The sequence below is a fragment of the Nuphar pumila genome, chromosome 10 (assembly GCF_984573655.1).
Source record: "Nuphar pumila chromosome 10, dmNupPumi1.hap1.1, whole genome shotgun sequence".
In the NCBI taxonomy this organism is placed as follows: Eukaryota; Viridiplantae; Streptophyta; class Magnoliopsida; order Nymphaeales; family Nymphaeaceae; genus Nuphar; species Nuphar pumila.
This window is the reverse complement of record NC_143258.1, coordinates 94,685,613-94,757,701: the sequence shown is the minus strand read 5'-3', so window position 1 is coordinate 94,757,701 and position 72,089 is coordinate 94,685,613. Positions and strand designations below refer to the sequence as shown.

Here is a 72,089-nt window from a genome sequence, read left to right as displayed (position 1 = left end):
ATGATACTCCATAAGCTTCTCCGCTACCCCCCAAGGCGCCTCCTGATTCACCTACCAAAAAGGAGCGCCCAAGCGTGGATTCGAACTTGAGGTAGGAGGCATAGGCAGAGTTTGTGTGTGTGTGTGTGTGCAGAACTGGTTTGTCCCCGTCCTACCTCCCGGCCCAGTTAAAAAAATAATAATAATAAAAACCTAGTCTTGATTCCATATGAAATAGACTTTTATTCATTTTTGTAGCGCCTGACTGCAGCAAATAGTTTGATTTGTCCATATGAAATAGATTTTTATTAATAATTGTAGTTATTTTTTATTTTATCTCAAAAAAAAATTCAGGGGCACTGCCCCCAAACCCCAAACTATCACACCAATTTTTTTTTGCTACACCCCTATTTGGAACCCCCCCCCCCCCCCCTCACATGAATCCTAGCTACGCCCCTGGTAGGAGGAGACCTTATTCCAAGCTTGCGACCATTTGGGGTTATTTCAACAGATGTACGTGAGCGACTGAGTGCCACGCGGCGCTCAGTTGGGACCCCGAACCTGCACTGTAGCTACAGTGCGTGTTCGGGGGGTGCACATATAACTTGTCCCGATATTAATGGGGGGCAGGTTATATATTCCCCCCAAAACATGCATTGTAGCTACAATGCGTGTTCTGGGGTCCCGACTGAGTGCCACGTGGTGCTCAGTCGGGTGCATCGTACACCATCATATATCCCGCAGGCGGGTGTACGGTGCACCCGTACACCCGACTGAGCACCACGCGGCGCTCAGTCGGGACCCCGAAACACACACTGTAGCTACAATGCGTGTTCTTGGGAGAACACGTTGTGCAGTGCTTTAAATGCAACCAGTTCCCTGTAGGGATGGCAGTGGACCAGGGGAAAGCGGGGCCCCGCCCCACCTCGCCCTGTTTGGACCGGGGATGAAGGGTATGAAACGGGGATGTAGGCGGGGACGAAGGTTAAAATCCATCCCCGTTCGGGGATGGAGGCAGGGATGGACTTACACTTTTTCCCGCCCCATCCCCGCCACGATCCCTGCCTAGCCCTGCCCCATCACCAGTCCTTCTAAAGGATGGCAATAGGCTACGTAGAAATGGTACCTGCCCTGCCTCATCCCCGTTTGAACTGGGGATGGAGGACATGAAACGGGGATAAAGGCAGTGGTGGAGGTTAAAATCCATCCCCGGGGATGGAGGCGGGGAATCTTAAGACGAGGTGGGGGTGGAGACCCTGTCCCTCGCCCCCGCCCCAGTCCATTGCCATCCCTAGTTTCCTGCGTACTCCTCGTGGTTGCGTGCACGTAATTTCCGAACATGTTGCATTCAAGTTTAATTGCCAAAACAATAAGCATCAAGATGAAAATAGAAAAGGTTTTCAATTGTCTACGAATGTGTAACTGCATCACCAATCGTTCATATATACAACACATACTAATTAGAAAGATGAGTACAACTCCTTATAGAGATTAATAGGTCATTAATGATTAATCTTTAACACTTGTTCACGACTCTCTCTCTCTCTCCATGTGCATGTGGCAGAACTGCTTTGTAGTGAGGAGTGAAGTCACCGGTCCACAGACTCTCCTGCTGGACAAAGAAAATAGACAAAACGTAAATAAAAAAGACCATGCACCATCTGAATAATCATAGTAATGAAATGATAGCGCTTCACTGACGGTGCTCAGAAAGCGCATTGCCAAAAAATTGACAAGGGCTCTAATCATCTGGTAGGGGGGCGGCTTGCTAATGTCACCAAGTTGACAGGACATCACCAGTTCTAAAGCACAGATGGCATCCTTTGTTGTAAGGTTGAAGCTGGGTGTACTTTCCGGTGGGTAGGGGGAAAAACACAAACTTTCATCCGTTATCATTAACCCAAAATGAGTTACGAGAGTTAATTTACTAGTTAAGCTTTCAAATACTCCTTTTTTAGGTACGTTTTTTGAAATATGATGTTGAGAGTAAAATGGTAATTCTACATCACTTAACATCTTTGATGGTAATAAAGTCTTAGGCCTTTTTAATTAACCACAAATTTTTTTAGGTGTGTTTTTAAAGTTTTTCAAAACTTAATTAGGTACCTTTTTAACTAATGCTCTAACTTTAAGTGCAGTTTTGAAAACATATATATATATATATATATATATATATATATATTGAGAGAGAGAGTAGGGTGTATCGCCAAATACCTAAAAAGCTCAACGCAAAGTTGAGCTTGTATGTGCCGCTAATTGTGTGTGCAATTAGCGGCACAAAATTATTTTGCACTGAAAGACCCATTAGCAACAGTTATTGACTGCTGCGGGGTTTTTTTCGCAACCTTCAATGCACAATGGCACGTCCGAAGGTTCGACCACAACAAGGGGTTAGACAGATCATGAATTTTGGATAGAAAAAATGGTATTTGGAGCCTAAAAAATTTATGAAAATTGTACGTCATTGGTTTTTAATTAAAACTTATAAAAACCTATTCATGCATCATAATCAAATGCTTCATGAACTGATTCCTATAAAAACAAGCATATAGATCACATCTGTATGGTTAGAATTAAAAAAAAATACCAAATTCCAATAAAACGTCCATTTGAAAGATTTGGGAGGGTTTTCCATTAAAAGGTTTAGAAGGTATGAAAAAAACACCAAAAATCCTATATGTATATATATATATATATATATATATATATATATATATATATATATATATATATATATATATATATATATATATATATATATATATATATATATACACATGCGTGTGTGTGTGGGGGTGGGGGTGGGGGGGGGGGGGGTATTTTCATGTGTTGAAGTTGACTCAAATATGATGTTTTATATTATTTTTAAACCACTCTTATTTTCATGAATTGTAAGCCACTGATTTTCACTATCTAATATAATAAATAAACTATGCTAAACACATATGTACAGTTAGATTTACCATTTGGTGGCTAGAACTATATAAACAAGTGTGTTTACCTTTGTATAGTATTATGGTACAAAACCACCATATATATATATATATATATATATATATATATATATATATATATATATATATATATATATATATATATATACTCACACTGAACACATCTATATGGTCAGAATTTAAAAAAAAATACCAAAAAAAATCCATTTGGTAGGTTTGGGACCGTTTTCATTGGAGAGGTTTTCATTCCCCTATATATATTGACGCATACACACACACTAAAATATAAAATCAAGATAAGATCTAGATAAATTCATGACATATTTATAAATGATATTTTAATTATCTTGATTTGTCGAGATTTTATATTCTTAGGAACTTGTTAAAATAAAACTGCAATAACTTGAAAACATCATATTTATGAGATTTCCTGCAAATCAGCTATTTCTCTTATTGGGACATAATACTATGCATTTTGATCCAAAAAAACTGTGTCATGCCTTTGGAAGAAGAGTTAATGGCTACTTATTAATTGAAAAGTCTTTAGTCCACATTTGGAGATCATGTTAAACCCGACCAAGTTCATGAACTATATTTATTTCTATTCTCACCCAAAATAAATTCTGAAAGTAAAGGAGGCATACCAATCAGCTTCTGTTCCAGCTTTGAAGAATGCCGTCCAAAATATCCTTTGCATCCTTAGAAACATCACTACTATCTATAAACCTTCTCAACTTATCTTTTTGTTTGTTGACATCAATAGATTCTCCACCCAACAATCTGTATGAAAAAAGCGTGCATTTTATCAATTATCTGGTATAAATTCCATTATTCCAATGATTGCAATTGCACCAACATAGAGAAAGAAGCGAAATTTTCAATAAAATGGTTACCCGTTGAGTTTGCAGGCAGCATGCGAATCTGCAAACTGCTCTGTGCTTCTTAGATTGAGACATTCACAAAGCCCGATGTGGTGTTTCTGCAAATAGTATTTCTGATGGCAGTTTTCTGCAAAAAAGAAATCCGAAGAGTAACCTGGAAGGATGACTGTAACTATTCTTTTGTTTAGCTTCATCTGCCGTCTGACCTTTGATTTCATAGCTTCTTTTCTCTGCTCTTGATTCGCATAAAAGATTGCAGATCTGAGATGTGTTCTGAGTCCAAATTGCTGATAACCAAATTCATTTCAAGTCAATAATGATGATGAATGAATGGTGAAAAATGTAGTAAACAAGATAAAAATAGATTGAAGGAATACCAGGAACTCTTTGCTTGTGGGGTCGTGTGTATCCCAGAAGACCTCACAGAGAGATGCAAATGAGACACTTCTCTTGTCATAAACCACATTGACTGCTTCCGTGTGGCCTGTATTTGCATTAGAGACCTGCAAAAGATGAACCTGGGGATTTCACACTTGTATTGAAAAGATGACATTTTTTGTAGTGATTGTCTCTAGAATTCTCTTTCTTGTTGCTGACTAGAAAAACTTTACATTTTGCACTTGTCTGTAGGTGGGCTTCCTTAGGGTGCCTCCATAATAACCAGTTGATGTCTTGAGAACTCCATCCACACACCCAAATGCTGCCTCAATTGTCCAAAAACTTCCTGTCATAATTCACAGAAAAAAATAACAGTTAAGACCAATGCACTTTCTGAAGAAAAGGTATAATTTAAAGTCATTAAAACACTTACCTCCTGCAAACATTGCTTCTTCCATGAACTCAGATGGGATCTGTGAGTAAGTCCTGGTGATTCTCTGATGACCATGATCGGCTTTCTCATTTTTCTGGTGAGACAGCAACTTATACATTACCACAGTTTTGGTCAGATAAACTGAGATTTTGTTGGATTTCCCTTGGTTTCTGTTTTGTGATTCCTGTCAGGGATCAAAGGTTTCTGAAACTAAATACATCTTTTGCAGATTTTATAGAGTTGTTCTGGTGTACGTGTCAACTGACTTTTTCTCTCTTACCACTGTGTGAAAAGGAAAAGGGCGTAAAGAATTCTTGATGGTTCCACCCAATTTACTTGGCTACCCTTCACTTACAAGAAATATCATCTTATGTCATCACTCATGGTGCATTCATCCAAGTTTTGCATCCTTTTGAATTTAACAAATTATGGGTGTTTGATTTCAAGGAAGGCACCTTGAATACATTTTTGGGTTAAATGATATAATGCTTGATACTTGCGTTCTGGGTAAAATGATGAAATGGTCAACTGAGACAATGATATGGAGTGAGTTTTTTTTTTTTTTTTGTGTGTGTGTGTGTGTGGGGGGGGGGGGGGGGGGGGGGGAACTGAAGTGAGCCTTCTTGAGTTCAATCTTCAATTGTTCACACTGCATGATGGAAGTCATATTGAGCAATGGGTAGGATGAAGCAAAATTGAGTAATTTGGTTGGCTAAAGTCTTGCAAGTATCAACTATATGGCAGCTCATTAAGTCACTAGTCACTGAACATGTAGACTTTGAGGCTGCAAGCTTGCAACCAGGCAGGCTGACCAAACTGCTCTGTGACTCACAGTGTGTGACAAATATTGGAGATTTTTTTTTAAATATTGCAAAAAACAAGTGATATTTTAAGCTCCAAAATATCACGATATTTTTAAATGATAAAACATAAATATCACGATTTTATCACAATATTTACATTTTTATAGCTATTTTTGTGAAATGGGTGAAACGTTTTTATATAAATTTTTTTGTTCTTAGTTGATTTATTTTTGCAGATAATTTGCTGAAAAAATACAAAAAATATGAATAATTGCAATTTGCTCATTGAAACTTGGCTGCCGTTATTTTCCATTTTAAAAGTTTGCCACCATGCTTAATTATTCATGGGCTAATGGGCCAATCATAACCTCAAGAAGTCATATATATGCCCAAATTATGCCAATTCAACACCCTTTTCTATGCCAATTCAACAAAGTTGTGATGTTTATTTTATATTTCTTTCACACTAGCATGGCTTTCATGGGGCCTATGAGGCTGCCTAATGACCCTTTGTCATATTGTGTCATATGAGTGGTATTTGGTATAGCTATGGTTCTTTGTATGGAGATGCTGGTTGTTCACATTACGGTGGGCGGTTTGGCGGGAGCGTAATGCCCGGATTTTTGAAGACCGGGCTGGACATGTCTCACCGGTGGTGATGACAGCAATTCTTACTGATGTTTATCAATTGATAGCTCTTAATTGGCCGGGGACGGATATCTTAATTTTGCCTTAATAAAATTGGTTTTCACTTCCTCTAAAAAAGAGTTGTGTTTGGTGAAATTTGGTAAGTGGGCATTGTTGAGCTTAATTTGCTCCATGGCATAGTGACAATTAAACTTTTTTATTGGCAATTTCTTGTTTTTAAAAAACACGCGAGAAATTGAAAAAAAATCATAAATCTCACATTTTTTTGGCAAAATCCTGGCAATAAAAAACTAAATTAAAAAATATAAATTTATTTTTTATAAGAAAATATTAATAAAAATTATTTAAAAATAAAAATACATGAGTTTTTCGTGATAAATGGCTGTTTAAAACGTAAATATCGTGTTTAAATATTTATGTTTTTTTCATAAATCTCACGATATTTTAAAAATCTTGCGAGAAATTGCCGTTTTAAACTTTCAGGCAATTTCTCATGATATTATCGCGAGATTTTCATACATCTCGCGATATTTGTCACTATGCTCCATGGTTTGAAAGCTCATTCATGTAACCAAAGTCTGACTTTGGAAGTGCAAAGGTGGTTTTTCCATGGGTCAAAGTAGGGGTGGCAATTTCTGACACGACCCGCCAACCCGCCTCTTAGGCGGGTTCGGGTTGGGCTTAAGCCAACCCGTTTAATAAACGGGTCGACCCGCGTAACCCGTTTATTAAACAGGTCGGGTTCGGGTTGGGGGTATGCCAACCCGGCTGACCCGTTTAATAAACGGGTTAGGCGGGTGGGTCAACCCGCCAACCCGCCAACCCGTCTGCCAACCCGACCCGCCAACCTGACTACCTGCCAACCCGATCCGTCAACCCGCCAACCTGAAAACCCGTTTACCCGACCCAACCCATTTATTAAATGGGTTGGCAGGTCGTGTCAGGTTACCCGTTTATTAAACGGGTCGGGGTCGTGTTTGCCACAGCTGACCCGTTTAATAAACGGGTCGGTTCGGGTTGAGGTATGCTGACCCGCCAACCCGACCCGATTGCCACCCCTAGGTCAAAGTATGGTTTCGTGAGATATGCTTAAATTAGGTCTTGTGCATTAAAGTTGAAACCAACAAAGTAGAACGACTTTTCTATGCATAATTAAATGACAGAAATGCCCTCAGAAAGTTCTGAAGTTATACATAGGTGTAGATATTGAAGGATTTGGAATTGGATAATGAGAGATGTAAGAGGGATATTTTAATCATACAATTATTGTGCTTATTTGAAAGCATTACAATGATAACTCTACTAAAAAAAGAAAGAATTACAATGATAACGTAAGGTTTGGATCACCAATTGCTTTTCTCAACTAAATTCCTATTCATACTTTGGATGATTAGAGAAATGTACCAAGATAATCATTAGACACTGCAACCTCATAATAAAGTGGGTAGTTATGTAATTTTCTATGGAAAATGCGGTTTTTTTTTAAATGTTGGAGTTTGTTTGTTTGTGTATGCGGTGGGTAGGGGCTCCAATGAGTCGGGTATGACCCGATCCTGACTCATATCGGATCTGGTAAGGTTAAGGTTTGGTAACAAAGGAAGGGGTCTGATTAACTATTCGGTTCAGACCCATTAAGTCCTATTATTAAACGGGCCGCATATGGTTTTACGAAATTTTGTATCACACCTGGGTCTGACCTGAGTTCTGATTCCCATAACCGGGCCGAATATGGTTTATATCACACCTGGATCCGACCCGAGTTCTGATCCCCATAACCATAAGTACTCGTTTAAATCCCAATGAAAAGGCCGAGCGGTGTAGAGCTCCTGCAAATTGACTCTTAAGGACCCGAATATAACTCTATGTAGGGATGGCAGTGGACCGGGGAAAGCGGGGCCCCGCCCCGCCTCGCCCCGTTTGGACCGGGGATGAAGGGTATGAAACGGGGATGGAAGCGGGGACGAAGGTTAAAATCCATCCCCGTCCGGGGATGGAGGCGGGGATGGACGTGCACTTTTCCCCGCCCCGCCCCGTCCCCACCTCATCCCCGCCCCAACCACTTTTCCCCGCAATATCCCCGCCCCACCCCGCCTCATCCCCGTTTGAACCGGGGATGGAGGACATGAAACGGGGATGAAGGCGGGGATGGAGGATAAAATCCATTCTCCGCCGGGGATGGAGGCGGGGGTGGAGGATAAAATCTTGAGGCGTGGCGGGGGTGGAGACCTTGTCCCCCGCCCCGCCCCGCCCGACTGCCATCCCTAACTCTATGCAACACACGCCACCTAATCGCATAGTGGGACACGTGAAGCATGCTCCCTCTCTCTCTTACTCTCATATACTGAACATATTAGGCCCTATTCTCCTTTTGCCCCATAGTTTTGGAGTGGTTTATGATAGAACTAACTGTTAGATGTGTTTAGCATGCTCGATTTAGTGAGAATCAACTCACAAAAAAAATGTTCTTACAAGGCAAAAAAAAACAATACCTTCATAGCCATTGATTTTGGGTCACCAAAAAAACATGTATACAGGTCAGATTCTGGTGATCCAGAAGCCAGAACCTATAGATCACATCTATGGTGTTAGATGTGGGAAAAAATACCAAAAAATGTGATTTTTAAGGGGCAGAACCAACGCATTATATATATAGTAACCTATATCATCAAACACATAGTTGGACAAAGTGTCACCATTGATCACACGCGATCAAATGGCGATGCTTCATCACTTTTTTCCACACTCACAATTTTTAGTGATGGTCTTGACTGCTGCTAAATCTCTGGACAAAAAACATAGAATTAGGTGGTTCAAAACCATCTTTAATTCTCATTTATTCAAAAAAAAAAAAAGAATGGGTGGCATTACATCGTATGTTCAATTGAGTTTGAAGGAAAAGCTGTTTGAACATACAGGTTTTCATATATATATATATATATATATATATATATATATATATATATATATATATATATATATATATATATATATATATATATATATATATATATATATATATATATATAAGAACAGGCATAACATCAAACGCCTAAGTCTATGAACAGCAGTCAGATGCAGGTGCGACGCGTGTCCACCCACTGTAGCCAAAAAATTTTATGGCACGCAAAATAGGGTGGCAAATGGTTTCGGTTTTGAATCAGAAAATACATTGGGGAGTCAGTTTGGTTCAGATTCAAGACCGCCAAAATTTGTAAAATCACCATCCTATATCTGAACTGTTTGCAACCCTAACACGAAAGCGCTACTCATGTTTAGTAGAGAGAAAAACTCTCATAAGAAAGAAAGTTTTGCCTTTGAGAAGTTTTGCAAAAGAAAGTTTTTAGCTTGTTTGTGTGGCATGAGAAAAAGTGAGAAAATGTAAAAAAAAATGAGAGAGAAGAGGAGGGTGGTGGTGATGGTGAGATGTGATGAGATGGGTGGTGAGGAGTAATGTAAAAATAAACTTTCTCTTTGTAGGAAATATTTCTTCACCCCAGATAGAGGAATGTTTTTTTATCAAAATGTCTACTTTTTAGAAAAACCCCGAAAAAGTCTCTCATGTTTGGAAGGGTTGGTACAATTTTTTCATTTTGCATCACTTTTCCTATATCTTTCTCGCTTCCAAATACGCCCTAAGAGAAAGGGGGTGAAGCTTTAGTGGCACCTTTAGCTGAATGACCTTTAAAGCACCACTTAAGCCTCCAGACCTTTAGTGGCGCAGTGGACTTTTTTATTCTTAACTTGCACGAGGGACTGATGGCGCACACACGTACAATGTCCAACCATTTACCATTCAACATTAGTCCCCTCTCTCGCTCTCAAAAGAATGCAAATCATGTAGTATGTTTACATACTCTGTTTGGTAAGAAACCTACTTTAGATCTAATTATTTTCCATTGTCAAATTTGATGTCTTTTTGGAACATTGATTTTACATTTATTTAAGAGTTTGCACAAATATCATGCCCCTTCATTTTAATACATGTACTTCAACAAAAGCATTGTGAAATTACACTTATATAGTCAGATCAACAAAACATTCAATGCAAACAAAAAAAACAATGCTACTACTAGAGGTACTGCATCTTAGAGTCGCTAGAATATGAGAACTAAAAATATGGGCATTTCCAACACTTTTTTTTTGCAAATCCAACAATGTGGATGTGCTTGGCATGGTGAATTTGCTAGGAATTAACCATTGGATTGTGTATTTTTTGATGAAAAATGTGATTTTTGAATGCTTCAATATTTATGAAGATTATGAGTCATTGATTTTAAAGCTTTAAAAAAAATCTCATTTATGCATCAAAATTGGACGATTCAAGAGCAGGTTCTTATAAAAACAAAGCATGCATATCACATCCGTACGGTTAGATTCAAGAGAAAAGAACAAAAAATCTATGAAAATCACTGTTCACACATTAGTTTTCATATTCTAGTGATTCCTGCATCTTAAATCTAAATATTATAAAAGCAAATGCAAGGTAATAGGTGTCAAAAAATAACTGCATTATAACTTATTTAATTCACATTCTTACCATGTAACTTGAGGACGTCATTACACCTGTTATATGGGTTGTAAGAAGCCCACCTCTCTCTCAAACAAAATCTCTTGATTATCATTCCTGGTCAAAAAACAGCTCTCTCTCTCTCTCTCATGACACCTACCTCCAAAAAAGCGTGGGTGTAAACTCCCCAACTCTCTTTGTTAATTATCTTAATTACCAAGAGTTATTTTTTGCCAAAATTAATTAATGCATTACCTTACCAAATAACACACCCTCCACCTCTTTATATATTAGCCTAAATTTGTTCAATTCTGTTTTAAAATTAATTTTTTTTGTTTCACCTTTTAACCATGGTAAGTTTGCTTTTTTTCTCTTTTTAACATGGTAAGTTGGAGTTACATTTAAATTACCTTTTTATTTTGTAATTTTTTTTCTCTTATTAGTTGGATGGATACGTCTCTCTAATTGCAATTTCCAAAAATGGTTTGACTCCCTTTACAAATGCTGATTTTCTTACTTTTTTTATATTTTATTTTGGAAGATAAATTTTCTTTTTTCTATTTTTTTTCTTATTAGAAGGACAAGTAAGCAAGACAACACAATCATTTCTACAATGGTTTACTTGCTTTAATTTTTATTAGTTGCATGTTTTAAATTAAGTATATAGTTAGTCCTATAAATAGAGTATTAATTTGCTTTAGGTTTTTTAATTGTATATTTAAATTTAAAATGTAAAATAATGTGTTTTAAACACATTACTCATCTTATTTGAAATGAAAATATTAACGAAAACATGTATTTTATCGGCCCGACCATATGGACATGCCATTACACTATACTAGCCGTTGATAGTAGTAGGGCTAGGAAACAAGACAAGCCATGGTTTGCGTTCGACTCATGAAATTGGCAAAGCAAGCTGAACACAAACGAGTGTTTGGATTGGCTCAGCTCGTATACGCTTGATAACTAGTAACAAATATATTTTACATATGTTTTATGTTATAGAATATAGATGGTTGAAGTGCTTGGCTTGCAAAAAATAACTTAGTTCAAATCCTCAAATCCTATTGGTACCATTTTGAAACAATATATTTGCTTTTGTAAATCAATCAACTTGAGATTGACTCAGTAGGTCTAGAGTTCAATTTTTATTACTTTTTATTTTTTAAAATATATTTTTTGTTAATGAGCTAACTCCAACTTGGCTTGTTTAACTTGGGCTTACCATGAACTCGAGCTTGGCTCAGCTCACCACAAGAATGAGCTGAGCTCAAACATCCTTTGTTCAGTTCATTCGGCTTGTATAAGCCTCTCTCTCTCTCTCTCTCTCTCTCTCTCTCTCTCTCTCTCTCTCTCTCTCTCTCTCTCTCTCCAAGAGTCCATTTCTATAAGATCAAACACGTAAAGCACATCTGTATGATCAGATTTGAGAAAAACATGAAAAAAACTTCAAAATCCCAGCATGATAGAGTAGGCAACTCCCCCTACTCTCTCTCTCTCTCTCTCTCTCTCTCTCTCTCTCTCTCTCTCTATATATATATATATATATATATATATATATATATATATATATATATATATATATATGTGGGGGGGGGGGGTGCAAGCTACACCATGTGCAAAACAGTGTTGCATCTCTGATGCAAAACATGCCCAAAGATGCACGTCATTCTATAGGCAAGGCATGTCCTCGCCTCAATCTAGCACTATAAGGAATCTGGACTTTGAGTTGTTCATAGAGTGAGTTATAATACTTGATGCCTGAATCAGTGTTCGGTGGATAGAAAACAATGACCCACTGGAATGGACCATGTCTACATCGAACCAGTTTGAACCAAACAAAGGTTTGAGCAATCCTTCAGTAAAGACTCCGGAAAATACCAAGTCTATATCAGATGCAGCTGTGTCAAAACATTTATTTTGAATTTATCAAAGTCTTGATTGCTCATAAATGTGTTTGAATCACTTAGGGTGCATTTGAATGCCTTGGATCTTCTTGAACTTAAGCATGGGACTTACGTTATCGTGAACACGAGAGATTTGAGATCCTAGGATCTTCAATCTGAGAATCTCAGGCCCAAAAGCAAAGGTTCGGGTCAGAAATATTTGCATTGGCGTTCCCATCTCTTGTGTCAGGCGCAGAAATATCTCAGAGAAAGGATCTCTGATGCTCCTAAGGGATCATCAAATCTGAAATCCAATGATCAATCATTCTATGATCTCACATCCTTGAGCATCTTAGATCCGAATGAATCAAACACACCATTAGAGACCCGAGGATCTCAAAGATGCGGCCGTGTTTGACTTTGCCTTTCTATGTCAAGCCAATAACCCTCAGTTTTTTGCATTGAAAAAGGGTCTCAAATCTTTGAAAAGTGAGGATTTGAGAAGAGCCTCACTCGAATTGCTAGGATCACTGCATGTGTCCAGACAGAATTCAATCCTTGGATTAAATATCCGAGGCATTCACAGGAAACCTTGACCAAGTAGGTAAAGACATTTACTCCATTCAACTGATTGAAATGACCAAAACATCATTAAAAGCAATGACATTTTTTTTTAAAATGTAGTGTCAAAAAAGTTACTTGAATTTTTTAAATTCAAACTTATTAAATACACTTTAAAAATGTCTAAAATTTCCTATTTTCCCTAAAGCAAAAGAGTTGCTTTACAGCACAGTTAGCAGCTTTAGAGGTTGGATCAAGTGATATGCCAAAACACATTTTTTTTGTGTTTTGAGATCACCACCCTTAGCAGCTTTCATCCCTACCATTCACTGTATAATAATGACATCAGCACTTATTGGTGGACCTGACTGTTTGCACAATCAATAATGGTGATGAAGGCCAACATGATGGTGACTCCAAATCACACAAAAATTGTGTTTGGCATATTACCTGATCGGACATTGCAGCTGTAACACTCTTGTCAAGGAACTCAAGACTTTAGAACCAATTGCTCAACACATCTTCAGAGTCCTTATGGACCAAGAGAACCAAAGAGTAAGATGCACAACTTGGATTTGCAGACACTGGATTAAGCATGACAAATCGACTTTAATAACTTGCTAAAGTGCGAGAGGGTGATCTCTAAAATGCAACCATGGAATTATGTTTACCAAGCAAACAAGCCAGAAGGCATGAAAATTCAGGAAACAGACACAATCTATTGTTCTTTCAAGAGAGGAAGAAACAAAAAGAAAAGCAAGTCAAGATTTTGAAAATTTCCGACCTGACAGCCTTTCTGATTCAAAAAGCATGTGATTGATAAGGCCCCTCGCAGCACTGCATGACAGAAAAATGCTGATTGAGTTGGGTAAATCATTAACTTAATTTCTACTAGTTAAAATTTAAAAGAAAATGATGAGAAACACCAATTTGAGATAGTCTGACTTACTCATCCTTCATCTTTTGGATCTTCTCAGGATCTGTTTCTTGCATATTTTTCTTGAATTGTTGCCTCACCATATCTACCAAGAGTTCTGTATTGTGTTGCTGCAAAAAGGGACACTAGGTTATAGCGTGCACACACACACGTGTACTCTCTCTCTCTCTCTCTCTCTCTCTCTCTCTCTCTCTCAGCAAACATTTTTCAGTCCCTTTTCTCTTAGTTTTTGTTCTCTTTTCCTTTTTTTTTCCTTTTCGTCATTTTCCCTCTTTTGCTAGGGAAGCTGAGGGTTTAGTGTCAGGTTGGCTTCAGCCTGAGACTCAGATAAGATAATTTATCTTGGGTACAAGGAGAAAAGCTCAAAACAAGTTTAACAATATATGTGACAGAACTATTAAAGATATCAATTATAAAGACATATATTGTTCTGTTTAGACAAACTGCATTTATCACCATTCTGAAAATATCAACTACAGAGAACTGATCATTTTTCCTGCTACAAGTTTCCAATAAGCCATTTTCCAGCATGCTCTACCTGCAGCTCATTCTTTTCCTTTTTTTTTTATAATGGGAGAAAGCCACCACTTTGGTTTGGACATCCTGTTATGGGCTGAGAGGTGCCATGTTGACTGTACCCTTGTTTCGGTGTCCTATAGTGTAAAACTCCACAAGTAGTCCCACCCTGTTCACTGGTGATAGTTTCCTGTTGGCTTCAGCCTTACTGCAAGGGACGCACACCCCGGATATCAAACTCTTGATGTCCTTCAACTTGAACGCCCCAACCCACCTAGCCAGATAAGAGGATCCCTTGTGAACAACTACTTATAGCTCATTGTTGTGAATATATGTGCATACACAATACTTGCATTGCTTTCTTGTGAAAACTCGTACATTTTAACATACAGTACGCAGGCAAAAAAATAATATAGGTTTCCACTTGCATCAATATACACATACAAGTGCTGGAGTAGATCAATTCACTTATTTGTCAGCTGACAGAGAAAACTACATCATTTATGCATGATCTTGACCATTAAGAAACTCCATTAGTGGGGTTCTTTCATTTACCACTGCTAGTCCTAAAAGGAAGGAATGGATAAATAAGACTTGTGGAGTGACACCATGTAGTTGAGATAAGACTCGATGATGATCATGATCATGAAGGGACTATGCATATATTTGGTAGAGAGCAGGGATAAGTTTCCCAAATTGTATGATCAGAATTGGCAGTGAGATCAACAATTCAAATGGACAAATTCAGCACAAATTCAACCACCAAGCAACAGCAGATGATAGACATATTATCTTTTTAATTGCTTAAACCAAGTGAGTATATGGAAACATGCAAAAACATGTACAAGAAACACAACTGGTTACACAGGTTGTGTCCAAATACCGGAAGGAATGCAGGTGAAAATGACAGGTGACTAGCCGTGTGCAATGCACACCCAAATAGTTGAATGTATCCCTAATTTTTAAATTATGCATATTCAGCAAAAGCAAAAGATTGCCAAGTCGAATAACTCCATGTGCTTATATGCACAATTATTAAGTCAGCCTACTTGAGATGGATACTTCATAGTTCATACTCAGTGTCACATGGATACCCCATTTTGGCTCCCATTATATACTGGTCATATTGAAAACTTAGTAAAAATGATTTTATCCTTGTATGTGCAGCTGTATCCATGTGAGATACTTCATATTTACCAGAAAAAAATGTCATGAAACATGTCAGAATGAAGTGCACAGAGATCAGATGGCCTAAGTCAAGAAGTGGATGAGGAAACACGTGGGAGTCAAAATCATAGAATTAGACAAGAAGTCGCGTAATTCAGAGCCCAGGGGCAGGAACCCTGCAACTTGGTACCCAACCCAGCAATTTTCTCTGTGATGTACTAAATTTTCTATTGGTCCAGGTAAAATATGCATGGATTTCCACTTGTTTTATGAAAGTTTGGTACAACACTGAGGGGACTTGCGGCTTGACTGCTGGATCCTTGTCAAATGCTAATTGCAAACAGTAGGTGAAGCTAAAGGAGATGAATATCAAGGTTACAGAAATACTGAAGATAGACTTTGAGTTTCTTCTATTTCAGATGCAATGGAAGTTCCCTCAATCTTTTCTCTCATCTAAGTTATTGATCAGATGAAAAAGGTCAGGATCAGTCCAACCCATTTTACAGATAAGTTTTCAATATACTTAGATTTGATCAAGATCACCATGTGCACAATTGGCAGACCATATTTGAGCAGATCTTGATCAGATCAACCAGTATTGAAATTTCACTATGTCAAAAACCTGCTCATCTGATCTGATTTGATATATATGAATCACTCAATCAAGATTAACCACTATTCTGATCCATATGTCAAAACCCAACTGATAGAGAACCAACTTCATCAAAACTCATATGCTGATGCAGATCAACCATGATCTGACCTGTAAAAAAAAAGTTCATCTCTCTCTCTCTCATCCTTAATCTACATGATAAAAGACTAGCAGTTCTGCAATATAATGCCCCCAAGTCAACAACCAAGCTGGCTGTGAAGAAACTTTAACACCTTCACTGGGTGACTGGGATACATCTTTCCTGATGACTTGGGAGTGGAAGGGGCTAAGAATCCATATGAGAGAGAGAGAGAGAGAGAGTACACAAAATCAATATTAAAACATATCTATTAGTCTAATAAAAGCAAAAAAATATGTCAATCAGTTCAGGAACTCTAGATTGGATCTTTACAATGATATCGATCTGTATGAAACTTCTGTAAATTGATTAAATGTTCTTGATCTTGTGAATCTTGCTTTTGAACAAGACCTTAGAGGCTATAGATTACTCTAGAGTTAGTTTCCCAAGGCTCTCCATACAAAATAGACAAAGACCTGAAGCTTAAACTTTGAAAAAAATGATAGCCAAAGACTTGTTTCTCTTTAATTATAAACATAAATAAAGGAATGAAAAAGAAGGAAATGAACGAGTGGATGGATGAATAATGAAAATTGACCAGTGCATGGTGAATCCACAATCCACTTGGCTACGACTCCAAAAGCAAAAACAAAGGCTTCATCAATTCATGCTACATTCAGTTCCCTGTTCTATATGATGTCATGTCAAATCTGCTGGACGCTAATGGACTGGTCTTTCTTAAGTAACCACTATGCCCTAAAGAGAGATCAATTATGTCTTTTTCCCAAGTGATACCTACAATTTTTTACAATACCATAGCTTAATACCATGAGGAGAACTTAGGATGGGATTCTCGACTTTACAACTAGGCAGGACTTCTCTTTCATCTTTTAAACTACGAAAAAAGGGATTCAGGATATGATTACCAACTTTTAGCTAGCTGTTACTTCTGCAAGTGCCCCTATTGGAGTTGGATGTTAGTGCCGGTTTCGCTATGGCTTCTGCCATCTCTACACCAATATTTCAATAATGGATTTGTTTAACATCTTCATCAACAGTTACCTTGACTTTCCTTGCATCATGTGCTTTCATAGACCAGCCTCCTACTATTATATTTTATATGTTCAATACAAATTTTTTTCTATTGAGTCGTATTTCTACTTGACAAGTCAAACCATGGACCTGAAACCCAGTGACTCATGACTTAAAAGGAAAGATACATGCTCATCAGTTATTAAATATAATGAGAGAGGGAGAATATCCAATCAAGGAAAGTTCAAAGTTTACAACCAATGATCATTGTCATAGTCACTGTCTATTTCATCCTTCATCAGACATTTTTGATGCATTTATTATTATTATTTTGTTTTTTCACAGAGAAAAGTGCTTAGGAGAGTTGTTTCAACATAAAAATGCAATTTTTTATGTTGTAAAATTTTGGTGCATCGATGGTTGTTGATTTTTAGTGTTATTAAAAAACATATCTAAATATCAAAACATCATAAATTCATAATCAAAAGTGTGTTCTTTTCTAAATAAACTATAGATCAAACATGTAAGGTCTGATCATGGAAAAGGAAAGTCGTCTGAACATCGTCGGTTGTAGATTTTGGACCTTCCTTGGTTCGGATGGTTTGTACCAGAGTTACCGGAAGCGCCTAGGTAAGTGGGGAAGCGCGCTTCGTATGCACGAAACGTCGCGCTTCCGAAACGCGCGGGAAAGCGCCACTTTTTAATGGGAAGCGTGCTTTCCATCACGCTTCCCCCTCGCCTCCCCCATTTTTTCAATTTTTTTGTATTTTTTATTTTTTTTTTTTCGCTTTCCCCTCGCTTCCTAGGTCGCTTCCGGTTCGCTTCCTAGGTCGCTTCCGAGACGATTCCCGGTTCGCTCCTAAGTGGTCCCACGCTTCCCGTTTCCTAAAATTTTGAAAGTGCCTCGCTTCCCGCTCCCGCTTCCTCAACTGGCAACCATGGTCTGTACAGCCCATGCAAGAGATCTGTATGTGTGTGGTCTTTGGTGCATATGCATACCATAAATTTGGTATCAACAGTAGACGTCTGCCTGGTTATGCATTTTCTAGTAGTTTCGAATGTATGAATGGGTTACCACAGTCAATAATAATAACAGCCTCAGCAGTTCTCACAAGGGTTTTTCTCAGAAGGATTTAAAAATATGTAGATCTTCTAGAGAGAAACATTGGGAAATACCAAGGATTTTTAAAAATAGATATTTGAAAAAATATAAAAATTACAGAATTCCCAAAGTTAGCAGGAAAAATCATGGTAATATCACAATATTCTCAATATACTGATATTATCAATAGTGCAATAATCCATTGTTTCCCTTAAAAACCCTTGAAAGATCAATATTTTTCACAATATCACTGATGCTAGTGACTATCCTTTATCACAGATCATTTAGTAGTGATTATGCTTCATATATTCATTTTCTTGATGTGGTATTCTCATGCAATATAGACAATTTATCATTGTCACTCTAAAACACATATTTTAAGCATAGCCACATATCCTGTTTTAGGAGAAGGAAAAATCTCATGACAAAAGGTTTTCAAATAAATGTCAAAAGTTCTCATCATTTAAAAAGGCAACCAGAAAAATGAGAAAATAGAAGTCAAGGAAAAGAAGAAAAAATTTTAGAAAACAAGAAAAGACCTCCTTCCTCTCTTTTGTTTTCAATTTTCATCTTCGCTCCCTTCCTTTCTTTTTCCCCATTTTCCCCTCTCCCATTTTTTTCTTTCCTTCTTATTTCTTTCCTTGCCTCCCCAGGCAAGTGGCTTGGACAGCCCAAAAACAACCCAAGCATAACCCTGAGTTCACCACCTTTAAGATTTGTTTTATTTTCCCAAACTATAGTCCCTTAGAGATTCTAAGCTCTAACAGACAGGATCAAAATTTTTAAAAGAAAATCTCCCATCTAGAGGAGTTTCAAAAGACTTTCTTTTTCCAACTTTTGAAAATCCCCTAATTACTCCCATAGTGAACTCATGAACTCCAAGTTCATGATTTCTTTTTCTAAAAACATTAACAAATCAAAGAATTTGTTGATCATTTTAAGCAAGTGAACTATTTCAGCAGTTACATATATCTTACTGCTTTTTCAAAACTTAAAGTTCACAATTTTCTAAACGGTTTCAACCCAAAAAACTCCAAAATCACATCAAGCTGTCATAGAAGAACACCATTTGGTTCGATTTTTTAACCAAATGAATTTGGGTTTTACATTTACTATTGTTTTTTATGTTGGAAAACAGCGAAGAATTCTAATTATTTGTCAAAACTCAATTTTGAAAAGTATATTGCAGCCTTTTTCTCTATATTAGCACAATACTTTGAAAACAGTGCAAAGATTTTACCTGTTAAACCTTTTTTTCTCAATAAAGCTATAATATTGTGAAAATATCAGATGAATATGGTGGCAACGGAATAGATAATAAACTCGTCAATTCATCTAATAATACAAGGCTGAAGCCGAAGCAGATTACAATTCACCACTACTTACAGGAACTAAATCATAGATAAGTGAAGGGTTAAGTTGTCGCATCTGATGATAACATTCTGCCTACCAATCGATCTTCACTAAAACAAAAACCCTGTTATAGGGAAAAAAAGGGATCTTCCTTACCCCTCGTTCACAACAACTCACCCACTCTCCTCCCCACCCAAAGAAGCAAACAAAAGATAATATTGGCAATTGTGCAGCAAACAAGCCTATTTCAACGCAAAAAATCTGCCACCATGATTCCAAAAAAAAGACTAAGAGAATCATACATTGGTGTTACATGAAGAAATATTAAGGAGAGATGCAGGAAATTTTCATTTAAATCAATCAAAGGAACCCCCCACCCCCAAATAAAAGGATGTATACAAAGCAAGATAAAGAGAAAAAAATACCACAACTAACTAATCCCAATAAAAAAATGGAAGGAAAATTAGATTGGCAAAGGAAAATAATGAAGAAAGAGACTTGGCATACCCGATGGCCGATGAATCGAGCTCTTCTGAGGCATTCTCGATAGAGCTGCAACAGAGAACACATCGCATCAGAATGTCCAAAAAAAAAATCGTAAAAATTGGACGAAAATCAAGAAATGAATAGATGGGGAATGGAGGAAATAGTTTTTACTCTGATGACATTGTTCGCGAGCTCGGGCGGGAGTGCCGTTTGAAGAGAAGGCATTCTCTCTCTCTCTCTCTCTCTCTCTCTCTCTCTCTCGTTCCAGGTTTCTTAGAGGGTACTCGGTCAGACCAGGGAGGGACCCAAGTGTTAGATCCGGATCCAGATCCAATAATGGGTATAATTGGTTAGGCCCATTACAGGCATCCAAGCGTATTGGAGCTCCGACTCGAGTGTGAACCTGATCGGACCCATATTTTCTTATCGGGTTATGAATTCAAATCCTGGCTGGATCCAGAAGTAATATGGTTCGGATCTATTTGGAAACCAGTAAGCAAATGTAACCGAATCCAGGTTGGATTCAGGTTCCCTGAGTAGATTCGAGTTGGTCCACGTGGGGATGTTACTTGCAGCTTCTTTCTTGTAAAAGAGCCCCCCTTTCGTAAGAAAGAATGTCGCTTTCTCTCGCGGGGTGAAACAAACACCCCCATGAGAAAGTGGAGCTGGATGCACTCATTAATCATTAATGCAAAAATCATGTTTTCTTATGAAAATGCAGTCACATCTCCTCATGGGAAAGCGTTTCTCCCGGGGGGGAGAGGACATAGAACACTTTATTTAGCCGAACCAGCCAGCCATGGCTTGATTTTTTTTTGGATAATCCAACAAAAAAACTTCATCATCAACCTCACATTGGCTGGCCTCTTGTTGGTAAAATCCTTGAGATCACCCAGACCACCGGAAAGTACGCCCAGCTTCGACCTTACAGCAAGGGATGCCACTGGTGGGTTTTGAACTTGGGAACCATAGCTTGATTTTGTACAAAGGAAGCTAGAGCCCAAGACTAAGCTCGCCTCATAATGAATAACAAGCCTAGCTCCTGTTGGCTAGTTCCACGTGTTTGAATAAATAATTTGTTGTTGCAGTAGGAGAAGAATTTAACTCTTGCATTCTGGAGTCACATGAGATAGAATCAAATGTGATTTGAAGTCATATAATTTCAAATTACATAGTCCACCATGTGATTTTAAATCACATGAGATTCACATATAATATATATGATTCTAAAGCACATGAAATGCAACCAAACATACCATGCTTCGTGCAAAGTCAGAGCAAGTTCATTACTCAGCTTAAACTAGCCAAGTTAGGAGCAGCTTGGTTCATTTACTTGATCTAGACTAAGGTTATAATGAAATACTTTTTTTTTTTAAAGGCAAGCTGGGGTTAGGCCGATCCCTACCATAACAACAGCTGCCCTATGTGACAGAGGGATTCGATCCTGAGCCTTCAGCTTGACACAGGACCCCGCTTACCACATGGGATACCACCTAAGTGGTGGTTATAATGAAATACTATTCCATGGAATTGGGCTTTTAATTTCACAAGCTAAACATAAAAAGTCACTTTAACATGCAAACATCTTGTGTCTTGTGTGGCATGATGAGATATGCCTTTCTTTTCAAGCAAGTTGATGATAGTCTTCGTCCATGGCTGGGTAATGAGACAAGTCTCTCATGGTTTAGCTTGCGCTCTGCTCATAAAGATCTCGTTCAAACTCATAAAATAGGCTCTACAAAGCAAAACACTAACCATAGGTGTTCAGCTCTGCTCTCATAGGGGTTCATGTAGTGATATTAACTTAGATATATTTTAAATCACATAATGTAGTGTAGATAATAGTTAAAGTGTTTGGCTTGCAAGTAATAGGTTTAGGGTTAAAACTGTAGTGTTTCTAACTTTAAGACTATTTTCTCTTTAAATAAGCCTTCTTGGGCTTGCCTAAAAGGGCTCTACTCATCTAATAGGGCAATTCATGCACGGGCCAAGTTGACAGGATGTCGCAAATTCAAAACTCATGGGAGACATCTCGTTGCATGGTCAAAGCTAGGTATACTCTCTAATGGACTAGGAAGACCTCAAGGGTTTCATCAATTGGAGGTAGGGATGCAAATGGATCAGACCGAAGTTACAGGTTTTGCAATTTTTTGGCTGTTTTGAATCTGGCTTCCCATGTAATTTATCTGTTTTAGATCCGACCCATTTGCATCCTTGAAGGAGGCCTGCCAATGTGCAATTAGTAATGGGGGGGCACTTTCTTTGGTTTAGCCAAAAGAATAAATAAAATAAAGCCAGCTTGAGCTTCACTTAATAAGTCGGGAAGTCAGATCCTGTTAATTTTAGCTTTGAAACAATGTGACAACTTGAACTACGCCGAGCTTGAGTTTGTGCCATGTGATGGCACCTGATCCGGACTCACTTCCCTTGGCTCAACTCATATGAGGTCATTATGTATAATGAAAAAAAATTAAAATGCATAATTTTAAATGAAAAATAATTTTTTTATGATGAGTACCCCTAGCCAGAACCGGGCCACTTGACACCAATTTCAAATTAAAAAATACTAGAAAATAAGTTTCAATTTTCCTTAAAAAAAGTTTTTATTTTCCCACCTTAGTGATTACTTTTACCATTTTCTGCCATTTTCCTCTCTCACAAAAATCTTTTGGAAAAGTTTTGACACTCCTGCAAGCGTCTTTTTCTTTTCTTTACAGCCAGCGTTTACATTGGATGGTTTTTACAAAATCACAGAAAAAGAAACCACGGAGCCAGCCCATCTATCACCATCTTTTGGGAGATCCTAACAAAACCATAGACGTCGTTTTTCTTCTCATATAAAATATTGAAAAACTTCCGTGTTCAGTAACACTATGAGAAAACTCAAAAATCAAGTTCCTGCAACTTCTCTCTGCCAGTTGGTCGACAAAGTGGTTGCCTTCCTGAGTCAACCTTCCAGGTAAGGGAGATCTTGGGAACAAAGACGGACGTCTTTCCACGTGTCGGTTTATGTCGCAGCACGTAATTCTGAAATGGTTTTCCTGGATAGTGTGGAAATACCTTTTCCCTTGTTGGGGGGATGATGGTGATGGTGATTTGGGTACGGTTGTTTCATGAGTAGTCATCCTCCTCCTTCTCTCTCTCTCTCTCTCTCTGTCAAATCTAGGGTTTCCCTTCTTCCCCCTCTTCTCCTCCTGATCGAGACCTCCCAGCCTCTCTTCTTCTTCCTCTTCTTCTTGTTGGGTGTGAGGGGGTGAATGGATCATGGAGGAACGGGAATGTACACCCCCGATTACGGTTTTCGTTTCCCTTTGCTTGGTCGGAAGGTATATCTCGGATTTTCTTCTCATTTGCCTTTTATTTCTTTGAGATGGTCAGTGTCTTTTGTCTCTTTTGGTGAAATCTCTGGGATTAGTGATTTGGTTTTTCTTTTGAGGGGCTTGAGTTTCTTTTGTCTCCTTTTCGCCTACTTGTGCGGAGACGGATTTGGGGGAATGCTTGTGGCTTGGTCGTTTGTTTTCGATCGTGGATTGATGGCGGACTGGTGGGGGTCTTCCATTTGGGCGGGAACTAGAGTTGCTTGTGAAAGTTTTGGTCTTTAGGGTTTTTTCTTTTTTTTTCTTGTGGCGAGGAGTGCAATGCGTGTGGATTCATGCTTTGCACTTTTCGGACTATTGACAAAAATTCTTCTTTTGTTTTCTTTCGTTTCATTTGTGGGAAATTTTGTGGTTCTGAATGTGAAATGTGTGGTTGGTGTTGATGCATTGAGGGAAAAAATAGGTGTTTTGATGATTTTATGCTAGAGCGTGAAAAGGATTTAAGTACTTTTTCATTTATTCTCCTTGTTCTTCTTCTATCGTTGGCACTGGTGTGTTTGAAATTTGACTGACTAGAATGCATGTAGAAAGCAATCGAAAGGTCAGGGTTTTTTCTTAGTTTTTAAGACTGTGGTTTTTGATAAACAGGCATGAGAGGTGAAACTTTGTGTTGGGCACTAAAGAGATGGATGATTCGGAGATATTGAGCTCGAAACCGAGAGGGGAGACGACGATGGGTGAAGGGCGACGGACGCAGCTGGTGCCACTTGCTGCTCTGATAGGCAGGGAGTTGAGAAATGAGAAGATGGAGAAGCCTTGTGTTAGGTACGGTTGTGCAGCTCAGTCTAAAAAGGGAGAGGACTATTTCCTGATAAAGACCGAGTGCCAACGAGTCCCCGGAAACGCTTCCACCAACTTCTCCGTTTTCGCTGTATGTTCCCTCCTTGGTTATGATATGGATCGAGTTTTAGTGGTTCTTCCACTTGATAATTTACAGGCATTTTTCATCTTTTAATGGGGGATTCTTTTGTCTTCACCTGTTTCCTTTTGACTGGTTGGGACAGAGAAGATCCCTTGATTCCTTGACTAGGGGAACGTTTTTCCTTGTTTAGAAGAAGATGGATACAGGTTGATTCGGTTAGTTGAATTTTTCAGATATTTGATGGGCACAATGGGACTGCTGCAGCTGTTTTTACTCGGGAGAACTTGTTAAATCATGTTTTGGGTGCAATTCCTAGAGGGCTCGGAAGGGAAGAGTGGCTCCAAGATTTACCTCGTGCATTAGTTGCAGGGTTTGTGAAGACGGACAAAGAGTTCCAAAGTGGAGGCAAGACCTTAGTGCCATGTAGTTGTCCTGTATTTGTTATGTTACCATTCCTTTGGTATTTCCTGCTCTAAGAAAATAAGTAGTGCTGGTTACTGCATGACCATCTTGTTAGTTGCATCTTCCTTGGTTCGAAGGGATGATTGAGATGTAGCCTCATGCCCATTTCCATGTTATGTGTTATGTAATCTGTATAATAGGATGCGGCTGACTTTCGGCTAATTGGGTTTACCAGGAGAGACTTCAGGTACTACGGTGACATTTGTAATAATTGATGGATGGACAGTTACAGTTGCATCGGTTGGAGACTCCCGCTGTATTTTGGACTCTCAGGGTGGTTGTGTTTGCCTCCTGACTGTGGATCATAGGCTGGAAGAAAATGCAGAAGAGTGGGTGCTTTTTTATGTATTGTGCATTGAGAAACTTTTTAGTTTCTATTGTGTGCTAATGTTTTTCGGTATCTATTTCTGTTTGATTATTTTGACTTCAGGAGGGAACGTGTAACTGCAAGCGGTGGTGAAGTTGGAAGGCTTAGCCTTTTTGGTGGCTCTGAGGTGGGAGGAACTTCTATTATTGATGTTTGCCTTCATGTGATAGTGTGGATGGGAGTCCCTGTTTGATATTTTAAATCAAGTAAAGCATGTATTTCTTGCAATATTTAGTTTCTTATGTTGGGCAATGGACAGTCTACAACTTATAATGCCCTTCACAGGTTGGGCCTCTTCGTTGCTGGCCTGGAGGTTTATGCCTTTCAAGGTCAATTGGAGACATGGACGTCGGAGAGTTTATTGTTCCTATCCCATATGTTAAACAAGTAAAGGTACTGGGCATCGTTCTCTATCCAATTTCTATTTTAACTGAACTGAAGCTCTTGGGCATCATTGTTTGCTTACTCTTCATTATATCCTCTTGAAAATATTGATTTTCCAGCTTCTATTTCACATTTACTGTGTTTTTATTCCTTCTGTTTACTTGATTTTTGGTCTTGCAATGTGAAGAATCTTAACACAGCATCTGGTTTCACAGCTATCAAATGCTGGGGGAAGGCTCATAATAGCTTCTGATGGCATTTGGGATGCTGTATCTTCTGAGATGGCTGCAAAGGCCTGCCGTGGGTTGCCTGCTGAGCTTGCTGCTAGGCAAGTCGTCAAGGTGATAATTCTTCTGTTTTTTTAGTTTGTTCTCTGTAAATGGAACATGATGATCAAATATCTTTTGCCATGTTATATTGATCACTTTGCAGGAAGCTCTGCGGTCAAGGGGTCTGAAAGATGACACAACCTGCATCGTCGTAGACGTAATTCCACCGGACCATGCGGTTCCACCGTCATCACCTCAAAAAAAGCAAAATAAATTAAAGTCTCTCATCTTCAGAAAGAAATCACATGATTCTGTGAATAAACAATCAAAGAAGCTATCTGCTGTAGGGATTGTAGAAGAGCTCTTCGAAGAAGGCTCAGCAATGCTTGCAGAAAGGTTGGTTGCTCTAGAACTTCGTATCATTAGGTTTTAATGTCTTCTGGAGTAAAATTCAACATGCCATTTTATGGGGGGAATATATGCTCTGCTGTCAGAGATCCGGTTTTGCTGTCTTTTTATGAATACTTAGTATTCTGGGATTGCGGTTAGGAATATTATTATGTGCTCTGTTTTCATTATGCTTGTTGACATGGTCATCTTCTTCCTGTATTTATTTCACCCTTTTTTAAAAATGCTGCCACAAGCTATTCTGTTGTGTTTGCCATTCTTAATTATCCTTTTGCTGCTACAGTTAACATTGTGCCCACGATTTTGAAGTTTTAAACTTAGTCTTTGATGGACCTTGTTTCCAAATCTTGTCTTCACTCTTTGTTAATGAATATCTCTTCTAGGCTTTGCCATCTCTGCTTGTTTATCTTTTTCTGAAATCTTGTCAAACACCTGCTTGTCTTCCATCAGCACTTCCTAGATTTTCTGAACTCTGTTTCTTGAGCTTACCACAAGTCTCCCCGCTTTTCTGCTAAATGTTTCTTGATTGTTGATAGGTCCTCAGTGTTAAATGCAAACAGTTGCTGTCTTGAATGACACTTTTCTGGTGAAATAGTCACCCTAATCTGGTTCAGTTTTTGCCCCATCTATCAATACATCAAGTTGGTGTTCTCTTTGGGTTACGCACATTTTGCTGTCTTTCAATGTTTCTTGAAGCTTTGGTTCTGCTATTAATATATGAATAGTAACTGGGGATGTATGATGGGATGAGCCAATCCCAGTTCAAAACATGAAAGTTAATGATAGACACCGTGTTGCACACCATGCTGCCAAACTCCAGGGTTGTTGAAGAGTCATCTCATCAACCTTCCTAGACTTGTCAATAATCATCAGGAAATAGGGGATGTCAGATGTGTTTTCACTCACTTAGCAGCCATGGGAAGGTTGACAGAAACCTGACTGGCTGCTTCATTGTTAGCATATATCAGACTAGATAGATACCTAATTGATAGATTCTTTTGTTTTGAATGAAAATCTAATTTATAGATTCTGAGTATGAGTTTCTGATGTCCACATTACTGCCATCCGAATGCTTAGCTCATGTTATGAGTGACAAACCCTTTTGTAGTTGGAAATTTTATCTGCCCTGTGTTCGTGTTCTGCTCCCATGTTTCTGGAACATTCTATTTTTGTAGAGATAGATGTTCATCTGTCATTGGGTCCTATCATAAATTGTCAGTTGGAAACGACTGCATATGGAAGTAGATCATCTTGGAAAAAATTGTTCCAGATGCATTCTCTTTCTGTGGAAATCGTATGATGCATATTACTCGACTTTTCTAGGTTCTTTCTTTATATATTCCTTCCATTTGATATATGCTTTTATTTTTTTTTCATCTGATTTTCTAACTGCACATTCAACATCTTCAGGTTGGGGAATAACTCGACATCCCATACGACTTCTGGATTGTTCACCTGTGCTATATGTCAAGTTGATCTTGCTCCTAGCGAGGGTGTATCTGTTCATGCTGGTTCCATTTTCTCAATGAGCTCAAAGCCCTGGGAAGGACCCTTCCTTTGTGCTGACTGCCGGATCAAGAAGGATGCAATGGAGGGCAAACGGCCTAGTGGTGTCAAAGTAGTATAACTAGTAGCATAACACTCTCTCTCTCTCTCTCTCTCTCTCTCTCTCTATATATATATATATATATATATATATAAGAGGGTAACCCATTTTTCCGCACAAGCAGTGTTTGATTTCCCTTGGCTAACGTGGCAACCCATGTATGTAATATTTTTCATTTAATAATATAATATTAGTGTGGATCTAGAGAAACTGACAGTTGGGCATGATTTGTTCAATATATTCTTTGTAATTTTGAGATGAAAAATGAATGTGATCACAGTCGAAAGTTAAAGAGTAATGTTTGTTTTATGAGACAGCTTTACGTTTCTTATTATAAAAATAATATATATATTCAAATACATTTAAGGTTTCAACTAATTCATTTGAATTTGGAGTACCTTAAACTATAACTAAATCACATCTCACCTCATAGTTCAAAATGAAAATAAGAAGCTGATGCATAGAATTCCAAACAATATGATTCATTTTCATACATGATTTACTTTCATATGTGAAAATACAAGCCCTTTCTTTAAACAAGATTGCGCAACTGCTCCTGTTGTGTTCCAAAAACGTGACCCTTTGATGGCCTTATGCCATGCATAAACACGTTTATGAAGATCCAAACAGTTGAATGCCCTTCAGTTTATGGGACAAGAGGTGAAATTACGGCCAATGTTATGTGATATAGATCAGAGTTCATGTCAGACCTGTTCCTGCTTTTCTCCATGTGATAGTACTTGCTGCATATCTGACTCAGGTACGGGTCAACCTTTGATCCTTATCTGGACCTGGATCTGATTCACCTAAAGGTGGATTTACAAGTGGTCCATACATTATCCTGTCCAGGTTATCCAGGATACAACTGGCCAACAATCTTGTGGGCTTAAACTCTATAGTTATTTAATTAAATGCTATGAAGCTTAAAAAAAAATGGTGACCATAAGAACCAAGATGAATGATTGGTAGTCATGGTGCACAAAATAACAGAACCAGACAAACAACCTTGTGGAGGAAAAAAAATTAAAAAGAAATTCCTAGACATGGGATGGGGCCTGAAATCTAGGCTTAAATAGTGCCCAAAACGAGGGGTCTGTTAGGCTTCGTGGGTCCTGCCAATTTTCCTAACTAGCTGTACTGCATGTCAAACTATAATAAAAAGTTTGTGGTCCAAATAGCACATGCTTGTTACACCAATACACATCTCTCTCTCTCTCTCTCTCTCTCTCTCTCTCTCTCTCTCTCTCTCTCTATATATATATATATATATATATATATATATATATATATATATATATACCCTATTCATTAAGATTTTTTTAGGTAATTTTTCAAAATTCTGACCTTACCGATGTGTTTAGAATGATTAGTTTACTAGAAATTGACACTTTGAATCATTTGATTCTAAAGCATGGATATTTTATAAAAAATTTAGGCTTTAAATACTGTTTTTTATCCAAAAATGCATGATCCAAAAATTGATGATCGCAAGCAATGGGATACCAACTGGTAGGAATGCAGTCCGGCAGCTTCTCACTACCCTATATATATATATATATATATATATATATATATATATATATATATATATATATATGACTACCAATGTTTGAAATTTTTGTCAAAAGCTCAACCAACTGTTAGTTTATCCATTTGAACTAATGTTATTTAAATGAGAATGAATCTGATTGTAGCTATTGATGCAACAGCTTATTTGCTTATAATTGTAGTAAGAAATCATCATTAAGATACATAATATAGTCACAGATCCTCCGAAAAATGATCATAAGCTCAACCTACTTGGCTAGGGCCTGTAGTATTTAGCAAACACGGAGTAGTAATTAGTAACTATTCATAAGAGTCAACAAGATAGCATAGTTAATATGTCCTCAATGGGGTTGAATGAGATAGTTGGATGGTTTGACAGTGCTATCATAATCGAAGGATCTTGGGTTCAAAACCTGCGGTGGTTATCTCTCATCTTCACCCTAAAATAATAAAAAACAAAAAAAAGAGGAGGCGCTCGCTGGGCCGCCAACTTTTTTCTGTAAGACAGAGATAAGGGTCAGCTGTTTGTTGGTCAGCAACAGCTTAGGCTGCTTGGTAGTGGCGATTCCCATCCAACTTTTTGTTCTTCTGCCCTTTTTGGCTTTGTGTTTTCTTGTTGGATTGTCCTTTGTGTCATAGAAGATTCTCTTATTTGTACTTAAACCATGAATAGAAACACTTGATTAGCAAATTTTTGTCCATAACTTCTAATTGGGGTTTCATCATTTTTTTTACAGAGGCAAGCTGGGTTAGTCAATTGGAGTTAATCTTTTGAGATTGTATTTCTGAGAAACTGCTAACAGTGGGATCTGCAAATTGGTGTAACAAGATAAAATTCTATGTTAATCCCCGTAAAAATTTCAAGTAAATGCATAAAAAAACAGGCTTGTCTAAGTCCAACAATGTTGTTGTTTGGCTCAAAATTTATACTGTTTTAAACCAAACTCTTTGGCCAAATAACCCTTTGCCTAGTTTTTTGAGAAATAGATTTTGAAAGAAAAAACTATTTCATAAAAAATATTAGCAAGGTCCCTTGCCTCAAGGGGCTTGTCAATTGAACTTTGGCTTTGGACTTGGATTTTGCCTAGCCTAGCTCAGTTAGGTTCGATCTTGGTTTGACCAATCTTTTTATCACTCCTTTTGAATAATTTTGCACCTATGACATCTCTTAAATAAATTTAATACTATCAAATCATTTGAATGTTGACTAAGGCAATCAAAGGTCATTTTTTACTTATCTAGAGAGCAACACCTAACCTTAAAGACTAGCCTCAATGTCTTTGGCATGTTGAAAAGGCGAGTGGGTGCATGAGACTTTAAATGAGTGCATGCTACCTGTTTGCCCTTTATAAACGCATGAAAATCATTACGCTGAGACCTATATAAATAGTAGATACCTTAGGTCAAGAGCATAGTGAACTTATGCTCTCCTCTTCTTCTTCATGCTCTCTCTTCTCATTCTCTCTGTTTCTCTATTTTTTTAATGTTGTTCAGGGTGGGTTGCTGTATCGAGGTGACTAGTCTACTCAATGATAGGAGTGGATGGTATTGCACGTCAGGTGCAAGCTTGGTTGTATCTCAAAAACGAGGTTGTGTCTGCACTCGGGTTCAATTCCTATGGGGGCAACTTTCACTTTAAAAAAAATGTCATTGTACCACGCCTCAAAGCTTCGGTCATACCTTTTACAAGGAAATTGATAACAAACAAAACTTGAGAATGCCCAAATGGGCACTTCCAAGTCACACAGAGAGCAAAAAATGGAGGCATATGAAGAATTGGTCAAGGTGGCGTTAGTCAATGGCTATTAAGCATAGTCAACCACAGCTAACCAAGTTGGCTACATGCCTGGACGACATACCCAATTGAGTTGGCTCCATGTCACACTGATCATTTTTTGAACATGGTGGTGCAAAGAAGGATGAGAGAGGAGGGGCATGAAATGTGCATTTGTTATAGATTAGTTCACCCACAATGTGCATTCATTTCCAACACAAAAATAAGATACCATCCTTTTTGGATTTGTTTGAGTTTCAACATGTTTCAATTGGTCAGATAGAATCAATAGCACTAGTCATTTGTACACACAATATAGCAAAACACACTACTTTTTTCCACTGGCAATATTTTGTGGATCTAACCTTACATATGTGACCTACATAGTTCAGTAGAAATTAAGATAGGATCATGTATTTGCAACATGTAAGTTTTTAAAATGCATAAAAAATCAATGGTTCACAATGTGCCAAATTTTCAAGAATCAAATAATCTAGAAATCTTATTTTTACATAAAAAATGTATGATCCAAGCTACTCTTTCTTAGGAAACAAAACATGTTGAACACATCTATGAGGTCAGATTAAGTTGGTAACTTGCACCTATGATTTTTCAAGCAGATTGCATGCAATGTAGACAATGGCCCACACTCACACACACACATACACATATATATGTAGTAATGAGTCCACGCAAAATGAAACGTGCAAAATCAGTTTTTCATATTTTTTTTCATTTATGGGGTCGAAACTGCAAAAAAAAAATACCGAAAGAGTAGAAAAACCCATTTAGCACATTTCATTTAGCATGTATCTCTCTCTCTCTCTCTCTCTCTCTCTCTCTCTCTCTCTCTCTCAGATATGACGCGCCACATCGGCGCCCAGGTGTGGTGTCAAATAGGCAAGGGTTCTCTCATTTTGTTGGACGAGTGGGGGTAAAGAAGATAGTTCAAGAACATAAACTTAGGTTAGCCACTTGGAACATAGGGTCTTTAACGGGTAAGCTGGTAGAGTTAGTAGATGTTATGTGTAGGAGAAAGATTGATATTTTATGTCTACAAGAGACCAAATGGGTAGGTGAGAAAGCAAAAGTGATAGAACCTTGGGGATATAAGATTTGGTATACAGGAATAAATAGGAATATGAATGGAGTAGGGATTATTATTAGTCGTGAGCTTATAGATAATGTAGTTGAGGTCCATAGAAAGGGTGATAGGATTTTACTTATTAAATTAGTATTAGGTACGGATATTATTAATATTATTAGTGTTTATGCACCTCAAGTAGGTTTAGATGATTCCATTAAGTGTCAATTCTGGCAAGATTTAGATAGAGTAATACAAGGAATATCGTATGGAGAAAAGCTTTTCATCGACGATGACCTAAATGGACATGTATGCATTAGTCGGGATGGATTTGAGAGTATCCATGGAGGCTATGGTATAGGAGAAAGAAACGAAAGTGGAGAAAGGATTTTAAATTTTAGTTTGTCCTATGATATGATCTTAGCAAACACTTGGTTTAGGAAAAGGGAGTCTCACCTAGTAACATTTAAAAGTGAGGTTAATATGAGTCAGATAGATTTTTTTCTACTTAGAAAGAGAGATAGGGGTTTTTGCATCGATTGTAAGGTTATATCGAGAGAAAGTGTAGTTACACAACATAGAGTCTTAATTTTAGATCTTAAAATTAGAAAATGGCGTAAAAGGGATAAACATAGGATAGATTCTAGAATTAAGTGGTGGGCACTGAAAGGAGCTAAACAAGGAATGTTTGTAGAGCAGGTAGTTAAGGAAGTTGATTGGTGTACCGAGGAGGATTCAAAATCAATGTGGAATGAGATAGTGGGTTGCATGAGAAAGGAGGCTAAGAAGGTATTGGGTGAGTATAAAGGCGGTGCACCGCTAGGTAAGAATACATCACAGTGGAACGAGGATGTCAAATTAGCTATTAAGGTTAAAAGAGAGTGTTATAGGAATCTAAGTAAGAGTCGGCTTATGAGAATTTGGAGAAGTATATGTTAACAAAAAAGGAAGCTAAAAAAGTAGTGCGAAACGTGGGGGATAAGGTCTATAAGGAGGTTTATGACAAGTTGGATACCAAAGAGGGCGAGAAGGATATTTACAAGCTTGCAAATAGGAGAGATAGGAAATCGAGGGATCTGGGTATGGTTAGATGTATCAAAGATGAAACACAAAGGGTTTTAGTCAAAGATGAGGAGATTAAAGAGAGATGAAAAATGATGAAGAAAGGCGTTTCTCTCAAGTACATTAGTATAATTAAAGATATGTACGAAGGAGTAGTAACCAATGTTCACACTTGTAGAGGGGTGACAACCAATTTTCCTATAACGGTTGGGTTACATCAAGGATCTGCTTTAAGCACTTTCCTATTTGCTATAGTGATGGATGAGCTTACGAGATCAATTCAAAAAAATGTGTCGTGGTGTATGTTGTTTGCTAATAATATTGTTTTGATTGATGAGACTAGAGTTGTGGTTAATGCTAAGTTAGAATTATGGAGTCAGACATTGGAAGTCAGAGGTTTTAAGTTGAGTAAGAGTAAGATAGAATATATGGAATGTCGATTTAGTAAGCAACTAAGTAGTGATGGGAGTGTAGTGAAGCTTGGTGAGCGAGAAATATCGATGGATGGTTGTTTCAAATATTTTGGATTTATCATTCAAAAGAATGGAGAAATTGATGGAGATGTAAATTATAGGATAAAGGTTGGGTAGATGAAATGGAAAAGTGCAACTGGAGTGTTGTGTGATCGTAGAATGTCATTGCAGTTGAAGGAAAAGTTTTATAGGATGACAATTAGGCCCACTTTACTATATGGTACAGAATATTGGGCTGTCAAGAGACATCATATTCAAAAAATGAGTGTAGCTGAGATGCATATGCTTAGATGGATGTGTGGAAATACAATAAAAGATAAAATTCGAAATGAGGAGATACGTAAGAAGGTAGGCATTGCATCCGTTAAAAATAAGATGAGAGAGAATCATTTACGGTGGTTTGAACATATTCAGCGAAGGCCTAATAATACTCCAGTTAGAAGGATGGAGAAATGGGAAAATATATTAGTTAAAAGAGGTCGGGGTAGGCCTAAAAAGACTTGGATGGAGATGATAAGAAAGGATATGAATGCTTTGAACCTCACTGAGGACATGGCATTGGATAGAAATGATTGGAGGAGAAGGATTCATGTGGAAGACCCGAAATGATTTTCTTTTTTGGTTCATATCGCCGACCCCATTTTTTTGGGATGAAGGCGTAGTTGTTGTTGTTGTTCTCTCTCTCTCTCTCTCTCTCTCTCTCTATATATATATATATATATATATATATATATATGTGTGTGTGTGTGTGTGTGTGTGTGTGTGTGTGTGAAAAATAAACATATTAGGCCACTTTTCTCGTTCTTTCCCATTAGGCCCCATAGTTTGAAGTGTTTTATGATAGATCTGAACTGTTAGATGTGTTTAGCATGCTTGATTTAGTGAGGACCCTTGAATCATGTTTTTTCGACAATAAAACATATTTTTATGAGCCGAAAAACTGATACCTTTATAGCCATTGATTTTGGATCACCGGAAAAACTTGTATACAAGTCAGATTTCGTTGATCCAAAAGCCGGTTCCCACTAAACAAAACCTATATATCACATCTATGATATTAGATGTGAGAAAAAACACAAAAAAAAAAAAACTATGATTTTCTAAGAAGCCTAACAGGGCAGAATGAGAAAGTGGGGCAGAACCAGCGCCCTACTCTCTCTCATATATATATATATATATATATTAAAAGAGAGAGAGAAATGTATAGTACAAACTAGACGTGGTGCGGATTGGCTCAGAGTGTTGGATCATGCAAAAAACACACACAAAAAAAATCCTTTAGCGGCGTTTTCTCTAAAAGACCATCTTTGCAGATCTTTCATGTGTGCCCCATCAGTTTTGGCTTCTTCAGTTGTGAAACATGGATTGTGGAACTCAAAAGTGTTGGACAGTTCACTAAGAGGGGGTCCCAAAATGTTTTTCATCCTATGAAGCTTAGCAATATGGCTATAACTTAGGGGTGGATATTGGACCATTATATACTTGGGCCAGGACGGTTTAATTTAGTGCCGACAGTATGGCCAACAACTTGAATACACCTGGAACTGACTCAGTCCAGTAGCTAAGCAGGTTGGTTTGAGACTGGGTACACATCGTTTCTAAAGGAACCTGGCTTTGCTTTTGGTCCAAACCAAAGTTATATGTATTTCCAACTAGGTTTGATATGCTTTGGAGAGCCATGATGCAACTCTAGTTAGTGCTTGTATATGCAATGATTCATTTTTTTATGTTGCTTGGCAGTTCTCATCAAGGAGGCAAAGGATCCTGTCCCAGTCTCTTAGTTCTTTTCTCTACTTGCCTGCACATTGTGAAAGCAGTCTAGGTGAACCTTCACCATACATAACACATGGAAGGTGATGGTGCACATGATTCTTCACATAGAAGCCATTAGACAACATTTGATTACCCATTTTTGACCAATGGGTTGTGGATTGAAAGAACTTAAAAAGCATGATCCCCTGTAGATGAATGATCCTTGCAAACTGCACTAATCAGGCCTCAATTACTCCTATTGAAAATTGAATAAAAGCATACACCATGATGTGGAATGGATCCAAGATTTAAGTTGACCCTTTATATCTATATTTGATTTCATTCTATGATGTAGCATGGATCCAAGGTTCAACATGTCCCTTTCAAACTATATTTGATTTCATTCTGTTATTTTGGATATTTAATACACAGTTTCAATACACAGGTACGAATCCATGTATATGGTTTCTTAAGGGTTTAGTATGTTTTCGTGGACAACGTTTTCCCCTCTTTCTTTTGGTTTCTTTCTCTGTTTTCTTTTTTTCACTGTTTAGTTTTGCTAGGCTATAGAAAACATATGCTTTGATGCAGAAAACAAGCTGTGTTTTTTAAGGATATTCATGGATCCACCGATTCCTCCTAGCAGCCCATTTTACTGTTTTGTGGGAGTAAATCATGGAATATTCCACTAAATGCAAAATTACATCTATCAACAAGTATATCACAATTAAGATCATGATCAGATCTAGACCTCGCAATGTAACAATTATTAGTGTTCTAAGCAAAACTGTATCATAAAAAGATCAATATTTATTATACACCTCTTCAAATGAACCATGTCCATAGATCGAAATGAACAAGCCAGAAAGATACAAAGCATGTTCATGAGCGCACACATACAGAGAGAGAGAGCATTTACATTATCAAATTGAAAAAAAACTATCGATAAACATTCTTAATTGATGCTACTTGATGATGGCACTAAGGATAATTGGTGATGGAAGAAACATATGCAAAAAATGTAGATGTACTTAGAGTTGGTCTATAAACCAAAGGTTCATAAATCATCCTGCACAACTTCCTCTGCATCTTGTATTGGCCTTGGAGTGTTCAAATAATTCATCTGAAATAAATCATCCTGGAAACATAGTATGAAGTTTCCATTTCAATAAAAGGCAACTTCTTTAATTCCAAAAAGTTAGAAGAAACAAGGAAGAAACATAAGACACAAATGTACCAGTTCTTGTCTCTGTCTTCCAACTACCCTTTCTCTTTGACGAACAAAAAACTTTAATGACTGAAACCACAAGAAAAGGAAGGCATTTATTGAGCTTCTGTATCAATCAGGATGATGCATAATCAAAATGAAAATAGAAAGCATGACAGGAAATGGGAAAGGCAATTACTCCTCGTCTTTGGATTTCAATTGAACGTTCAAATGCTGTTTTCTTGGTCAAGAGGTTTTCTGGCAGTAACTTCAATGGGCGTCTGTAATTTTTCCCACGATAAATAATTATTGCATGGCCTTTTTGGAGTTTTTTTATGCCAACAAGTATTCCACCACTCTCAATTTCAAGCATCCTTGCTGTTTTCTCTACTTCATAGAATGTACGCTGCATTGTGATAACTTTCACAACTTCTCTGTGCTTCCAGTGCTGATGAATGCTCCCAATTACACCATCATAAACTCCACGCCTTCCTAAAGTTAGTAAAACTAAGATAAGAAACTATCATGACAATTGATTTAACAATTTTAAGAACTTGTAAGGTATATGATGGTGCAAGTTATTCGAAAATTCACACATGATCAACCAACACAGAACTATGAAGTTGGACACTTCAAAATGCTCAATGTACATCAATGCTGGTACTCCAGTGTGCTGTTTCTGAGTGCTGATAGGTGCTTTTGCACACACACACACAGGTTTAAGACAAACTTCTTTTGAAAAGCACAAGTCGTACCATCCACACACGTCATGCCATGTAGCCAGACCGCATCCATATGACAGCTACAAAATAATCACTTCCACACATTGTCACAAATATTGGTCTCGGCTATATCTCGGCAAAGCTATTTCACACAATAATATAGGTTAGGTTGATAAATCTTGGGAAAATCTTGGTGCTTAAAAAAATAAAAAATAAAAACTACAGAAATAAGTTATAAAATAACATGTTTAGATAATAAAATAGTACATGTATACAATATAATAAAAAGAAATAAGTAAAAAATATAAAAGGAAAAAATAAAAACATATTTCAGATATAGAAAACACAAAAAAAAATTAACAGTAACTAAAAATATGACAATATTATCATGATACTATTTCGTCAACAGCGCTCTAATTTTTTTTTGAAAATATCACAATATTTTACCTTTAAGATTGTTTACCCATTAAAAAGATAGATATAGGTGAAATTTTGAAAATATAGATGATATCTGTGACTATGCTTCCACATCAGAAAGAGGTGTTGATGGAAAAAATGACGAGTTGGGCAATATCCCTAAATATTTTGACAGGAGAATGATTTGGCAACAGCAAATATTCATATTGACCATTCCTCTTGATTTTGGAAAATTTTCAATTTATATGATAATACGCATTCAAAAGCAATTACTTCATAGGACGGAAAATGCGAGGAAAAATCTATCATATCAATCCATGATAGTAAATATTAGGACAGATTTTTGTCAAAAAAAATATGCCAAAAGTAATGTTGTTACCACAGTGTTCAAAATGGTCAAACAAAAATTACAAAATATTTATATTTTTCCAAACTGTATTGTCTTTTGTTCAAAGCAAGTGTTCTTCATAAGAACATAATCAGGCCATTAAGTATGCTCCTGCAAGTTACACAACTAACACAAAACATCACTCATCATAACAAGATAGATTCTAGTGTTTTCCAGCACTGACTTTCCAGAAACTGACACTAATAAATCAAATCCAAAATTAAAAGTGGACAGCTACATGCACTAGTGGACCTGAAAAAACCATGCCCCCAGCGTTTTTTGGCCATGCCAACCGTGATTATGGGAAGCCATTCTGGTAGAACACTAAAATATCCACTGACTTGTTGCCTTAGCGGATGGAATTTGGAAATTTGTTGACTATCCTATATACATAACTGCAGATCATGTCTGTAACTTATCTGTGTGTGCATTCTGTGACATTTTCCCTCTGAACCTGTTTTGTGAGAAGAGAAAGAAAAAGAAGAATAGAGGCTGCGGCTGTCACGATTTCATCTCACGATTTCAATAATGAAATCGTGACCTAGAACCATGTATTAATATGTGTTAGTGTACAATATGGGTCCGGGTCTGGTATAACATCTAGACCCAGAATGAAATAAAGACTATACATAATATGGACCCGGGTCTGGTATGATATCCAGACCCAAAAAATACAATAAACACACTTTTTTTCACCTCCCCTCAAGTTGATCATGGTCTTGAACAATGAACAACTTGCCTTTAAGCATCCAAAGACGATCTTTTGTCAAGCCCTTTGTAAATATGTATGCAACTTGTCTTTAAGTATTAACAAACTCAGGCTCAACCTTTTTTTCTTCAACTTTTTGTCTTACAAATGATGTACTGGATTGAATGACAAGTTGAGAGCACTTTGATTGTCACGCAGCAAGGTAGACCGAGAGATCGTTTCTCCCACTTCAGTTAGTAGATGACTGATCTAGGTGACTTCGGCAGTAGCGGCAGCCATAGATCTATACTTAGCCTCAGTGCTTGATCTAGCGACAACCTTTTGTTTTCTACTACTCCAAGAAACTAAGTTTCTTTCAATAAAGACACAATATCCTTAAGTAGATCTTCGTTCATCAGGATCCCCTGCCCAGTCTACATCACAATATACAATAAGTTCATGCACATCCTTGCCAGACGACCGTGGAGAATATATCAACCTGTCCCCAATGGTCCCTTTCAGATATCTGAGTATCCTCTTAACCGCCTCTATATGTCCAGTACGCGGTGCATGCATAAACTGAGTCACTTGATTGACTGAATAAACAATATCAGGACGAGTGAATGTGAGATATTATAACATCCCTATTAGACTGCGATACCTGGTGGGGTCCTCACACAGATCTCCATCATGAGTACTGAGTTTTTGGTGGAACACACTTGGAGTTCCTAGAGGCTTGCAGTCTTTCATACCTGCCTTGTTGAGAACATCTATGATATACTTGTGCTGAGTGAGAGTCAAGTCATGAGCCTGACTGTCAACTTCTACACCAAGAAAATAGCGCAAGGCACCAAGATCTTTCATTTTGAACCTCTGACCTGATAGGTTTTTTACTTCTTTGATGTGAGCTTCAGAGTTTCCTGTGATGACAATATCGTCAACATAAATTAATAATAGGGTAATCACATTCTGACTTCTAAAAACGAATAATGAGTGATCCAGTAGAGAACGTGAAAATCCATGCTTTTGAATCTCAAGTGAGAAGTTGTCAAACCAAGAACGAGATGTTTGTTTTAGGCCATAGATAGCTCTTTTTAGCCTGCACACATGGGTTTTACAGTTTTGCTCGTGATATCCATGGGGTTGTTCTATGTAGACTTCCTCCTTCAAATCCCCATGCAAGAATGCATTTTTCATATCAAGCTGACTCAACTTCCATCCATGTTCGACAGCCAAGGAAAGAATAATTTGAATCGTTCTCATTCTCACCACTTGGCTGAAGGTGTCATCATAGTCTTGCCCTACTTCTTGAGTGAAACCCTTTTGACACTAGTCTTGCTTTGTATCGTTCAATGGTTCCATCTGGTTTATACTTTATTTTGTAGACCCATTTGCATCCGACAACATTTTTATCAGGTGGTCTGAGAACAATTTCCTAGGTTTCACATTCATGTAAGGTTTGCATTTCATCATTCATGGCTTCTAGCCATTTGGTAGACGTGGGTGCTTGATAGTACATAATAGGATCATCTTCCTTATTGAAAGCAGTTAAAAAGAGCTGAAAATCCAAGGAGAAGTTGTTATAGTTGACCCACCTATCAATAGGACGTCGCATCCGATTGGATCTTCTGACCTTAAGAGTATGAGAGGAAGTACGATCAGCTGTTGGGGCACAATTTAGAAGGCTTGGCGCTGTCGTTCTTTGTCTAGTATAGGAAATGCCCTTGTATCTGCCTGGTACCGATGATGGTACTTCTTTCCAATTTTGTGATCCCGATGTACCAGTAGTCTCAAACATTTCTTCTTCCTACTGCACACAGTCTGGAGAACAAACTTCATTGGAATTAGCAAAAAGTTCTGAATTCAGCCAAGGATAATAAACTTCGGTTGTGTTAGGGGCTATGTCACATGGGTGCGGGTGCGGGTGCGACACGGGTGCGGCGCAATTTCAAAAATTTTGGACACGGGGACTCGGCTATATATATATATATATATATATATAGAATCAATAACATAGCAACAGAAAAAATTTATTAGCAATTTCATTGTCATTTATCAGTACATGAATATATAAAAATATCAAGTTTTTCAGTAGAGAAAATATGACTTGCATATGAAAATATACATCTTAGAGGAAGAGGACACATTCATGTTTCAGTTACCTTTGCTCTGGCTAAATCCTGGTTGTATTGTATTTATATTTCTTAAAATTGATAAATTGAAAGATATTTCAAGAATATAAAATTATGCATATACTGAAAGAAAGAACGCTCGTTATTCAGCACAGACCTGTCATCGGCAGAGAGAGGGGAGAGAGAGAGAGAGAAAAGAGAGAGAGAGAGAGAGAGAGAGAGAGAGAAGTTCCAGAGAGAAGGGGGGCAGTCACCCGTGACTGCCCTCTCATTCTATTAATAAAATGAGTGTATAAACCAGGGTACAAAAATACCCCTTAATAGAGTGTTAATATACATTATACACAAATTGGGTCTGGACCCGATCCATTATATAAATGGATCGGGTCAGACATATACAAATGACGTCTTCTTTTCAGCCTCCCTCAAGTTGTGCATGGTGTTGGACCATGAACAACTTGTTCTTCAGAAACCAAAATCTATCCTTTGTCAACCCTTTAGTGAGGATGTCAGCAACCTGTTCTTCAGTTGGCACATACATAGGCTCAATCTCCTTGTCTTCAACCTTTTTCCTAATAAAATGTTGATCTATTTCAATGTGCTTTGCTCGACTATGGTGGATGGGATTGAATGACATGTTGATGGCACTTTGATTGTCACACAACAACAGTGACCGAGAAATCGGTTCTCCCATTTCTGTCAGGAGATGTCTTATCCATGTGCCCTCGGCCGTGGCAGTGGCCATCGATCTGTATTCAGCCTCAGTGCTTGATCTAGCAACCGCCTTTTGTTTTCTACTGCTCCAGGATACCAAGTTTGGCCCAATGAAGCTGCAATAACCGGATACTAATCGTCGTTCGTCTGGATCACCCGCCCAATCAGCATCAGCATAAGTGACGATCTCATGGCCCTCATGGCCCTCATGGCCCTCGCCTAGATCTAACTCTCTTTTCTTGTATACCAACCCATCACCAACTGTACCCTTCAGGTAGCGAAGTATACGTTTGACTGCCTCCATGTGTGACATACGAGGTTCATGCATAAACTGGGATACTTGATTAACCGAATATACTATGTCAGGTCTAGTAAAAGTCAGGTATTGCAACATGCCAACTAAGCTGCGATACTTAGTGGGATCTCCACATATATCCCCTTCCTGTGAACTCAATTTCTGATGAATGACACTTGGAGTTGTTAACGACTTACAATCTGTCATGCCTGCTCTGCCGAGAATGTCCAACGTATATTTGTGTTGAGTAAGGGTGAGGGTATCATTTCTGTTATCAACTTCTACCCCAAGGAAATATCGCAGTTCTCCCAAATCTTTCATCTTAAATCTCTGATTTAATAACTTCTTCACCTGCTCAATGTGACTTTTACAGTTCCCTGTGATGATGATGTCATCTACATATATCAACAGAAGAGTAGTGGCTCCTTGTTCATTGTGAATAAATAATGAGTGATCCAGAAGAGACCGAGAGAAGCCATGCTGTTGTATTTCTAGAGAAAAACTGTCGAACCAGGAACGAGAAGCTTGTTTCAAACCATAGAGTGCTCTCTTTAACTTGCATACATATTTCTTTGCGTCTCGTTCTGCATATCCAGTGGGTTGTTCCATGTAGACCTCTTCTTTTAAATCCCCGTGCAGAAAAACATTTTTTGCATTCAGCTGGCTCAATGTCCATCCATGTTTAATGGCTAGACTCAACACAATGCGAATAGTCCCCATCTTAACTACAGAACTAAAAGTTTCATCAAAGTCTTGGCCTTCCTCTTGTGTGAATCCCTTGGCTACAAGTCGAGCCTTGTACCTTTCGATGCTCCCATCTGGTTTATATTTTATCTTGTACACCCATTTTGACCCAACAACATTTATGTTCAGTGGTCTAGGCACAATCTCCCATGTCCCACATTCATGTAAGGCCTCCATTTCTTCATTCATTGCTTCTACCCATCTTCTAGAGCTCGCAGCTTGATAGAACATGAGAAACTCATCCTCTTTGCTTATGGATGTCAAGAATAACTGAAAATCCAATGAAAATTTTTTATAACTTACCCACCTGTCAAGCGGATGTCGAATCCGTGAAGATCTTCTGATATCCATTTGATGTGAAACGGATGATCCAGATGGATCCGTATTCGTACAAGGAATGAATGAGGGCTCTTTCTCTCGCCGGGTGTACACAATACCCTTATACCTTGTTGGCTCCAAGTCATATGTGACAGTTTCCTCCGTTTGAGTCTCATTGGCTGAATACTCATGTGGCTCATTCTGACTGCAATTTTCTGGACATTCTACTGTACCATTGGAGAAGAGTTCTGAATTTAACCATGGGTAGTATACCTCAATGCTGGAGCTTGAGTTATCAGTATCCACCATAGTTGAATTAGTATCCTGATCAGCAAAGTTCATTTCATCAAAAATAACATTCCTTGATATTTTGACACGCTTACTCAGGGGATCATAACACCTGTATCCTTTGTAATCTTCTACATATCCTATAAACCTGCATTTCAAAGCCTTATCTTGGAACTTGTGCCTGAGTGAGCTATCAATGTGCACATAACAAACAGACCCAAACACACGTAATTCATGATAATCAGGTTGTATGCCAAAAAGAGAGAAGTATGGTGACTTATTTTCTAAGATACTCATGGGCAAGCGATTTATCACATGAACTGTGAAGTGGAAGGCCTCAGTCCATAATGATACAGGGAGATTGCTCCCGTGCATCATGCTCATTGCAGTCACAACAATATGTCGATGCTTCCTCTCAGCAATCCCATTTTGTTGAGGTGTATGAGGGCAAGACACTCTTCTCTTTATCCCATTATGTTGAAGAAAATTAACAAAATCACTCTAGGAGAATTCGCCTCCTCCATCACTGGAAATTAAGAATGTTGGTAGAGAAATGATTTTGAACAAAAGAGTGAAATTTCTGGAATAATCCAAAGACTTCTGATTTGTGCTTCATAAAAAATATCCAAGTATAACGTGAGTAACTATCAATGAAAATAAGATAGTATTTACTGCCAGAAAAAGAAGTAATTGGAGCAGGACCCCAGACATCTGAACAAATGACCTCAAATGGCCTTGAAGCTCTTTTATTAATGGAAGCAAAAGGTAAAGCATGACTCTTACATAGATGACAACTAGAACATTTTGTATCAACGACTTCTGAACTCAGACTGGACTTAGGAATAAGATTATTCATGACAAGTTTTTCAATGAAATGGCGACCACAATGGCCAAGACGACTATGCCAAAGTCTTGGCTTATTACTTTCAGAAACAGTAAATATAAAATCAGAATAAAAAACTTGACATTGGTGAGGCTTCAAGGATGAATAGTTGGAATGAATGGAGGAAGGATCTTCTTGAAAGATGTACATGTTGCCCCATCGTTTTCCTTCAGCGAATGTCCTCCTCGTGCGAAGATCCTTGACATAAACAGAAGAGGGAGTAAATTCAACTGAAGCATTAGCATCATCAACAAGTTTTGAGACAGAAACAATGTTCTTTTGAATATTAGGAGCATGGATGACACTTGGAAGTTTAAGAGAGGACTTTGACATGTGTATAATGGCATTTCCAGTATGTGAGATGGCATGATGGGATCCATCTCCTGTGACTATGCTATTCTTTCCAACATAAGGTGTAAGAGTCAAGAGTTTACCTACATCACCTGTAACATGAGTAGCTGCTCCGGAGTCGACATACCAAATTCCTTTGTCATTTTGCTTCATATTCAATCCTGCCAAGGCTGCCAACAGCAACTCTTTTACTTCTCCATCCTTTCTAGCCTCTGTTTGTGGAGCTTTCCTTTTGTTTTGAGGATTAAACCAACAATTTGCTTTAATGTGCCCTTTCTTGTTGCATAGGAAGCAGGTGAGAATGGGTCTTTGTCCCTGGATATTGGGTGTTGGAAGTATGCCACGACCTCCATAGTTATTTCTCCCTTGGCCTCCTTTTCCTCGAAAAGAATTTCCTCTTCCTCGACCATAACTCATTCCCATATCCAGCACATCTTGTGTTCCAGAATTCCCATGAGAGGCTTCAAAGGAACTTGTCAGATTCATCTCATATTGCAATAATTTCGCACGGAGATCTTCAAACTTTGAAAGTTCAGGTAAACATAGTAAGGTTGTCGTCATAACATGATAGTCTGGCCTCAATCCACTCAAAGGTTTGTACTTTATCTTTTTCACTGACAAGACACCCAACAACGGCCAGCTGATCTGTGATGCCTTTCATTTTATTCAGGTATTCCATAATAGACATGGAATCTTTCTTCAGCATTTGAAACTCTCGCTTAAGAAACATAATTCTTGCCTCAGAAATTTGTGAATATGTTTGAACTAACGTATCCCATAGTTCTTTTGCCGAACAATCATCAGGAAGAGCAATAAGGACCTCCTGTGAGAGAGTGGAAGTGATGTATGCCACTAGCGATTGATCCCTCTTCATCCAAGCAACATATTCTGGATTCTTGTGAAGAACAACAGATTGTTCTCCTTTATCGTCGGCTTTTTCTTGCGAAAGGAATTCTGGAGGTGGTGAAATCGATCCATCCAGATGACCAAAGAGGTCCTGACTCTTTATAAACGGGATGATCTGTCTTTTCCAGGTTAAGAAGTTACAGTTATTCAGTTTTTCAGAGACTAGTTGGCCGAGAAAACTTGAGGAAAGACATGAATTCCCATGAGTAAAATCCATTTGATGAATATGTTTGAACTGACACTTAGGTATGAAAAACAAAACACTGCTCAGCTAATATATGTAGATGATGACAGAGCACTCGACCAGTGAGAATACTCGGCTGACAGATGACAGAAATATTTTCAGATGAGGGAAAACATATGTCAACAGAGAGAGCAACAGTGATTAGCAAGGGACATTCAGCAAGCACTTCTTTTCAGAACCAACGAAACAGGAAACAACAGGGATTAATCAAAAGAAAATCACAGATTAACAGAAAAGGAAACACAGTGATCTGAAATGAAAAACAGATTCACGTTTAGCAGGGGACATTCGGCAAACAGTTCTTTTCAAAACCAACGAAAACAGAAAACAGCAGGGATTAACAAAAGAAAAACACAGATTAACAGAAAAGGAAACACAGTGATCTGAAATGAAAAGCAGATTCACGATGGAAGGAGTCACAAAAAGGAAAGAGGGAACCTGTTATCGTGGAAAGAGGGAACCTGTTATCGTGAAACCGAGGTCAACCAGCCTCGTTTAGATTCACACAGATTGTTAAGAAGAAACTGAGATCAACCAGCCTCGTTTAGATGTTCCCTGTGCCTTACGTTCCCAGATTCACGCTGATGGACAGAAAATGAGGCAGCCCACGCAGATCCACGCACCTGTGCTTTACGTTTCCAGATTCACGCTGTGCCTTACGTTCCCAGATTCACGCTCTGATACCATGAAAGAAAGAACGCTCGTTATTCAGCACAACCCTGTCATCGGCAGAGAGAGGGGAGAGAGAGAGAAAAAAAAGAGAGAGAGAGAGAGAGAGAAGTTCCAGAGAGAAGGGGGGCAGTCACCCTGTTATCATCGCAAAATTTTACTTTTGCAAATCAAACTGACCTTTGAAATAGTTTTTGAAAATAACTCGCCTCCGTTTTTAAAATGCGGGAAAATTCTGTAGAATGGGACTCGCCTGTCGGTACGAGGTTCAACCGTTCCTGCCACCTTTAACAGGGGTAATTGAACCAAGGATCAATCTTATGCTCTACTCTATTCAACTTGTCTAAATCATATTCTAATTTCTAAATGCACATAGAATCAGGCCTGTGCTATGAATTTTCAGAAAAATGCACATTTGAAAACATGATGTTTGATTTGAATGATTGAAATGTAGATCTTGGAAAATCGTGAATTGGGATTTTAAATATACTTCTGAAAGAAATAAAAATCGATTTTGAGGAATCCTTGACATTTGGTGAAAATCGATTCTGAGAGACTTGGTTTCTCTGAATTCAAACTTGGAAATTGAAATTCTAACTTAGAAAATTTGAATTTGGAACTTGGGAAATACTTGAAATATTCTTTGAAATTCAATGCTTTTGGGAAAATCGATTTTGCTATAAGACTTGGGAGATTTTGAGAAAATGAACTTCTTTGAATTGAAATTTGAATTGGAATTGGAAAATGCATGAAATGAATGAATATGGATTTAAGGAATTGAGAAATACTTTTTGTATTTTTGAGAAATGCAGTGCATTTTAAAGTTAGCCTAAGAGTGTAGGCTGAATGTGGCTAATGTAAAGATCATAAATCTAAGTATCATTCGTATTCTAACTATGGCCATAAATACAAATTCCACCAAGTTTATAAACTTCATAGAAGCTAGTGCATGTGCCATTCGTGTAGACCATGGTGAATTTGTAAAAATATGCATGAATCATCATCCATCACACATTAAAATTATAAAAAAAATAAACTATATGCAATGCAACCTAAGCTAAGCAGGAAATGTAAATTCTTATTCCAAAATTTAATTTAGTTTACATCACTATTGAAATTTAAATACATGAAAAAAAAAGTCTTCAATGTACCTGCAAAACTAGAAAACTTGGTTAATGAAAATATGTTGGCTTTTCTAGATTTATCCAACAATATCAGGAAATTGTGGGATTTTGCTAGATATAAGACTTTTTGCCATGATTCCCTTAAATCAAAATGATAAAGTATGAAATAAAATTAAATAAATAAGGAAGATAAAATATGAAATTTCGAAATTGGGGTCCAAATGACCAAAATACCCCTAATAACAAGACTATGGCCTTGAAATTAGGGTTTTTAGAAAGATATTTTGATAAAATGCAAGTTTTGAAGTTTAAATGAAATAAACTCAAACCAAATATGCTATGACATGATTAAAAATATGAAATTAGAGTTAGGGATTTCGAAATTTAGGTCAAATGACCAAATTGCCCCTGATAGCAAGACTATGGCCTTGAAATCAGGGTTTTTAGAAAGAGATTTTGGTAAAAACTTAGGTTTTATGCACTAAATGAAATCAAATGAGCACAAAGTTAAACCTAAAGCATCCTAACATGATTATGAACATAATAAAACCCTAAAAATATATGCTTATGCACGAAAATCCAATAATATCACAAAAACTGTGATTTTAGCAGTGTTTTTGGATCTTTCAGGAACCCGGTTTTGCAATTTGCTTAATTCAGCCATCAAATGGATTCCAAAATCCATAAAAATTGGTACCTGCACTTGTTATAACCCTAATGTCGAATTGGAATTATAAAAATAATTTTTTGACATTAAATTAATCCGAAAATTGCATTAAACCCTAAAAATATGCTATTTTTGACCTAATTCACCAACCAGTCTCAATCCAAGACCTGAACCAGGGGTCAAATCTCCATGGAAATTTATGAAATTTTACAGAGACTAACTAAGAAGAAAAACAGAGATTTACCAATTTACAGATCGGAAAAATCATCTCCGGTTAGGGAGAAACCCTTCCGGCAATCTGAGCTAAAATATATCACTCTTAACAGGGATTAAAACAGCTATTCTAGATTGAAAATACAGACATAAATAGCAATCCTAAACAAAAATCTATGAAATTTCAGTGGTGAATAGTAGACAGAAAAATAATAATACTCACTTTTTACAGATCTAAAATCGGATCTGTGGTTTGGGATTTATGACTAACACAAGTCTGATTAGGGTTTTGGTAAACCCTAACGAGCTTTAAATTTAAAAACAGATTCTCTAAAAGGGGAAAAATACTAAACAGTGATCAAAAAATCCGAAAATTTCACAGAAGACAGATCTACTCAATGTGAATCTATATCACTTTACAGATCTAAAATCGGATATAAGATGAGAGAAATATCATAACAGCAAGTTACCTTCTTGATTTTAACCACGATTTTAAAGCTTTAAAAACCCGATTTGATGTTTGATTTTTTTTACAGGGTTTCCGAGATCCAAAACCTCTGATTTTTCTACAGTAACTCAATAACTCATGCATGCATCACATATAAAAAAATCAGAAATAAACAATGAGTGCTTCAATCCGAAATAACATCATCTTTACTATTCTAAACCTAAAACACACAGAAATTTAAGAAACTTGAAAAACCATGCATTAACTAATGTAAATAAATAAAATAAACCATAAAACAGTAAATAAAACTTATTTCTATGCTATAGAACGTAAAACAAACATGAATAAACCATGAAAATAAATTAAAAACAGGGAATCAATGGCTGGAATTTGATATCACCTTTAAAACATAGATTTAACCCATTAAAAAGGGTAAATCATATATTTTATTGGTTAATAATGTAAAGAATCATATTAAAATTAATTCTAATGGATTAAAAATTCTGTAAATCATCCAAAACAGGGTTAGATCACCTTCTTGGATTGTTTTTGCTGATTCTTGATGGTTCTTGAGGTTGAATCCATGGTTTAATCTATGAAGGGGATGACACCAATGGCTAAAATTGATTTAAAACATGAAAAAGTATTAAATAAAACTAAAAAATATTAAAAATATTACCTTGGTGCTTGCAGCTGCAATGGAGGAAGGTGGAGGTGCTGGAGAGGAGAGAGAGGCCACGAAAATTTGAGAGAAAAGAGCCCCCCTTTTGGCCCCCCTTAGGTCCCTTTTTATAGTTTTTCAAAAGTCACTTAATTAGGGTTAATTAAGAGGTTTTTCATTTTTTTAGGACTCTTTCTAATAAATCCACTAAAGGCAACGATTTTTTGTGGTTTTCTAGCCTAGGTGGGACTCTAATTAATCCCTAATTAGCCCCTAACTAAACCTAGAAAACCCCCAAATGTGATGCCACTTGGCATCTTTCACATTTGGGTTTTTAAAACACCTTTAAAAACATTTAAAAACACTAGTTTTAAAAACTAATTTTCAAAATGAGTTTTCAAAATGGTTTTGACTCTTCTAAACCTCTAACACTAACCAAGACATCAACTAACCCTAGTCTAGCCCTGACTTACTCGAATATGGCGCCACCCCGAGTGGGCCCTACTTGAGTTTTTCAAAAAGTGATTTTAAAACTTGAAATTGAAGGAGTTTTCAAAAGATTTTCAAAAGTAAACTTAAAATTAGGATTTTTGAAATGGCATAAGGTCCTAACTGAGTTAGAATTCCTCTGGATATGATGCCAACTGAGTGGGCCCACATCGAATTTTGAACATTTTTGAAATAAACACTGAAAATGGCTTTGAAAAGGGGTTAAAATTAGTATTTGAAATTCAAGATCTTTGAAAATAGGATCTCAAGCGAACTGGAACTCCGGGTTAGAGTCCTGAACTCTTAGGACTCTGAGATTTTAGATTTTAAAAGCCAAATGAAAGAATTTTCAAAAGATTTTATCAAGAAATGATGAAATAAGTCAGAAAACACAGTCAGGGTTAGACTCCCAACTCGACCGAACTCTAAAATAGAGTCCTGAACTAACTGGACTCTGTGAAATGACCTAGATTTCGAAAACAAACGAAAAAGATTGAGAATGGAAGTAAAACAGACTTAAAAACCAGACTTCTGACCGGATTAGGACTCTGAGACAGAGTCCTGATCGGACTGAAACTTTCAAAAATTTGAGAAATTTGATGAATAGAGGCATGCAGAAGCGACACCATCTAAATGGGTCTCATCTGTGAATTGAAATCGATTAAAGTTTGAATTTGAAAGGAATCCAGATTGTGTTCTGAGAAAATATTTCGAAATACAAAGTCCTGGGGTTGGAAAATGACAGAGTATTGAATAAAAACCCAGGTTTTGAAATTGATTTTGAAATAAAGCTTTAAAATTCAAATCTGGATTGAATGTTTTGAAATAGGAGTGTTGGATCTCGAAAATGAGATGCAATGACATGCAATGCTATGCAGAATACATGCAATGATCTGTAGTGACTTATGAAATGGACAAACACTGGATGAGGGTGAAAATTTGGGGTGTTTACACACCCGTGACTGCCCTCTCATTCTATTAATAAAATGAGTGTATAAACTAGGGTACGAAAATACCCCTTAATAGAGTGTTAATATACATTATACACGAATTGGGTCTGGACCCGATCCATTATATAAATGGATCGGGTCAGACATATACAAATGACGTCTTCTTTTCATATACAACTACTAAGTATTGGTCCTGAACACTGAGAAACAACTTTCTAGTAGGCAGCTCAAGCATTTACGCTCATTTGAAGAATTTGCATAGTATCAAAAGAAGCACAATATATAAAACAAATCACCCCTAAGATAGATGGAGAGAAAGAAACCAGAAGCACCCAAACATGTATGTGCGTGTTGGTGTGTTTTGGGGGAGAGGTGGGGCAGATAAACATTAAACAAGCACTACATGAACCAGTCAAAGTATGTTTCTGTTTAATAAGTGTATACCCCATGAAAGCAGGGCCCACTCAAGCATGATATTGGTAGTGCACACCCTTCGCTGGAGGAATCACGCTTCCTCTTAAAGATCACACATCCCCAATCAAATGGATCAGAGTTGTATAGAGTGCAGTTGCATAGACTGTGCAATGCAGTCCGTGACTGTGCACAGTCACAGACTGTGTAGTTGCAATTGCATAGACTGGAGTTGCATAGACTGTGCAATGCAGTCACAGACTGTGCAACTGCATTGCAGTCTGGTTATATATATATTTTTTTAAAAAAGTTATATAAAAAATGATTTTTTTTGTCTTTCGTCTTAAAATTGGACATTTTTGGACTCGGACAAAGTTGACCTGAGTCCAAAATGTGGACGGACTCAGCCTCGACTCTTTGACCGAGTCCGACTCGGCGTTGACCGAGTCTGGGCCGAGTCCGAAGCCGCACCCGTGTCCGCACTCGTGTCGGGGCGTGTCGACTCGGGTGCGGCGCCTCCCTAGCCGAGTCTGTGTGACATAGGTTAGGGGACATATCCGTTGTTCCAGCTTTGTGATCAAAATTTTGCTTATCAAAGACAACATTTCTTGAAATTCTGATGCGTCCGTTGGCAGGATCATAACACCTATATCCTTTATAGTCGTCTGCAGATCCCACAAATCTATACTTTTGAGTCTTGTCATGAAACTTGTTTCTCAAGGACCGATCAATGTGCACATAACAAACACATCCGAAGGCACGTAAATCATGATAACTAGGATGAACTCCAAAAAGACAGTAATAAGGAGACTTATCTTCCAAAACAACCATAGGCAATCTATTTATCACATGTACGGTAGAATGAAAAGCTTTTGTCCACAGATTAATGGAAAGATTACTGTCATGGAGCATGCACATGGCACTTTCGACGATATGCCTGTGTTTTCACTCAGCAATCCCATTTTGTTGAGGTGTGTGTGGACAGAACACCCTTCTTCCTATCTCATTATTTTGGAGGAAAGAAATAAAGTCACTAGATGAGAACTCTTCACCTCCATCACATTGGAAGAATTGGATGGACTAAGAGAATTGATTTTTTACTAAGGAAAGAAAGTTTTGAAAAAAAAAAAAAACTTCGGACTTATTTTTTATGAAGTATATCCAAGTGTATCGGGAGTAACCATCAACAAAAATTAAGTAGTATCTACTTCCAGATCCAGAGGCAACTAGAGCAGGACCCCATACATCAGAACATATTATCTCAAAAGGCTATGAAGCTCTCTTATTAACAGAGTGAAACGGCAATACATGACTTTTGCATAAAAGACAACTGGAACACTTCTGACTTTTCTCATCCACATGGAGACTTTCTTTTGGAATGAGATTATTATCTCAATAAAATGACTCCCACAATGTCCTAACCGACTGTGCCATAGGAAAGGCTTATTACATTCAGAAATACTAAAGACATTTACAGAAGACAAAGAACACGACTCTAATAAAGACTTCGAATCCAGGTGAGTAGGGCGAACAGGATGACATGGAGCTTCTTGAAAGACATACATATTGTCTCGTCTCTTTCCTTCAGCGAATGTTTCCCTTGTGAGAAGGTCCTTGACCAGCACAGAGAAGGGAGTAAATTCGACTGAAGCATGATTATCATCAACAAGTTTAGAAATAGAGACAATATTTTTCTTGATATTGGGAGCATGAAAGACATCAAAAAGTTTAAGACATGGGAATGACAGATTTTCAATATGAGAAACAGGATGGTAGGATCCGTCTCCAGTGACAATCTTACTTTTGCCAAAATAAGGAATAGGTTTAGAAAGTTTACCTGCATCACCAGTCACGTGAGTTGCTGCTCTTAAGTCAATGAACCAGGTTCCTTGATCATTCTGCTTTAAATTCAATTCTGACAAGGCGGATATCAACAGATCTCTAATCTCTCCACTGTCTCTAATATTGCTGAACTTTCTTTTTGGTTTTGTCTGTGGAGTCTTTCCTTTATTTTCAGGATTGTGCCAACAATTCGCCTTGATATCCCCCTTTTGTTACAAAGAAAGCAAGTAGAGATAGATCTTTGTCCCTGAGCATGGGTCAACATATTTGGGGTGCGAAGCAAACCACGTACTTCGTGTCCATTTCACCCTTGTCCACCTCGCCCCCGTCCTCGACCATAAGTCACCCTTGTGGCAAAAACTTCTTGAGAATTTGCATGAGCGTGGATTCCTTCAAAAAATCCCTTTAGAGTCATTTCATACTGAATTAATTTAGCTCGCAACTCATCAAAAGTAGGAAGGGCAGGTAAGCACAACAGTGAAGTGACGATCATGTTATAGTCGGATCCCAATCCACTCAGAGTTTGTTACAACATATCATTGTCACTCACTGCACATCCTATAACTGCAAGTTGGTCTGTGATAGTCTTCATCTTGTTTAGATATTTCATGATGGTCATGAAATCTTTTCTCAGCAGCTGAAATTCCCTCTTGAGAAAAACCATCCTCGCTTGTGAAACTTGTGAATACGTCTGAACCAATATCTCCCAAAGTTGCAGGGTTGTACAATTATCAGGAATTGCAACAAGAACCTCTTGAGACAAGGTAGATGTAATGTATGCAACTACTAATTGGTCTTTCCTTTCCCAGTTGAGATATTCTGCATTTTTGACATACACAATTGAACTTGCCCATTTATCATCTTTCGCTTCTCTCGCAACAAATTCTAGTGGGATTGGGGTGGTTCCATCCAAGTGACCTAAGAGACCTTGGCTTCTTATAAAAGGAATGATTTGTCTCTTCCAAATCAAGAAGTTTGAGGTGATTAACTTTTCGAAAACAAGTTGATTGAGGAAACTTGAAGAAAGACTCGATTGAGAAGAATGAGAATCCATGAAGGAAAAAGAATTGAACAAGGATATTCGGGTGTTCATGAAGTGCCCAGTCTACTGCCAAAGAGGTTTGTTGGTCGCGCCCCCCCCCTTTTTTTTTTTGGAGCTGAGCAACCTTCGAGAAACTAGCGATTAGAGACTGTCAAATTCAAAGAGAGATCAGATCTGAATTTTCCCGTGAGACATGATTTTTTTTTAGAATACAAGGATAAGAATTAGGATATTTAAGAGATTCATGATTCACGTGATGATTTAGAGATTCACGTTAGGGATTCACGTGAGATGTGAATTCTCCAGGAAAGAAACGAAAAGAGATGAAGAGAGATGAAGAAAATTGAAAGTGAAGAAAAACGAGAGAGATGAAGAGATCTCAAACCTCTGGTTGCACCTTTTGGAAGCCCCCTTCATACCCTAGGTGGATCTCTGCTTTGATACCATGTGAGATTTTCCCTCTGAACCTGTTTTGTGAGAAGAGAAAGAAAAAGAAGAATAGAGGCTGCGGTTGTCACAATTTCAATAATGAAATCGTGACCTAGAACCATGTATTCATATGTGTTAGTGTACAATATGGGTCTGGTCTAGTATAACATCCAGACCCAGAATGAAATAAAGACTATACATAATATGGACCCGGGTCTAATATGATATCCAGACCCAAAAAATACAATAAACACACTTTTTCACATTCAAGCATGAGTCTTCATATGTGTGTGCATGCCAACATGAACAGATCCAGTGTCCTTTTATGATTTTATCAAACAATAAAAATCAGCAAATCCACAGATAATGTGAAAACGTGAACCTGATAGTGACAAATGCAACGCTGCATGCATGCACATGCAGAGCGTGCGCATACATTTCCTCAACAGATAGGTTCTGAGCATGGTGATCACCATCATGTATGCTTGAACTCAGACAAAAGGAGTCAAGGCTTTTCCTAAAGCATTATCCGTGCTTTTAGTGTCTTAAAACAGCTGAGGAAATATGTTCATGCACCATTCTGGGGAAATGGAAGGGAAAAACATTGATCTTCATATGCATAAAAAATAGATCTAGAATTTTGAGCAAAGCCAAGATCCTGCATTTTGAGAAATACAGACTTGCCTTCTGACATATACCAATTATATAATGTATAATCCTTGTTTAACCATTCTTGGAAGAGTTTGTCACATTTTAGTAAAACAGATAAACTTAAGATTCTAATAAACTTTAAACTCAAACACAACATTCTTTAAGAAACAAGGATTTTCCAATGATCAACCAAGAACTTGACACGCTTTGAAACTTACAATTGTTTTATGTATCTAAATGAACTTATTGTAGGTAAATCTATTCCCAATTTAAAAAACATAAATGCAGTTGGGCAACTGTCACTTTAAGCTACTGAACTACAACACAACAAAATTAATACGTAATTCCTGAATGATGCATAAATATACGTACATATACTTTCATCTAAACAGAAACAACAAAAGGAACACATCCATGGCACGAACAGATCCACATGCAAAAGATAACATCAGCAGTCCTTACCAAGTAACAAGATTTCATCCATTTTTAACCCAATCTTGCGGAAAGATTGCTTTTCTTCTTCAGTTATCACTTCCAAGTCTGCTTCTTGCTCTGCTGGCCTCCAGGCTGAATTAAGCTTTGCAAGTTTTGCCTCTGATCTGTTCCACTTATAATTAAGCTGTGGAGAAGAAAATATAGAAAGCTTAGTTTTACAAATCCAACTTCTGAAATGTTTTAGAGCACCCAAATCTTACAATTTTAAGCTTGTGTTCTTGTTTTCTTAGTTCCTTCTCCAAGTGCTCCTTTGCAGCTTCAAGTTGGGCTTTGCACTCCCATGTTTCATTTTCTACAGGTCCATATTTTTCTTTAATATTTTGAAATTCTGAAAATGATCCAATACTGCTGGAGTAAGGTGCTGCTACATTCATCGGGTTAAATGATTGACTTGCCACTGTCCGTGCATTTTCTTCTTCTATGTACAGGCTTTTAAGCTTCGATTCTCTTTCGTCAAGGGAATTTGCAACTACATGGGGAATAAAATCCTTTCCTCTGTAGAGTAAGATAAAGAACTTGTTGCGTAGAATCAAAACACCTCCTGTAAGATGCTGCATCCATTGGTATAAATTTCTGTATCAAGAACCTAAAGGCTCAAATCCTGAAGAGTGATTTATCTGTACAATTGCCAAACAGATCCTTCATATAAATTCCAATCATGTTTTAAAAAATGGCTACAAACTGAAAATATTGAGAGAAGCCTTATCTTCTAAATTTACCTAATCATTTTTAATAAAAACAACAAGAGGTTAAACAGAGAAAAAATGCCTGCTAATTACACAAAGACTGCAAAGGCTACAGTAAGAAATTAGTTTTTAGGTCAAAAGTGCTTGCTAGTGAAGGGTGTGGCCAAATACCACAGGGTGGTCAAAACGTAAAGATATGTCCAGCCTACACCTTCAGAACCCTTTCATCTACACAGTGGCCTTTACACCTAAGACCCTTGTCATGCCTGTGCTCCATTGCTCCAACTCCTTATGCAGGTACCTTAAAGATGATGGCTTGCGTCCCGTCAAAAGACATGCTTCACAAGATTCAAGAATGGCAAAGTACCCTCTAAGGCTTTTCAAGTACTGGTCCAGCATTATCTTCCATCAGAAGAATGGAATGGAAAAGGTTAAGGTTCAAATTTACTATTTTATCATCAAATGTTTAATTATTTTGAAAGAATTAGAGTGATTTTAAAGTTATTAGAAAGGTAGCATGCACACACACACACACATGCATGAGCATGCGCATGTGCACAAGCATGCATGCACACACACATGTGCATGTGAGTGCCACACACACATGTGCACGTGAGTGCCACACACACATGTGCACGTGAGTGCCACACACCCATGCATGCATGCACACACACACACATGCTTGCACGCTCGCAAACATGCACACACAGACACAGACACCCCTATGCACACACAGACACACGCACATGCATGCACGTGTGTGCGCACACGCATGCACGTGTGCACTTGTACACACACACACACACACACACACACACTATATCGTTATGAAGAAAAGGAGTGCATCTACTGTCAACTGGTAGTACTGACCAAAACAAGGACTTTTATGATTTGCTTGCTTAAGTGTATGACCCTGTTGAGTTCTAGGGACTCCAAGTTAAGCTTTTGATCTTTAGTTTCTCATTGCTCTTAGATTGATTTAGCATGCAGAATAACTGAACCTAGACCTTTGTGGATGTGTTGTCTTAGCCTATCCTTGTCCTATACCAGATTTGGTACCAAAGTTTGCCCTACACTACTTCCATGTTTTAACATCTATTAATGCTTAGTTCCCTTTAATTTTTTTGAAGCCCAAATGCTCCTTTTTCATAAAAGCAGGTCTTAGAATCACATTTTTTTAGCCCAACAAGAGGAGAAACAAAAGACAAACTTAGAACACCATAATTGAGACAAGCATCTGAAAGCAGAGTAAGTTCCTTAATGTTTAACCAACATCTAAAAGCTATGTCACATGGGTGCGGGTGCGGGGATTCGGCACTTCCAGAAAACCTGGGTGCGGGGGTGCAGCAGGGGCAAAAATGTAAAATATATATATATATATATATATATATATATATATATATATATATATATATATATATATATTGTATAGTGTATATGTATGAATGTATGGTAGCTGTTAAGGTCCATGACATTTATGCATGTTAGCACGTTCACCCCAAAGATGAAAGTGATGAGTTGTGGAGCCTGATTCATTGTTTTTGCCCTTGCAGGAAGGGGGGTCCGGGGGCTCCCCCCGGCGCGGGTCCCTGGGTGCGGTCAACGCACCCAGGGTTGGGTTGACCGCACCCGGTGCCGCACCCGGTGCCGCACCCGCACCCGCGTCGAGTCGCGTCGACGCGGGTGCAGCACCCTGCTAGCCGAATCCCTGTGACATAGACTATAAGGCAAAAGACAAGCAAATCAAGATCCATAGCTGGGCAAAGATGTGTGCATTAGTTGATAACTAGTTGTATAAGGCTTCAAATCTTTTCTTTTAAACCTTGATGGAGTTGGTTCAAATAGTATTTCCTTGGCTGATTTTCTCAAAACCTATTCAAAGAATTAGTTTATATTACCCTACAGTCTTATATCAAGGGATGATTGAAGAAACAACTTTACACATTGATTTCTATGCATGTCATCCTCATCACCATTATGCTATTAACAAAATCATGACAAAAGAACCTCATATTAACAAAATTCTAGCTTCAAGGATCTGTATCCCTTATTCAGTTTTCATTTTCATTGTGTTATAGTATGCAGGATGTATGTGTAAAAGTAGCCAGCACAATCCTTATCCAGTATCCCATTTAAGTTTCATACTTGCAGAAAAACTTATCTTTCAGGACTCTTTTGTGCACTATGTTTACCTTGAGTTCCTCTGCCATTTGTTCATTGTTAGTATTTGGAATTCCCCATTTTACTGCAATTTTTGCAATGAGACTTTTCTCCCATAACTTCAAAATGGCTTCAGCCAAGCCTTGAAGCTTTGAATTTCTTCCTAAAAAACATAAATACATATAAATTGTCACATTATTCATGTAAATCACATCATACTAGCTATCACAATTATCAAATATCATGTCCCAACAGCATAGCCCATGAACTTCAATAAATATTTAAGAGCGAGAAGTTTTCAAGAAATCAGTAGCTGGACAACATGCTGTATACAGAGGAATAATTACCAAGAGCAAAATGAGTTGGCAAAGTCCGGGCAATCTTTCGTAAATATGTCAGCTCATCATCTGTCAAAGTAGGCCTCACGTGAGGGGGACAGCGCCTCAATGGTGTCATAAAGCCAGGAACTACTTCGGGTAACAGGTCAGCATCTACAGGCAGAGGCTTGGCCCACCACCAGTCAACAAAACGAGGCCCTAACCCATCCAATAATCTATCAGCTTCTCTCTCAAATAGTGTTCCACTAATTGGTGGAACAAATTTAGGTCTCTCTACAACCAATGCAGCCAGAGAAGTATCCTTTCCTCCAGTATTTGTATCTGATACTGCATCCACAGCATCAGACTCCGTTTTTTGAGAAGTAGATATCTTAAAAGCGCCATTTGTCTCACACTTTTTCCAAGCATGAAAAGGCAATGAAGCACCTGCAGTTAATGTGGCAGCTGGATGATAGTTGCAGCCCCTGTAAACAACAAGCCTATCTTTCTTGATCCAGATAACAGTACCACCAGTCTTTGTCTGCATGGTAACCAAAAGAATATAGCAACCAACATAGTATAAGCCCATAAACCAATTGGCAATAAATATTACTTTATCAGCCTCTAGTATCCACGTAAAGTAGGCAGAAAAAATCAAGTTAGTTGGGTTACAATTGCTGACCAGGAAGAAAAGAGAAAAGGTTGGGAAATTCATTCCAGTCGGCTTTGTAGAGTTTTGAGGCAATGTGAAGTTTGGGAATGGGCATTAGGGAGCGATCTGCGATTTTGAGGAGGAATACAGAGGGATATTTTCATTTTGTTCAATCATTAGAAACACCTTAGCAAGTTTCCCTTCAAAAGGAGATAGTTTAAAAAGCCTCATCTTGGAGTCACTTCTTTTCTCAAAAACACCCAACTCTCTCCACAATCTCCCATATGCCCCCAGCCAAGCAGAGCCTAGAAGACTTAATAATACAAATTTGTTTCAAAAATAAAAAACTAAATTCAAATTTTCCATGATGGAATAAAAACATCAGCACAAACAAAGGATCCATTTGTAAAATTTTGTCAAAAATAAAAAACCAATATCATATTTTTCAAGTCAAAATGAGAGAGTATATTATGTTTGACTTTAATCTGAGTTACCCTTCTAAGAAGATTACAAATAATCAACATCAGTACAGAATCCATGGGTCACCATGCAACCAAAATTTAGAGTTTTATATTGTGTTTATATCTCTAAAAATACTTGTTTTCCCATCAGTAGTTGTTAATAGTTGAGCAGTGGCGTAGCTAGGATTCATGTGAGGGGGGAGGGGGGGGGGGGGCAAACAGGGGTGTAGCAAAAAAAAATGGTGTGTAAGAGTATATTATGTTTCAAGTCAAAAAAAAAAATTGAGATAAAATAAAAAATGACTGCAATTATTAATAAAAATCTATTTCATATGGACAAATCAAACTATTTGCTGCAGTCAGGGCTGGGGCTGGGCTAGGACTGAGCTTAAAAAAAAAAAATTAACTGTTTGGTTGAGACTTCTTATAGCTTGAAGCACATACAGAAAAAGTATTTTAAACCATATAATTATTAGAGTAAGAAATTGGTTCAATAAGGGATACGTGAAGCATGCAGCAAGAAATGAGTGTTTAAGAAATGCTTTAATGTCTGAGCCGTGAAGCATTTAGGAAACATAAGGGGAAGTGAATAAGAAGTGACAATGCAAGAAAGTAGGAACATATTTAATAAACAAAAGAAGATAAATGTTGTGCTTTTAATCAAATGCATCCTTTAAGCTCTCTTTTTTATCAAAAACAAAATCACGTAAACAGGTTATAAGAAAAAGGAAACCAACAACTCTTCTAACATCAAATGTGCATTTCCAACGCCACAGAAGTTCATTTTCATATTAAGAAAAAGTAAAATTTCCATTCACAAACAACAAGCTTCTCATAAAATTTTGGAGGCATGCAAGAAGCCCATGGTTTCATGCTTCCGAAGCATGCTTCCTTGGAAAGGAGCTTCCAATACTTTTAAAAACTACTGGTTAATTGAAGACAGAAATTCGCAATAGAGGAACAGGAAAAGGCTAAAAAAAAGGATAGGAAATAGGAGCATCATTGGCATCAGAAGCCAAGCTGCCAAGTAATAACATGTTACCAAGTTATGCTCCTCCGTTAAGTAACGTTTATAAGCTGTAGGTATAAAGAGGGCAGCTCAAGAGAAGTTGAGGCCCTAGGCGAAGCCTCCAAATGAGGCCCTAAATTTTTTTTTCATTGTACATAAAAATTCTATTATTTATTAAAGGGGTTGCACTTTTTTTTCTTATATTCTTAATATCCTCCATATTTACTAATTGGGTACACACACACACACAGATATATATATATATACTGTTTTTTTTTCATTGCACAAAAAATTCTATTATTTATTAAAGGGGTTGCACCTTTTTTTTTCTTAAATTCTTAATATCCTCCATATTTACTAATTTCAACATCCCTTATGAAGGTAAAACCGCACTTCAAATGGAACTATTGTCCCATTGGAGCATAAAATTGGAAAAACAGACTCTAAAAGACTCATAAAATCATGTAATGGGATAATAGTGCTTTCTTTTCCTAAAATCACATAAACAGAACAGCATTTTCAATACAGTGCAATAAAGACGATGCAAATAGACACCATCAAACTAGATTAACAAACTCACACAAAACAAAATTTTCCTCTCCTAATTCAATCAGGAAAAGACAAAATGTCCTATATGCACCTGGAGTGAAAGGCAAGTTAGCTTTGTAAACTCCTTTCCTATAATAGACATTAATAAAGTTCACTCCAATTGTTTTATTTTTCACACGTATCTCCCCTTCCAATTTTTATGAGATTTGAGGCACCTCCATAATAGGAAGCCCTAGGCGGTGGCCTCCAATCTCAAAGAGGCCAGCCGGCCTTGGCTCCCCCCGCACTTCACACAGTTCTCGTGCTCATACAGCCCCTACGCATGTCTGCACGCAGTTCGATAATACATTAGGGGCGGCTCAAAAGAAGTTGAGGCCCTAGGCATATTTCATTCCATATTTCTCCATATATTTTTTTTCATTGGAGGCCCTCGGCATGTGAAATATAAGCGTTATATTTTTTTTCCTTCGAGGCCCTCGGCATGTGAAAATGAGGATCCTAAAATGAACCAAGAGGAATTCAAATAAAGAGAAACGAAAAAAAAAGGGCAATCCCATAGCCGTAATTGAAGTTCTGAATAAGGCCAACCTCAACAATCTCTCTAGCTCTCTCCATGTTGCGGCACAATGGCACATCGAATTTCACCATAGCGAGTTCCCCCTTCTTCCAAACCCTCCGTATCTCATCAACCACCTCCTGAGTCACCCCTGCCTTCTTCGCCTTGACCCACCTCTGCATCTCCACAGCGTCGTCCCGCAACCTCGACAAAACTGTCTCCGGAATCCCCAATTTCTCAGAAGTTAGTCCCAAATCCTTCTTCACCCTCCTCCTGAAAACGAGCCTCTCGGCTCTCGCCCATGGCAATCTCACATTCAATCCCGAATTCGCGTCCCGTTCGATCCCGCTCATCCTGTTCTCCAACCTCTCGGCGAATTCGCCGATCGTAGACTCACCCCCATCTTTGGAGCCGACCTCAATCGCAGATATATCGCTCTGCAACTGATCCCTCTCATGAACCTCGCCGAGTTTCGTCACCCTCTGTATTATCTTTCGCATCGCCTGCCTCCCTCTGCCTCCCCGAACGCCCGCTGTCAACAATCGGACGCTGTCGTCTCCGAGTTCCTTATCCCTATCCCTTCCCTTCTTGGAGAGGTCCAGAATCTCATCGACGGGGAGCACAATTGGGTCATTCATCCACGGCGCGGTCGGCATCCTGACCATAATCTTGCCACCACCATCCTCCGATTTCAAGGGATTGCCCAGAAAGGAAGAGAAAATGGAGTCGCTGGGGATTCCCTTCGGATCGTCGGCCGTTTTGGAGATGGGAGGAAATGTGGGTTTCTCACCGGAGACAGGGAGAGAAAATTTGTTGGTATTAGAGAATTTGGTGTTTCGAACGGTGGCTGGTGAAAGGGAGTTCAGAGAAAGGTGAGAAAGAGTGGAGGAATAGAAGCTTTTGGAAGAGAGAATTGAGGGAGGAGGGAGACGCATAGGAGGCACAGAGACCACCTTCATTGAGCTAGGAGTAACAAGAAGAAGAAGAAGATGAAGATGATGAAGAAGAAGAAAAGCAAGAAGACGACTGAGTCTTACGAACCAGACGAGGAGGTATGATACTGCTTTGCAGTTTAAGCCATGGAGAAAAGCCAGAGAGCACCACCAAACTCTGTTGTGTGTGTACTCACTGAGTGGTAACTACTGAGAATCAAGCTCTTAATCTGCTGCTTCCAGAGAGGGGTAAGGGATAAAATGGGGTTTGGATATTGGAACCAGATCCAAAATGGATCCAACCCATATTGTAGGGTAGAATTGCACTTAAATAGTTAAATTAGCTTCCATTTAGTTTGTTTAGTTCTCAAGTGGTTGGCCATGACTGTGACTGCTTATCACAAAATTCTGAACTCAAGTTCACTGTCCTTTCGGATAAGTTTGTTTTGATAGGGGAGGACACTATCCAAGGGGCGACGGTGGCTGAGGAAAGCTGTGAAGAAGACAGAGACATAGGTTGTGGCCCAGAACCCCAGTGCTCCTGGACAGAGGTGGTCGAAGGCATGCAGATAAGAGGATCCGTCGAAGGATCACCGTGCTGCAGCATCACGATCACCAACACCGGCATCTGGAAGGTCGACTGCAGGGTCTTGGTTGATTTGTGGGGTGTTGGAAGCACAGAGGTGAAGGGTTTCGCAAGCATCCTTCTTTGAAGGAAGAGTGGGAAGATGCCGCAAGTGCCAGTCGACAGCACTGTCCTTTTCTTTCATTTGTTTTCCCTCTTTAATTTCATTCATGCAACACCTATGAGCTGGAGCAACTTGCTGCGTTCAAGGAGGAGGATAGACGCGCGCCTTTTGCTTTATACTAGTTTCTCAGTGTTTGCTCTCTCTTTTCTGAACTTTAGTGTGCATTTGCTTTGGCGTGTATTTTTTTTTCTTGTTTGCTTCGTGGATGATGAGCGGGTGCTCTCTCTCTACAGTGAGGGAGTTGAAGTTATTGAAGAAGGTTCAGATCTGCACTATCTAGGTCCATATATTGGTTTAGTTCAGAAATCAATTGGTCTAGGACTTTCCGGGAAAGAATTGAATTTTAAGCAAGTTCTTGTAAATGGAAACAACTAACAAAACGCAGATAAACATGTAGAAGAGTTTTGTAAAAATATAACTCCTATTGTTTCCAAGATAAGTGCCTTGGTTTAAGGAGATCTGATTATGATAAGAGATCTCTCTTTCTTTGTAATTAAGAGATCAACTCTTTGAAGGAAACTTCCACGCACGTTAATAGTTGAATGCGTGAAGGAGAAAAGCGTGGATGTAGGCTATTGCTGAGCCACTTAAAAATTGATAGCCTTGTGTGTATTTTTTATTAAAGTTTTTGTTTGAATCATGTGTGAGTCAGATATTTTTTTTTTCTGTGAGCTTGATCTCTCCTTTCATGGTATGGGAGCCAATGGCGTCTTCCTCATCGTTAAACTCAGATCTCATTCTCCCAACCAAGCTATTCAATAAAATATAATTGGATGCAAGTGGGTTTACAAAATCAAGAAGCATGCTGATGAAAACAAATCCCGTTTAGTGGCCAAAGATTATAGTCAACAAGAGGAGATAGACTATTTTGAGACCTATAGAATAGGAATGAAAAGTTGAAAACCTCTCTCCACTTCTACAGTTGCCAACGTCCAAATAAAGAAAAAAAACTCAAGGATCCAACTAAATAATGCAGTGTAGTAGGGGTTCTTCAATATATGATGATTACGAGACCCAATATCTCATACGTCATAAATAAGGCATGTCAATTTATGCACGATTCAAACAAAGTTCATTCATCCCTGGTAAAATACATCTTGAGATATCTTAAGAGAAGTGTCAATTTGGGTCTTCAAACTTGAAAATAATGAGTTGACTGGGCTAGGTGCCAGATGATCAAAGCTCTACAGATAAGTATCTGTCCTACCTCAAATCAAATCTAAATTGTTGCTAAATCTTGTACAAAAGCAGAGTATAAAGCATTAGCTGGAGGGGTCTCATAACTTTTGTGGTTGCAACATCTATTAAATGGACTTAGAATGCACTATGCAGAACTTCAAATCACCATGTGATAATCTTAGAGCCACATACTTATCAGCAGATCCCGTCTTTCATGCCAGAATACACCATATTGAAGTAGACTTTCATTTTATCAAAGAAAAATTAGCAAATTAATAGATAAAACTCAAATTTGTTTCTTCTCAAGAACAATTAGCAAATATTCTTATAACGCCCTTGTCAGGACTCGGGTTCAATTATCTAAGGAACAAGCTTAATCTAAAGGAGATTGGCTTGAGGGGGCATGTTGAACAACGTATTGAAGAAGGTCTAGATCCACACTATCCAGGTCCATATATTGGTCTAGTTCAAAAACCAACTGGTCCAGGACTTCTCATGAAAGAATTGAATTTTAAGCAAGTTCTAGTAAATGAAAACAACCAAGAAAACAAGGATAAATGTGTAGAAGAGTTTTGTAAAAATAGAACTCCTTCAAAGAAAAGTCTAAAATGTAAATCTTGTTTCCAAGATAAGTGCCCTGGTGTAAGGAGATATGATTCTAATAAGAGATCTCTCTTCCTTTGTAATTAAGAGATCAACTCTTTAAAGGAAACTCCAACTCGCGTTAATGGTTAAACGAGTGAAGGAGAAAAGCGTAAATGTAAGTTATTGCTGAACCACGTAAAAATCGATAGCCTTGTGTGTGTTTTTATTAAAGTTTTTTGTTTGAATCGTGTGTGAGTCGGATATCTCTTAGAGCTCGGTCTCTCCTTTCAAAGGGTATTTTTGTTTAATTTTCTCTTTCTTGTGTTCATGGTTGGGTATAGAATCCCTCTTTTTTTCAGGGGAGAGGTGGTTTCTCTTGTTTTACAATACCTCTTACCAGTTACCGCATAGCCGTTTGAATGCCTACTCTCTCTCTCTCTCTCTCTCTCTCTCTCTCTCTCTCTCTGAGATGAGAGGGTACATTTTTGCTTTGCTTATGACATGATCAAGAGCCAAGAAGGCTACAAGCGGTCCTTTTATTGTTATTGTGTGTTGGAGAACAAAGAGGGTGGAAGTGGAGGAAGACTAAGTGGTCCATGATTGTCTACTTATTAAACATAAACAAACTTGTCTTAGCACGTGCGGTGTACCCAGGTAACAAAAAGTGAGGTCACTCTTCGTATAACTTATCTGATGTATGTACTGATTTTGACATTGACAAGCCCTTTATTTTTGAAGAAATTGCATCCAATCGTTGTCATCGACTGTGACCTTGGTTGCATCCTGTACAATCAAATTGCAGAGGAAACCAGTGCAAAAAGAGAGTGTAAGTCTTGCTTGTGTTTTTCTACAATCATGTTGCACAATAGTCATTTACATACCCCTCTCATATGCTCGGTCACTCGCGTGCAGGAAGTCTTGCGTGATACCATGGTTGAAGTGATGTCTATTGTGGGCCAATGGTTCGTGTTTGAGGTATACAAAGGACATTATGCCATCAATTACCAGCCTCCACCAATACAGTGTCGCCCGGGAATATTACATTTCTGCTATAAATATGAATTGATCATAAAAAAATGATGGCTTACAAACTTCTTTTATGAATATATATATAAAGTTACACAAGTCCATAGGCATGTCTCTATACCTAAAGTGCCTGTGACTTGTAAGTGTATTCGTCATGGATAGTCTGATCCATCACACTCATTACTTGAATGCGTGTTTTCTGGCTAATTTCATGACAATTACATGCTTGTTTTCGGGTGGCATGACCATGTTTCGATTGTTTATGATGTAATCTTTGTTCAAAAACACATTTTTGATATGAACATTTTTGTTCGATATTCGAGCAGCAATTGTGTACAGAGGGGATCTACCATTAAGTAACATGACTTTCATCCACAATAAGAGGGTAAACGATCGAAGCATGTTATATGTTCCCCCCCCCTGAACAGGGGGGTTAGCTACATCTCATGTTCGGGGTTCCAAAGAGCACCACGTATGTAAGTATGTGTGTCTCGTATCCCATGTTTGTCAGTATTAATTAGCGTTGGAGTTTGATGCGATTGCAAAGACTTAAGTACCCTCTCATTCATTGGTGTAAAAAAAAATGACGATTCTTGAAAAGGAGTGGTTGTAAAGACTTAAGTGCTCCGAAGATGATTATTTAAGACCCAGTCTCTGCACTGCAGGATTATCCGAGAAAGAAATCTCCCCTGGAGGAGGCCATGAACATCAACCCTCTCACTCTCTCTCTCTCTCCATTTTCTTTCTGCTTCTGTGCACATCCAGCAGAAGATCCTACATTGCTCCATCAAGCACCGACTGACCTGCACATTGACTGTTGTGGAGTCTGATTCAGAGTTTTTACCCTTATAGGAGGAGGGTTTGGGGACTCCTGCCAGCGTGGGTAGCATCATTCAACTAAATGAGTTATAGATCCTGATTTAGAGTTTTTACCCTTACAAGAAGGGGGTCTGAGGGCTCCTCCCAGCGTGGGTAGCATCATTCAACTTGATGAGTTATGGAGCTTGATTCACAATTTTTGCCCTTATAGGAGGAGGGTTTAGGGGCTCCTCCCAACGTGGATAGCATCATTCAACTTGAAGAGTTGTGGAGTCTGATTCAGAGTTTTTACCCTTATAGGAGGAGGGTTTGGGGGATCCTCCCAGCGTGGGTAGCATCATTCAACTAAATGAGTTGTAGATCCTGATTCGGAGTTTTTACCCTTACAGGAGAGGGGTCTGGGGGCTCCTCCCAGCGTGGGTAGCATCGTTCAACTTGATTCATTGTGGAGCCTGATTTAGAGTTTTTGCCCTTACAGGAGGAAGGTTTGGGGGCTCCTCCCGGCACGGATCCTGGGTGTCGTGGTCAAAAAATGCACAGGGTGTCGTGGTGAGAAAGACATATCTTTGTTTCAAGCAAGATTGGAAGAAATCAATGGAAAATCCAACAAGGAGCATGCCAGAATCAAGATGTGGATGTCAAGCGAGAATGGTGTTGTGCAACTCAAATAACACAGAATAATAAGGGTCTGGTTTTTAGTTAAAATGGAGAATGAAATGACAATAGAAATCGTTGAAAAATTACAGGAATAAACTAGACTCAATAACGAAGACGCCATTTTTTACGGATTTGAAATATGACCTCCGATTAGGCAGATATGACCCTGACAATTTGGTCCTAATTCGGGTAGCGGTTTACAGTCATTTGCTTACTGAATAACACTACAATCGCTATAGTGATTTGCGGAAGATACTACAAATCACTATAGTAAGATCCAACAACATTATAAATCGCTTTGGGATCGTTGGAGACCCAAAAATACTATAAATCGCTATAGTGATTTGCAGAAGACACTACAAATCGCTGTTGAAAAGTCGGATAACACTATAAATCGCTGTTGAAAAGTCGGATAACACTATAAATCGCTATAGTGATTTGCGAAAGACACTACAAATCGTTGTTAAAAAGCTGGATAACACTATAAATCGTTGTGGGGCTCGTTGGAGACCCCAAAACACTATAAATCGCTATAGTGATTTGCGAAAGACACTACAAATCGCTGATGAAAAGCTGGATAACACTATAAATCGTTGTGGGGTTCGTTGGAGACCCCAAAACACTATAAATCGCTATAGTGATTTGCGGAAGACACTACAAATCGTTGTTGAAAAGCCGGATAACACTATAAATCGCTATAGTGATTTGCGGAAGACACTACAAATCGCTGTTGAAAAGCCGGATAACACTATAAATCGTTGTGGGACTCGTTGGAGACCCAAAAACACTACAAATCGCTATAGAAAATCCCGATAATACTACAAATCGTTGTTGGAAGACCCCAAAGAAATTTGGTCTGGAGAGCGCTGCCCCCCCGAGCCCCCCGTCAAGGGCGGCCCCCTGGACCCCCCCGCCTGCTGATCGCGCAGTAGGATCCGCGCTGGGGGGAGCCCCCGGACCCCCCTCCTGTAAGGGCAAAAACTCTAAATCGGGCTCCACAACTCATTAAGTTGAATGATGTTACCCACGCTGGGAGGAGCCCCCAAACCCCCTCCTGTAAGGGCAAAAACTATGAATCAGGCTCCACAACTCATCAAGTTGAACGATGCTACAGTCAGTGTGCAGGCCAGTCGGTGTTTGATTGAGCAATGTAGGATCTTCTGTTGGATGTGCACAGAAGTAGAGAGAGAAGAGAGAGAGTGTAAGAGGGTTGATGTTCATGGCCTTCTCCAGGGAGAACTCTTTGCCTCCCTTGATTTCTTCTCTAGAGAGAGAGAGAGGGTTTTACAGTGTTTTACAGAGAAAGAAGAAGAAGACTTTGCAGAGTCAACATCATCCTCGACTTTTTGGATGGAGGACATGTTTGTCATTTTTTTGAACTGTTTGTTTTTTCTTTTTTGAATGAAGAGCATTTTTGTCATTTCCTCAAACCATCGCTTTATGAGAAGAATAGCAAGAAAGGGTACTTAAGTCTTTGCAACAACACCAGAGTCTGATGCAAAGTTATGTCAACATACACGGGAATACGAGCCCCATGTGCATAAATACGTGGCGCTCATTCATCCCCCCGAACACAGACGTGGGATTCAGTGAATCATCGGGGGCGAACATACACCACCCTCTCGTAAACGATTAACACAACTCCCTCCCCACTTTCCCTGTTAAATCTTTTTCTAGGGAGAGGGGCTTTTGATTGGGCACTCATTGTCTCATTACAGTTTCTAGGGAGGGGATGTGTCTTACATGTTTTCGTCTCTCTCTCTCTCTCTCTCTCTCTCTCTCTCTCTCTCTCTCTCTCTCTTCGTACTTTGGTGCAGTGCACCAGAACATTACTATTTGCAACAATTTCAGAAGCCAATAACAAACAACAACAACAACAACTACAACTACGCCTTCATCCCAAAACAATTGGGGTCGGCGATAAGAACCAAAAAAGAAATTCATTTTGGGTCTTCCACATGAATCATTTTCCTCCACTCATTTCTATCCAATGTCATGTCCTCAGTGAGGTTCAAAGCATTCATATCCTTTCCTATCATCTCCATCCAAGTCTTTCTAGGCCTACCCCGACCTCTTTTAACTAATATATTTTCCCATTTCTCCATCCTTCTAACTGGATCATCATTAGGCATTCACCGAATATGTTCAAACCACCGTAAACGATTCTCTCTCATCTTATTTTCAATCGGTGAAACGTCTACCTTCTTACGTATCTCCTCATTCTGAATCTTATCTTTTATTGTATTTCCACACATCCATCTAAACATCCGCATCTCAGCTACACTCATTTTTTGAATATGATGTCTCTTGGCAGCCCAGCATTCCATACCATATAGTAAAGCGGGCTTAATAGTCGTCCTATAAAACTTTTCCTTCAACCGCAATGGCATTCTACGATCGCACAACACTCCAGTTGCACTTTTCCATTTCATCCACCCAACCTTTATCCTATGATTTACATCTCCATCAATTTCTTTGTACTTTTGAATAATGGATCCCAAATATTTGAAATAATCATCCACCGGTATTTCTTGCTCACCAAGCTTAACTACACTCCCATCACTACTTCGTTGCTTACTAAACCGACATTCCATATATTCAGTCTTACTCTTAATCAACTTAAAATCTCTAGCTTCCAATGTCTGTCTCCATAATTCTAACTTAACATTAACCCCAGCTCTAGACTCATCAATCAAAACAATATCATCAGCAAACAACATACAACACGGTACATTTTCTTGAATTGATCTCGTAAGCTCATCTATCACTATAGCAAATAGGAAAGAGCTTAAAGTAGATCCTTGATGTAACCCAACTGTTATCGGAAAATTAGTTGTCACCCTTACACAAGTACGGACATTACGGACATTGGTTACTACTCCTTCATACATATCTTTAATTATACTAATGTACTTGAGAGAAACGCATTTCTTTATCATTGTCCACCAGAGAACGTCCCTAGGTACTCTATCGTATGCCTTCTCCAAATCAATAAAAACCATGTGCAAATCTTTGTTCCTCTCTCTGTATATTTCAATAAGTTGCCTAAGAAGATGTATAGGTTCCATAGTTAATCTTCCAGGCATAAAACCAAATTGATTCTCCGATATCATGACAACCTTCCTCAACCTAGACTCAATCACCCTCTCACAAAGTTTCATAGTATGACTCATGAGTTTTATACCACGATAGTTTGTGCAATCTTGTATATCACTCTTATTCTTATATAGAGGCACCAAAGTACTCTTCATCCACTCATTAAGCATCTTATTTGTCCGCCAAATCTTGTTAAAAAGATTTGTCAATCATTCTAAACCTTTCTCTCCCAAGCATTTTCAAGCCTTGACAGGTATACCATCAGGGCCAACTGCCCTTCTTGATTTCATTTTCTTCAAAGCCTCTGCAATCTCTTTCATTTGAATCTTACGCATAAAGTCATGATTTATCTCATGAAAATGAATGGAGAAGTCTCCAAGATCTTGAGCATGACTTTCATTAAATAGCTTATCAAAATAATCTTTTCATCTCCTTAATAAAGTATCACAATTTTGTCTTAAAAAATTATCATAATATTCTTAAAAA

At 38.2% G+C, this 72,089-nt stretch overlaps 3 protein-coding genes across 4 annotated transcripts; 1 reads left to right on the top strand and 2 right to left on the bottom strand.

Annotated features, from left to right (window-relative positions):
• Positions 1-13,666: 13,666 nt before the first annotated feature.
• Positions 13,667-20,599, bottom strand: EMB2786 (COMPLEX 1 LYR-like protein). The gene is made up of 4 exons (XM_090020316.1): positions 20,526-20,599; positions 20,376-20,420; positions 13,980-14,077; positions 13,667-13,867 (listed from the first exon to the last, which is right to left on the bottom strand). Exons 1-4 carry the CDS (start codon positions 20,577-20,579, stop codon positions 13,792-13,794), a joined length of 273 nt encoding a protein of 90 aa, XP_089876442.1. The 5' UTR covers positions 20,580-20,599; the 3' UTR covers positions 13,667-13,791.
• A 2,958-nt stretch (positions 20,600-23,557) lies between these two features.
• Positions 23,558-28,395, top strand: LOC149827431 (putative protein phosphatase 2C 15). Its single transcript, XM_090019364.1, has 9 exons — positions 23,558-23,680; positions 24,320-24,602; positions 24,827-24,998; positions 25,231-25,384; positions 25,486-25,549; positions 25,708-25,815; positions 26,022-26,147; positions 26,239-26,471; positions 27,894-28,395. Exons 2-9 carry the CDS (start codon positions 24,357-24,359, stop codon positions 28,108-28,110), a joined length of 1,320 nt encoding a protein of 439 aa, XP_089875490.1. The 5' UTR covers positions 23,558-23,680; positions 24,320-24,356; the 3' UTR covers positions 28,111-28,395.
• An 8,150-nt stretch (positions 28,396-36,545) lies between these two features.
• Positions 36,546-63,667, bottom strand: CRS1 (maize chloroplast splicing factor-like protein). 2 transcript variants are annotated; one of them, XM_090019362.1, is made up of 9 exons: positions 62,593-63,663; positions 59,781-59,874; positions 59,364-59,681; positions 59,049-59,179; positions 56,371-56,721; positions 56,138-56,294; positions 37,189-37,481; positions 37,020-37,079; positions 36,546-36,920 (listed from the first exon to the last, which is right to left on the bottom strand). In XM_090019362.1, exons 1-9 carry the CDS (start codon positions 63,517-63,519, stop codon positions 36,840-36,842), a joined length of 2,412 nt encoding a protein of 803 aa, XP_089875488.1. In that variant the 5' UTR covers positions 63,520-63,663; the 3' UTR covers positions 36,546-36,839. The 2 variants fall into 2 exon arrangements, with proteins under 2 accessions (XP_089875488.1, XP_089875489.1); XM_090019363.1 differs by having other exon boundaries at positions 59,364-59,874; positions 62,593-63,667.
• Positions 63,668-72,089: the final 8,422 nt, after the last annotated feature.

What these genes read in the sequence shown, in the direction of transcription:
- CRS1 (XM_090019363.1), bottom strand. Translation starts at nt 63,519, where the DNA reads ATGAAGGTGGTCTCTGTGCCTCCTATGCGTCTCCCTCCTCCCTCAATT. An exon ending in GGATGAAATCTTGTTACTTG is followed by an intron (nt 37,482 to 56,137) that starts GTAAGGACTGCT and finishes TACTAACTTTAG; the next exon opens with GAAGGCGTGGAGTTTATGAT. An exon ending in TTGAAATCCAAAGACGAGGA is followed by an intron (nt 37,080 to 37,188) that starts GTAATTGCCTTT and finishes TTGTGGTTTCAG; the next exon opens with TCATTAAAGTTTTTTGTTCG.
- EMB2786 (XM_090020316.1), bottom strand. Translation starts at nt 20,579, where the DNA reads ATGCCTTCTCTTCAAACGGCACTCCCGCCCGAGCTCGCGAACAATGTC. An exon ending in TCGCGAACAATGTCATCAGA is followed by an intron (nt 20,421 to 20,525) that starts GTAAAAACTATT and finishes TCTCTGTTGCAG; the next exon opens with CTCTATCGAGAATGCCTCAG. An exon ending in CTCGATTCATCGGCCATCGG is followed by an intron (nt 14,078 to 20,375) that starts GTATGCCAAGTC and finishes CCCTTTTTGCAG; the next exon opens with CAACACAATACAGAACTCTT.
- LOC149827431 (XM_090019364.1), top strand. Translation starts at nt 24,357, where the DNA reads ATGGATGATTCGGAGATATTGAGCTCGAAACCGAGAGGGGAGACGACG. An exon ending in GCCTTTTTGGTGGCTCTGAG is followed by an intron (nt 25,550 to 25,707) that starts GTGGGAGGAACT and finishes TGCCCTTCACAG; the next exon opens with GTTGGGCCTCTTCGTTGCTG. An exon ending in TCAGCAATGCTTGCAGAAAG is followed by an intron (nt 26,472 to 27,893) that starts GTTGGTTGCTCT and finishes CAACATCTTCAG; the next exon opens with GTTGGGGAATAACTCGACAT.